The sequence below is a fragment of the Zingiber officinale genome, chromosome 3B (assembly GCF_018446385.1).
Source record: "Zingiber officinale cultivar Zhangliang chromosome 3B, Zo_v1.1, whole genome shotgun sequence".
NCBI classification, from domain to species: domain Eukaryota; kingdom Viridiplantae; phylum Streptophyta; class Magnoliopsida; order Zingiberales; family Zingiberaceae; genus Zingiber; species Zingiber officinale.
The window spans coordinates 23,913,741-23,985,829 of NC_055991.1; the positions used below are offsets into that span (position 1 = coordinate 23,913,741).

Below are 72,089 nucleotides of genomic sequence, written 5' to 3' on the forward strand. Positions count from 1 at the left end.
TCATATGGTGAGAGCTAGTCATTAGAATGGGAGATTGTTGGAGTGTATAACGAGAGCCTAAGCTTTGTAAACATTCATTATGAATAAAGAATCACATTTGGTCTAATTATATACATTTGTTTGTAGTTGTTCATTTAATTTATATTGTAGATAACATAGTATGTGGTGTCACATACGGAAGATGATGTTATCGGTACCTTATAAATTATAAACAAGAGCTCACGACCGTAATGGAAAGAAACAAACCATTAGAAAGTCGTAGTGTAATTAGGTATTAGTTTATCTTGACTATATAATTACACTAGTACACTCGAGTGTATTGAGTAGACCATTTGAGGTCGCCTTTTATACTGACTTTATAAAGGAACAAAGACCTTAGTTATTATGGAAGTGTGTGCTCTTAATCCTAAAATAATAACAAGCACATATGTTTGATATTTATTTCTTTAATTTATCAATGGGTGAGATTTAGTTCGATGAATCAATAAACCCGATAAATTGGGAAATGGTATCACTCATAGTGTGTGTTGTTGATTATAGAAGGAAACTGTGTCCTAGTGATACTAGGTTGATAATGTCCTCAAGAGGAGCTCATAAAGATTGTCATGTTAAACCCTGCAGGTGGACTTAGTCCGACATGATAATAAGGTTGAGTGGTACTACTCTTGGACTTAGATATTAATTAAATGAGTTGTCAGTAACTCACTTAATTAGTGGACATTCGATATCTTAAACACAGGGAGACTAACACACTCATAATAAGAAGGAGCCCAAAATGTAATTTGGGATTGGTGCGGTAGTTCAATGATAGTTCTCTAGTGGAATGAATTATCATTGATAAAATTAAGTTGTGTGTCCGGGGCGAACATGGGATGCTTAATTTTATCGGGAGACCAAAACCAATTCCTCCTCTCGGTCCCTATCGTAGCCTCTTATTTATAGAGTACTATACCCACATATACCCACCTTCTATACCCACCTAAAGGGGGCCAGCCAAGCTAGCTTGGGAACCAAGCTAGGGACGGCCTAAGTGGCCGGCCCTAGCTTGAACCCAAGCTAGTAGGGCCGCCATAATTAAATGAAAAAGAAATTTAATTTTAGATTTTATTATTATGTGGAAGATATATTTTAAAGAGAATTAAAATTAAAATATCTCTCTTGTAAAAGTTTTACAAAAGATTAAAGAAAGAGATTAGATCTCTTTCCTTATTTGTAGATTGGAGAGTTTTTTATTTTCTCTTTAAAATTATTCACATGTTAATAAAATTAAAATTATAGATATTTCCTTTTATTAACCATGAAGAGATTTTTAAAGAGAAATTTTATTTTTTAAAATTTCTGGAAACAAATAAGGAAAGTTTTAATTGTTGATTAAAACTTGTCCAATTTGTTTCCTCTTGATGTGGCCGGCCATCATTGTTTAATTGGGGAAATATTATTTTATTTTTCTCAATTAAATCATGTCAAGGAAATTAAGGAAAATTTGTTGTAATTAAATTTCCTAATTTTCCTAGGCCAAGGAATATAAAAGAAGGGGTGAGGGTGCCTTCACAAGACACAAGATCTATTATTCCTCTCCCTCTTTTGCTCCTTGGTGTGGCCGGCCATCATCTCCTTCTCTTCCTCTTGTGGTGGCCGAACCTCTCCCTCTCCCTTGGAGTTCTTGTGGTGGCCGGATACTACTCGGAGAAGAAGAAGAAGAAGAAGGAGAGAAAGCTAGCATCTCTTAGAGCTTGGTTAGTATTTTGTTTTTCCTCCTTGGTGAAGTTTCCCTTTGTGGCCGAACCTTGCTTGGAGGAGAAGAAGGTGGTTGGTGGTTTCTCATCTTGGAAGATCGTTGCCCACACAACGTCCGAGGTTAGAAGAGGAATACGGTAGAAGATCAAGAGGTTTTTCTACAAGGTATAACTAGTAATTTCTATTTCGCATCATGCTAGTTATTTATGGAAATAATACCAAATACAAGAGGCTTACGCTCTAGTATTTCGAATATGGTTTTCAAGTTGTGTTCTTTTGTTTCTTTCTTTTCCTTGTGATTTGATTGTTCTCTTTGGTTAACCTAAAGTTATTTTAGGAAATTAAATATTAGCTTTCTATTAAAGGTTTTGTCTAGTCGGTGGTGGTTGCTCCCATATCCAAGAAGGCCATGTGCCTCGCCACGTCAGTACTGGGAACCTTTTATGGAAATTGATATTTAATGGAATTAATAACTTAAGGAGACTTGGGTCGAACGTGTTAAGTTCCGCAGGAGATCCAAGTCAAAACCTAAAAGAATAAATAGATTAAGTTTTGGATCAAACGTGTTAAGTTCCGCAGGAGATCCAAAATTTAATTTAAAAGAACACATGGTAGCTAGGAAAAGGTTCAGACCTTTGTACAAAATTTTTGTACAGTGGAACCTATAGGCTTTCCGAGTAGCAACCAACAGAAATAGCCACGAGCGCTATTCACTCCCCCCCCTCTAGCGCGTCTCGATCCAACACCAGCATCAATGAAGGGGGAGCGACTTCAGACAAATGCAGCGAAACAGGGGGAGAGTCAGGCTTCAAGTCTGATATGGTAAGTGAGGTATTCTTCTTACCTCCTAATCAGCTTTATTTTGGTATTAAGGCTATGACAAAATCCATGTACAAATTAGGAAATAAAAATACCAAATTAAAAAAATGAAATTTTAGAAATAAAAAGAATTTTGGCAAAATCTTGTCTAATAGAAGACTTTGATAAAATAAAATTTGAAAATGATAAATTAAAAGAATAAATAGAAAATTTGAAAAAGCTTACCTGTTCAAATATTTCTACTTTTAAAAATTATAGAGAATTAAACTGGTACTATAGGTTTCACCAAAATCAAATCAGAAAAATATCAAAAGCTTATGTGCCTAGAAAATACTTGATTAACCCTGTAGGAAGGAACCTCTATTGGATTCCAAAAACTTGTTTAATTTAAAAATTAAAATTAGACTTAGCATTTTCAGCAAGAAAATTAAACATTTAATTTCTTTATGCGGCTTTGGCTAAGAAAGTAGTTGTTGCTCCAATAACCAAGAAGGCCTAGTGCCTTACCACTGCTTGAAAGGCAAGTATCAAAATAAGAGTTTAATTGACTAACTGAAAAAGCATTAAATTAATTTTTTTAAAAAAAATGCTTTAAAGGGTTACTCAATTTGTTTTGAAAAATATTTTTTAAAAAATTTAAAATATTTTTAAGTTACACAACAAATTTTATTGTTAATTTAAAGGTATTTTTTCTTAAAATTTTTAGAAACTCTTCCAAATGCTTAACAATTTCATTTTAAAAATTCAATAGTTTCTATTAAAATGTTTTTGCCTTAGATTTTTTTTTTAGTTAGAAATTTTTTTTGCTTCAATACTTATGAAAATTTCTTCTGTTGAAAATATGTTTCTAACTTAGAAATTTAACTTAGAAATTTTTTTGAAAGTTACTTATTCCATTGCACACAATTTAATTTTAACTTTGAAAATTAAATTTTCTTTTAACTTAGAATATTTTTTTTAAAATTTTTTAAAAGTTCACCTTAGACTTGTTAAGGACCCTAATTTTTATGTGATCAAAGGGGGAGAAGAATGTTAAGTCTAGGGGGAGGGATAATTTCATTGAAAAATCATATATGTACTTATTTGCAAACTTAATTATTTTTACTTTATGTTTGTTTTACCCTATCTTAACTTGGGTCGCTCACATCAAAAAGGGAGAAATTATTGGAACCCCAAGGTGTTTTGATGTGATCAAACAAGTTAAGTTAGGTCATGTTTGTTTTAACCCTTATGTCTAAGTGTGCAGGAGCTTAGGAGCACAGGAAGTCGAGCGGAAGACGCGGCTAGCGAAAAGGACGGCAGGGGGAGAGAGCCGACGGGCTCGGTGCGTCCGAGGGACGCGATGCCACGGAAGAGTACACCGGTAGATGAGAAGAACGTGTGCGACGCTCGAGGGATGAGAAACCGGGGAGGAAGGCTGCTCGAGGAGAAGGCCGGAACTTGGGTTCGAGTGAGCTCTATTCCGGATGGCCGAGATCACCCAAGCTAGTGGAGCCGGAGCGAAAGACCCAGACCGAGACGAGCTGAATCGGAGCAGAGGTCCCAGACCGAAAAAAGTCAACCCTGTTGACTTTCCTGGTCTAGGCGCCCGGACCCGACTTTTTGACCAGATCGAGTTTTGACTGGATCTGAATGTTAGGGGATAAAGTTTATCTCCCCCAGGGCGCCCGGAACCCTTCGGGGTGCCCCGAACAATGATATAAATAGAGCACTAATTTTCACAGTTTAGGACAACAACTTGTAATCCAGTTCTTTTATTTCTGCTTTTTCTTTTGTGCTGTCAACGCTGTAAGAGGCTACTCCGCCCAAAGGAGATCATCAGATAGTGCGTTATATTTTCCTTGGATTAGCAATCCTCTGATTGCAAACTAAGTAAATCCTCTGTGTTTGATTTCATTTAATTAGTCTCTTTTTGTTTTGATTACAAGTTTTATTATTAGTTGAAAACCTGAGAAAGGTTGGTTTATTTTTTCAGAGCAATTCACCCCTCCCCTCTTGCCGGCCTCCAAAGGGACCAACAGTTTTATTATTGTTGCTTCCTTTATGCATGTTTCTTCTGTAGAAGGGATCCTTACAGTGTAGAGTGACACTGCGCTATGAGTTCATTTTATGCTAGCTAGTTAGGATTTCATTTATCATATTATGTTTAGAGAACAATCCCTAAAACAAAACCCCTCTTTGGCTCGATTCTGTCGGAAAACAAACGTCCTACCATTAGTTCCACGTGAGAGATGACAAGTCCTCTACTATACTACTTAGTGTAGGTTAAGAGGTTCGGTAGATTAGAAATGAATTAATTTGATGTGAGCGAGTGACAGTTGTGACCCATTATCAATCCTCATCAGGGGCTTTTCCCCAGAGAGATAGCCAATCAGATTCAGTGAATCCATATAGTGGTGTTGTCATGGGTTGAAGCTCACCCCTCTCAATTTGCAACTAATAAGACACCTTCTGAAGAAGATATTAATAGAACTCCATGTGTCAATAAAAGTACGATGTATGTTATAATTGGCTATAACAGTTTTAATGATCAGAGGATCGTCATAGGGTACTTCCACCCCTTCCAGATCCTTGGGGCCGAAACTGATATCTAGTTCCTGCTCTTGACTACATCTGACCGCGTGAACCTCCAGTCTGTAGGCATGCAACTTTTGGGCTAGGTTAGAGTCTCCGTCGATCAGGCCGCCAACTATCATACTTATATCTCCTCAAGGGATATTGCCCTGATTTTCTTCTTATCGAGTCGGTTGATGCGGAGGCTCGCACTACAACAAAAATGTTAAAAGACAACACCGCAACGACAACGGTTTTGTAAAAAACTGTTGTAAATTTAATAAAAGACAATGGATTTTGATAAAACCGTTGTCTTTGAGCTCCCATAAAATACAAAAGACAACAGTTTTGTGAAAATTGTTGTCAATGAGCGATTTTATTTTAAATCAACAACGTATTTTACAACGGTTATCTAAAACCGTTGTCTTTGACTTTATTCTCTTGCCATTATTCTCTTAGACCGTGTTTTGCTTTCCCTCTTTGCCAAAAACTTTTGGCGCCGTGTTTTCCCCCTTAGTCTTCTCGAACATTTTCTTTCCCTCTCCTTATACATTCTCTTCACATTGCGAACCCTTGATGTTTCGCCCTAGTTTCCCCGACCTGATCTCGAGCCGTCGATTTCAATTTTTTGCCTCTTCTTCCAGGCTCCCCCTCACCTCCTCTTCTTATCCTCTTTGCTTTCGCCTCTACATCCCATCGATCACTCCTCTCCTATGGCGTAGAACCCTAATCTCAAGGTAAAGTTTACGATTTCTCATGATTTCTATGATTTTTGTGTGTTTTTTTACTTTTTTGGGCGGATCTGATTGTCTTTGCTGCAGATCTCGCCATGAAGAGGGGGAAATCAAAGACTGACACTCCCAAGAAGGCTAATACGAAGTGAGATTCCGTTTCTCCTTTTAATGTTCTTAGCATATCGATCGGTGTTGAAAAAGTGTGATTTTGGGAGGGGGGATTTGATGCTTGTTTTCTTCTCTCTAAAGTCTTTTGGTGAAGAAGGGACCGGAACGTGCAGCAAAGAAGCCAAGGAATTCCAAAACTGGCAAGGATCCCAACACGCCCAAGAGGCCTTAGAGTGCCTTCTTCGACTTCATGTGAGATCCTCTCTTATCGGCTCATCGATTTACTTTACCCTTCTTTGTACGTCGTTGCTCACTCGATTATCTCGACAGGGAAGAATTTTGGAAGACGTTCAAGGAAAAGAACCCTAATAACAAGTCAGTCGCAACGGTTAGATTTCCTCTTCCTTTCCCCTACAGATCTTTTTACTCCATAATCGATTTTTTTTTCTCTTCGATTTTTTACCACCATAATAAGTGCATCAATTTGATCTGAACATGTTACTAAAGTTGGAGGAGACAAGTGGAAATCTTTGACGGAAGAAGTAAGTAATCAATAGCAACGCATGATTGCTAATTCAATCGAACACCCTCTTTCTTCCTACTTTTTTTTCTTTACTTTTGCATCGGTCAAAGCAGATCATTGTTGACAGGGAAAAAGATCTTTTGCATGAGAAGGAGGTGGCTATCAAGCAGCTAAAGTGTGATGGCCTTCAAGGGAACAAAGACAATGATTATATACATTAAGGAAGCATATGTCAAAGTCCTTACAAGGTTGGTTCTAAATTATTTGCTGCATACTGGATGATAAAGGTAGAACTGTATCAAATATTGATGGTGGCATTATTCAATCTGATGCTAACTTGCAAGTCAACTATTTTGAAGGATGATTCATCTGAAATTAATTTGTTGGTTCAAAGAATTTTGTATCAATGTCTTGTAGCCCCAAAGGTACCATCCACTTTAAATATTGTCTTAGAGTAAAATCTTCATGGATCAATCCGAAGACAAATGTGAGGATGTTGGTGATAAACCAGGTATGGTGGTCATAGTCTTTATTAGTGGTAATGATTTGCAAAATGAGTATACTAATTATGCCTACAAAACTTTGCAAATGGTTGGTTGGGTTAGATAAACTTCAAACCGCTATCTGTGAATATTAGATGATTTGACGATTTCAGGTTCTTAGTTTTCTTACACTATTTTTCTACAGATGACACCATGAAATTAAAGATTCTAACAAGGGAAATGCTGCAAAGAAGCATCTATTAAACATGTTGGGTGCAATCTCAACACCCGCAGCATTTGCTAAGTTTCCTCCGATGTCTGGAAAGGTTGCTGCTGCCCACACAGCCAATCCAATCCATGTAACCTCTGGGTTTATTCGCATCTATAGTTCAACCATATCAGAAAATGTCGTGCACGGGCCCTCCCAGAAGAATGGACATGCACATTGCATGCTTTCCTACAGCGTGCCTGATGAATCTACGAGAAAGCGTCAGGTTAATCCTATGTCGATGGTGATCCAAGGAGGCATATATGTACTTATTCTTAGTCTCATGGCTAATTCTTACCATTATCTACAAAGCGACGGCTGGATACACGACAAGAAAGAAGGTTATACAAATCAAGTAAGATTTGACTGACCTGAACATTTATATTTCCACATCCAGTGCAATTGAAGAAACTCAGGTACTAGGATTATTTAGTGCCCCAATAGATAAACAATAGCTAGTTCAACATTTTATACACTAAGTTATTCAACAACACATGGCAACTGTATTACAACATTTCGTTGTAATTTGTTGGGAAAAATTCTGATCCCAATTGGTCCCTCGTATTTGCATGGGGCTTTTAATGTGACACTCGAAGTTTCATTCATCTCATTTAATCTTTGTTTAGTTATCTCATGACTACATTTCAGTGTGATTTCTAGTTAAAGTTCTTTCCAATTTGACCTCTGAAGTTTGTATTATAGGTTTTGATTTAACTAAGTTTAGTTGCCTCATTTTAGCTTCTGTTGTGTTTTTTATTTTTTTAACTCATGTAGTTCAATGAAACAATGGGTCAAGCTTCCGGATCCAGGTTCGGTCTAGAGAAGGACCATAGTGAGTACTTAACCAAATACCAAAGGTTTCATTGATTCAAATGAAACTTGAGGGACTAAATTTAAGTATTCAAACCTCTATCATGATCATGGATATTAGCTAAGTCTCAACTTATTAGGAAGTAAGAAATGACCCCTCTTTCTTCTTTAGAAATCTAGCACATCATATTAATATTTTTTTTCTTCTTTTCATCCTAAAGGAAAGTAATCTTCAAGATGTTTAATTGTAATTTAGCAGGTTTGAGTGTTGATTTCATTTTTTTTATAAAGATGACATAAAGAGGAATAGAAAAAAAAAATGTCAAATGGTCAACTCTAACCTAAAATGATCATTAAAGGCCCCCATTGGAGCTGATCTTGGTGGCTCTAGGTCATACTGAGACTATCAGGTTGTCATGTATTGCAACGGACATTTCCATCGAGACAAAATTCATATGCACTGGTATTGCTATGGGGTGGTACACTTTGTCTAATCTTTGATGATATGGTTCAATTAATTGCTAAACCCTATATTAAAAAAATAAACAGAGGTTTTAGCGCTAAAATATAGACTTTGAATCGTCTTTGATCAACTCAATGATAAGCACAATATTATCAGCACTTTTGAGCATTTTTGCATATTTTGAATAAACTACAATAACATCATGTCTAATGTGCTTCTATCTAAACATGAAATGCAGCCTACTGCTTCGGGCAAGGGGAAGCCCACAAAGTTGCATAAGAGAAAGCATTAGATTGGGTCACTGTAGTTCGACATGAGGCAGATGGAAATGAAACTCGCAGAACGTCATTCCAGGGGTTCTTACAAAGGTAAATCTGGCAATGAGATATTTTCCAGGTTAAATAGAGATTTGATTCAATTCCCACTATTAAATCCAGATTTTTGTACTAGCCTCTGTGTGATTTCATTACATTTAAGTTTGCCCCAGTTCAATTACAGGTAAATCCTCACTGTTTTGTCACTACACAGCATGGTATGGTGAAGATTGGACTTTTTGATGGAGCTAGTATGAGGAAGACTGGATTTATTATGGAACTGATGATCAACAATATTAGAAACGGTTGGCATGAAAGAATCAGCAAGTGAGAAAGAGGAGTCCAATGAAATCCTACAAGTTGAAGATTGTGATGGGACTTAGGTTGACAATAATTAAGTGCAATCCTACATGGCATGAACCACCATCACAAGTTTCTAGTCTTTTAGTTATTGTTCATTACTTGTAAATAGAGTTTATTTGTTTATTTGTAATTGGGATAAATTTTATTTGAACATGAGATATGTTTCTTCTTTTGTGATTGTAATTCTTGTATAACTATCATTTTGAATGATATTGATGTGGGGAATATTCTTTCTTGATTATGATTCTTTATTATATATTTAAATTGAAATCAGATATATTGGTATTAAAAGATAATAATTAAAAAGACAACGGTTTAAAACCGTTATTGTTGTCTATCACCCTCAAAGACAACGGTTAAAAACCGTTGTCGTAGCCCCAAAAATGGTTGTAGCTAGTAGTACTGTTTTAAAAATGCTCTAAATAACAACGGTTTTAAACCGTTGTCTTTTCATTCAAAGACAACGGTTTAAAATCGTTGCAAAACTGTTGTCTTTTTATTCAAAGACAACGGTTTAAAATTATTGTCGTAGCCCCCCACTTTTAACAACACTGACAATTACAACGGTTTTAAAGGGCTACGACAACGGTTTTTAACCGTTGTCTTTTAATGTTTTTGTTGTAGTGTCGGTGGGGGCTTGAGTCAAAGCTCAGTGGTTTTGTTTCTTGGGCTCTTGCTAGTTCGGATCGCCATTCCCAGAGCCATGACTGGGAGGCCTGCTCAATCGTCGATAGCATCGATTGTTTGGAGATGGCGATCGTCGGCAGAACCTTGGTGAGTTGCTCAACACATCCCCTAGTTGTATCGATAGCGTTCCTGAGTGCTATGAGTTTCCGACCGATGATAAGTACAGAATGACTGGACCTATTGACGGAGCTCGGGAAATTGAGTCTACGGGACTTCCACATATTGAATTGTGTGTGGCCTTGGTTCATGAGGATGCGGCTGGGGATGAGCATAAATACAATAATATGTAAAAAAAAAAACTTCATTATGCTCCCCCTTTCACAAAAATTATGTTTAACTCTTAACTTTAACTTCTCTCTCCCCTTTGACATAAATCAAAAACAAAATAAGTAGAGAGAAAGCTTGTTTAATATATAAAAATAGTAAAAAATTTACTCTGTTTAACTTTAAGCTCCCCTGAAAGCTAGCAAAAAGAAACTTAGCTAATTTTTAAGAGTTGAAAATGATTTAGCTTTTGAAAAAAAAACTTAGCTAAACTTAGCTTTTTCCAAAAAAAAACCTTAGCTAAATTTTAGCTTTGAAAATAATTGCTTTGAAAAACACTTAGCTAAAGTAAAAACACTTTATTAAATACTTAGCTTTCAAAAAAAAGAAATTTTGACAAAAGCTTGGCTTTAAAAAAAACTTGGTTAAGTACTTAGCTTAAAAAATATTTTGATAAAAAAAAACTTAGTTAAGTACTCAGCTTAAAAAGAATTTTGATAAAAACTTAGTTAAGTACTTAGCTTAAAAAAGATTTTGATAAAAGCTTTAGTTAAATACTTTAGCTTTATAAAAGTTTTGATAAGAACTTAGTTAAAAGTACTTTCTTTAAAAATTTATTCAAAAATATTTGAACCTGCTTTTTAAATAAGGTTTATTTTCAAAAATAGTTAAACAAAAAAATTGAACTTCCTTTTTAAAAAAAAAAAACTTTGAAGTCTTGAAAAATAATGCTTTAATAAAACAAAAATTAATGTCTTAACCTTCATTTCACTCCCACTTAATTAATGCCAAAAATTTAATTAAGTGATTTCAGTTTGGGAATCCTAGAGTCCAAGCATGTAAATTAAAAACATAAAAGTTATTATTTATTTTTCTGATTTTCCATCTCACCCATTTTAGGTTATCAAGCATGTTCAGTTTTATGAGTTTATGCGAGATGGAGTTAAGTTAATCTTGAAGTTGAATTTATCTATGATGATATTGAAGAGTATTTCAAAAAAAAAAAATTAAGTTAAATTTGGATTTCAATTGAATTTTGAATTTCAGAATATTTAATTTTGAATTTCAAATTTTAAAATATAAGTTTAATTAGATTTAAACATTTGACAATAATTAAAATTTTGAAGATTTTAAAAATATATTGAAAATTAATTAAGTTTGAAATTATAAACTTACATATTAATTATGAATTAAAATTTAATTATCATTTAAAAATAATTAAGATTTTAAAAATCTAAGAATTAATAATTTGAAATTTAATTATGATTTGAAAATTAATAATCAAATAATTAAGAATTTTGAAATTTATTATGATTTTAAAATTAATTAAATTTTAAGATTAATTATGATTTTGAAATTAATTATGAAATTAAGTAAGATTTTGAAATTAATTATGATTTTGTAAATAATTATGATTTTGAAATTAATTATGATTTTAAAATTAATTATGATTTTGTAAATAATTATGATTTTATAAATAATTATGATTTTAAAATTCATTATGATTTTATAAATAATATTTTTGAAATTAAGATTAATTAAGATTTTGAAATTAATTAGAATTTGAAATTAAGATTTCAAAATTAATTCAGTTAACTTAATTGAATTAATTTTAATTAATTTGGGTATGGTTAACTACTTTATATTTTAAATCTAGATCCATCTCACCCTTTTGTAGATTTTTAATCAGGAAACCTTGATAGTTTTATGAGTTAATTAATTTAATCTTAAATTCAAATTTAAGGATTGATCAACATTTGAGTTAGATCAAGGTTTAACAGTTAGTCAATTAAATATTTAATTTAATAATTGGCTTCCAGGCTGTGGCGAGGCACTAGACCTTCTTGGGTATTGGATCATCAATTACTTCTAGACAAAATCTTTTAAAGAAATTTAATATTTAATTTTCTTCCTGAAAATCTTAGGTTTAATTAATCAAGTGTAGATCAAGCTTAAGTTCTTATCTACTCTAGTCTAAGCATATATAATAAGAGCAGTAAATCAAGCATCAAACAAATCTATTTAATCATAAAAATAGTCTTTTTATTTGCTCCCCCTAGATCATAGCCTCGATAAGGTCTATCAAGGTAATGTATTTCATCCTTGGGGATCCAATATTGATTGAGTCCAACTTGATTAATCAGATTGGACTTGGGGACCTATGTTTGAACTAAGTTTCTATTTGATCGAATTACTAATGATAAGTATGATCTAAATCTTTGTTTGGCCTTGTATCCAAGTTTAGTTCGGTTGCATACGACCCTTTATTTTCCAAGAATCAGTTCAAGATTCTTGGAACCCACGGTGAACTGTTCCAATGTATCCCTAAGTCCTTTAACTTGAGTTTTCAAATTGGAATTTTCTTCCTCAAGTTGTTGGACTTGGGTTAAACTTCCATTTTGAATTGGCTCAGTCAAAGGACTTAGGTTAGTCTCCTTCTTAAGGAATGTTACCTCCTTTTGGAGTGACTTGACTCGGAGGTTGGATTTTACCAATTTTCTTAACAAATATGAAACTAAATTTTGTAATTCATCAATTTTAGTACCCAAAATTAGGGAGCTTACAATATTGTTTGGCCCTTCAGAAATGAATATGGATCCATGGCTTCTTTCGATCTTGGTTTCCAATTTGGCTGCGATTTCTAATTCAGACTTTGTTTCGGTAATGTATGCTTGTACTGGTAGAGCAAGGAAGCTTGCTTGCTCATGTTCTTCGTCGGAATCTTCAGAGGACTCGGACTCGGACCACGTTGCTTTTAAGGTCTTCCTTCTTCATTGCTTCTGGTTCTGACACTCTGACTTGTACTGTCCCTTCTGGTTGCAGCCGTAGCAGGTAACTCCAGACTTGGCCTTCGTGTTCAATTGAGTCACCTTCTTCTTTTTGCACATTTTTCGTACCAGTTTTATGAGCTCGGCTGTAATTTCATCGTTGTCGTCTTCTGAGTCTGATTCATCTTCGGACTCGGGTTCGGTTCTACGCTTTTTTTTTATTCCCGCATTCTGCTTGTTCCTGCAATCAAAGCAATACCTTTCTCGGTCCGAGTAGTATTAGTTTGTTCATGAAGTTCAAATTTAGAAAAAAAAACTCGTCTAGTCTAACTAAAGAAATGTCCTTGGATACTTTGTAAGCATCTACCATTGATGCCCACAAGGTATTCCTCGGAAATGCATTGAGCGCATACTTGATGATGTCGCAATTCTCTACCTTCTGTCCAATTGCGTGAAGGCCATTAGGAGGTCATGAATTCGTGCATGAAGTTGGCTTGCCGATTCATCCTCTTGCATTTTTATATTGTAAAGTTTATTTAATATCAAATCACATTTGCTTACCTTGGTATCTGAGGTTCCCTCGTGCAGCTTGATCAGCTTCTCCCATAGTTATTTCTCCCTTTTAAAGGGGCCAACCCGGTTCGATTCTTCTTTGGTTAAGCCACATTGGAGAGTGCATGTTGCTTTGGTGTCGACCTCAATTTTGTTCATCAAGGTTGTGTCTCAGTTCTAGCATGATACTAGCTTTCCAACGCCATCGAATGGGAGTTCGAGATAAGTTTGGATGATTATCCACATCTTAACTTGCGTCTTGAGGTGGTACTTCATTCGACTCTTCTAGTAACTGAAGTATTCGCCAGAGAAGAGGGGAGGGCATGCAGTGCTATACCCTTCTTGGTGTGCCATTAAAGAGGAATCTCACACAAAAAAAAAAATAATAACAAATGTTCCAAGACTTGGTCTTGGATTAGTAGTGCGAGAGAAAAATAAAAATAGCAATTCACTAATTTTGAGAAAATAAAATAAAATTAAAAAAAATATTAATAAAAAATATTATTTTAAATTTTGTTAAGTACGATATTTTGACAATACTAACAAATGGTGAAAAGATGAAAATGAATTTTTCAAAAAATAGTTTTGGAGGGAAAAAATGAAAAACGTACAATTTTGAACACAAACGATATCTATTTTCCTTTAAAAAAGGAACCCCCTTGCTCAATTGGTGGTTTCACCAATTCAGAGCAGCCTTGCTCTGATACCAATTATAAGTTCGTAAAGCGCTAGAGGGGGGTGAATAGCACTCATGACTAATTTGTTCATTTTGAGTAAATACGTAGCGGAAAATAAAGATAAACAATACAAACACCAAGAATTTACTTGGTTCGGAGCCTATGGCGACTCCTACTCCAAGGGTCGTACGTGAGAGTGCTTTCGATAGGCAATCACTAATCAGTCGAAAAGAGTACAAATACAGTTTTACAAGTAATTTGAAAATTAAAGAATACTGATAACTTTGTATAAGGAAATCTTCAGTTGAATCATCGTCGGAGCTTTCGGGCATCGTAGAGGCATTTTCTGAGCAGCTCGAAGAAGCGAAAGTTGTTCTTGATCTTGTTCTTAAGATCCTGGTCGAAGCCTGCTTTTATAGGTTGTTCCGGGCACCTGGAACCAGTCTGGGTGCCTGGACAACGTGGTTTGGCCAACCGACGCACGCCACATCGGCTTGTTGATAACTTTTGAGTTCCGGGCGCTTGGACCGACTCCAGGCACCCAGGCCAGTTTTTTCCAGCCCCTTATTTTCTGCAAAATAAAATTAGTCCAAGAAAAGAATATTATATATAATGTAACGACCCAAAATTTCCTTGTCTTAAGTTCTAAAAGTCATTATTAATACTTAGAAATGCTATAGAAATATTCTAGAGATTTTTAGAAATTTTTAGAATATTTTTATGTAATTTTTGGAGGTCATTTAGTATTTTTACCGAAAGGGAGAAGTTTCAAAAAATAAATAGGTTCGACCGAGGTTCGAACCCGCGACCTCAGACCCGACTCGAACCTTAAGCAGATCCGGCTGACCAAGTGCCCAAGCGGGTGATGCTAATCAGATAGGTAGCGAAATATATTTACGTGGTCGATAGTTAACAGAATATTGGAGTTATAAAGGGAGAACTTAGGTTTTACCGTGACCTAAAAACCTTTCCTCTCCTTTCTCTCTCGCGGCGCGACGCCGTTCTCTGCTCGGGCGAAAACACAAAGGAGGCTAGGGCTTCGATTTCGGTGGCCGGCCAAGGGTCCAATCCGAGAGCTCTTTCCATCCTCGCGATACTCTCGTCGAGGAGAGCACGGAGACGCAAGGAGTCGCCGGAAATTTCGACCTCTCCGCAAACCCTAGCTGCCTTTCTTCAGTTGTGAGTCCAAGAACACCTCTGTAAGTTGCTACTCACCTGCGGTAAGAGTGGTTCCGAATTTGATTTGGTGTTTCCTTGTATTTTTGAGTATGCCATGAAGATGAACGGTTTTAAAAGTCTATGTCATGAGTTTCATTAAGGATACAAGAGGGGAATTGTTTAGGTTTGATATGTAGTTGTCTTCTGCTATTAGTTTCCTTATACATGTGGTTTTGATCTTACCGTATGGATTATAGCATTTCTGCTATAGGTTTTTCTGTTAAACCTGAACAAGAACAGCCATGAAGCTTAGTATAGTTTTTAGTTTTAGTTTTAGTTCTTAGAATAATGCATTCCTCTTCAGTGCAGTTATATTCCATTGAGTGCAGAATTTTAATAAGAGTATATTTCATTAAGTGCAGTTTTCATTTGCCAAGAAAGAATTTACCATTATTTTGAAGTAATAGACTATATGTATTTGGAATAGTGAAGTAAGAATTAGAGAGATGTTAATTCCAGCAAAGTTAAAATTGTTTTGTGCCATGAAATGGCCACGAACAGCTGGCCTTTTTGCACTTCAGATTCTGATACTTTCACATGTACCACAGCTTTAGAGGAATAGTTAATAAGCAAAAGAAACAAGTTCGAATAAGCTGGATTTGCCACGAATAGCTCTGTACACTTCAACTATTGATTAAAATAGTTACTATTGATTATTTTTGTGACACATTTGTCACGAATAGCTCCATTGAAGCTTAGAACATCCCATACCTCTTGTGCTATACGGTGATACATGTACCTTTTCTTTTTCTCAAACATGAACAGAACATGTCCCCTTCCATAAGTATTTCGATTGGTCTTTTACTTAGCAAGTGCAGATTTGGTTTTTGTCTTGTTATACATGCAGTTTTAGATTTACCAGTTGTGTAGTATAGCATTCCAGTTCAGAATTTTGATTAAGTTTGTAGGCAGATTTGATTAAGCTTGTATGCAGATTTGATTAAGCTTCTATGCAGAATTGATTAAGCTTGTATGCAGATTTAGTTTTAGTGCAGTTTTAATAAGCATTTCAGTACAGTTTTATTAAGTATTTCCATGCAGTTCTGTTAAGCATTTCAGTGCAATGTTAATAAGCATTTTAGTGCAATTTTGTATGAGACATCCTTTTATTAGAGGTATTAACAAGTATAAGAAAGATAAAGAAAAGAAAGAAAAAGGCCAAGGCCTTAAGTAGATCCCAAAGTCAAGACTTTAGGGATTTTGGCACACAAGGTGCTTGTTAAAATGTCAAGACATTTAAAGAAGAAGTAATTAAGATATTTTACTTTGAAGAGGCTAGTACCCGACTTCCAAGGTTGTCGTTAAACAAATCCAGGTGACCAATTCCAAGGTCTTGGCCCTGGTAAGACCAAGGTCTTTACCCTCGTAGAACTTGTGACTAGCTACCATAGTCTCTATTAGGGAGCGCGTTTTGGTACTACGCCTAGCCCAAGAGAAGTTGATTATTATTTTGAAGTATTAAAGTATAAGTTTTGGAACAAATGAAACAAGCTTCACTTATGTTTAGAGTCAGCAAGTTTAGTTTCTTTTAATTCGAAGCATGCAGTATTAGTTTTATTTGTTTCATGATTAGTTTATTGAACATGATTAGTCTTGTCTTCCAACATGCAGTTTTATTCTTGTATATCATGAGTATGCAGATTTTAGTGCTTTGCTATTAGATGAGCATGAGTAGTTTTCTTCTTACAGATTCAATTTTTAGAATTGCTGTATTTATATGCACATTCAAGTTTTTGTGAGTTAGACAGCGCTTACTAAGCATTCGCTTATAGTTGCATTTCCTCTTACTGCAGATAAAGAAAAGGAAAAGCTATAGAAAAGGAAGGCAACAAGGAGGTGCAGAAGGATGTGTGATGCCAGGACTATGGGAGAGACTTGGAGCATTATTAAGTTTCCATGTTTTAGTGGTTAAGAAACATTTGAAATTGTACCTTATATTCATGTCATTTGAGATTACTCTTGTTTTAGATCGCATGCTAAGATGAGTTTTGTTTAGTAAGTAGATATGTAGTGTTTGCATTGAGATATAGTTTCATATGTTTATGTTATTATGAGTTATATGTGCATGTTCTGAATTTAGAGTATTGTATTGTATTTTAGTCCTGCCGAACAACATATACTCTGACGAAATTTTAAGTTTTCTGGAAAAATAAAGTACAGTTTGTTACACTAGTTAAGTAAGAGTTTATAGTAGTTATGTAATGGACACCTTTAGAGAGTAGTGAGAAGGGTGGTTGTTACATATAATATGAAATTTGACAGCCTCTGACTTTCCAATTCTGACTTTAATTAAGTTTCGTCGAAACTCTAGGTCGAACCGACGCCTACTGTTCCCTCTTCAGGGAACGCGTCCTCACCTACTCCTCTCAGGAGAAGTTACCTGTTTCCAGACCGGTCCTCCAGACCGACTGAACTTTTGCTCAGCGGCCAAGGCTTCTGGTCTTCATGCTGGACGTCCGCTCCACGACCCGTCCAGACTTCCACCTGGTCCGCGACCACCAGGATTTCAACCTAGAGTCCCCGACTCTAGGATTTTGCCCGAAGAACTCGACCCGTCAAGACTTTCCGCCTAGGGTTACCTCCTCCTTTGACCTAAGGTTACCGCCCCCTAGGGGTTTTCACCTGCTTAACCGCAGCTAGGACTTTTCATCACCTAGGGTTACCACCCCCTAGGATCTAAGGTTACCATCCCCTAGGGGTTTCCACCTGCCTAGAATCCACTAAGACTTTTGCCTACGAACACTTAGTACTTTTCCTGCAAGCTCAATCAACCTTGTTAGATCACAAGACAACTTAACTTTGGACCCTTTGACATAATCAAAATAGAAGTTTGATCACCTGGTACTTCCCGCACCAACACGCTCAATTTAGGCAAGGTGGTGGAAGAAGAAAATGAAGAGCAGGGATAATGGGCAACGAACTCTAATGGCGAAGCGTACCTACGCATGTAGGTGGAGACCCCCATATATAATGTTACTTTTTCTCTTTGCACGAATATTGATGCATTACTAAAATAGGATCGACTATTCTGACATGCTAACAACTTTTCCAAAATAGGCTCACCATTTCTGTGCTTTGTAAGGTAGAAGCTTATGTCATATGCCTCGCATGGAGTATACCCCCTTAATTCTCTGACAATGGTTACACAAGATGCCAAAAAGGAATATTAGGTGTTGAGATGATGGGCCCTTAGTATGCTTTGATGGTCGTCGACCGATTGCTGACAACTTTTCCAAAATAGGCTCACCATTTCTGTGCTTTGTAAGGTAGAAGCTTATGTCATATGCCTCGCATGGAGTATACCCCCTTAATTCTCTGACAATGGTTACACAAGATGCCAAAAAGGAATATTAGGTGTTGAGATGATGGGCCCTTAGTATGCTTTGATGGTCGGTCGACCGATTGATGGTATGTCGGTCGAATTCCCTTTAACGTCCGCTCGGATCTTGCTCTCGAACGAGGTTGGATTGGCTAAAGAGCATTGTTCGTCTTGAGGACTCAGCTCTTCTGCGGACTCGATCCTCTCGAGGACTCGATCTTTCTGAAGACTCGACTCTCCTGAAGACTTGGTCCTTCTGAGGACTTGATCCTTCTGAGGACTCGACTCTTCCGAGGACTCGGTCCCTCTGAGGACTCAACTCTCTTGAGGATTCGACCCTTGAAGGACTCAACCATTCTGAGGTTTCGGCTCTTCTAAGGACTCAGATCGGGATTTTATGGAGCTGGGAGCATTCAGAATCTGATCGGACAAGAGATCCAATCGACTGGACTATTCGACCTAGCCGTACGCCTGTGTCGACCCCTAGTGTTGACTCCTTGACTTTGACCATCACATCAACCAGTTTCCTTGACTTCGACCTTATCTTTAGGGGCCCTATCTTATTCGGCATATCATGAACAATGGTGTAGCAACAAGACGTTAGACAGATTAATCAAGCAGTTTGATTTTTAACTACGACACATTGTAAGATATTTTTCAACGGTGACATGAAAAATTTGAGATGTTAGTTACTGGGGGAGGAATCGTGCGTACTTTCAGATTTACTTTGATAGCCGATGGAAATTCTTATGAGACAAGGTTAGTCACCTTCATGACTTAATCAGTTCAAAGAATTAATCTCTTAGACAAATCATCTAAATTAGGGATGCCCAAACGGGCTTAGAGCCTGGCATGATCAATCACGGGCTATATGGCTTCCTTCATATGAATTGTCACAGGCCTGTGGATCATGTTGGATTCGTAATTCATCCTCGTTCTGCTATTACTTGCAACGAAATTGAATAATTTGACGAATCTATCAACTTCATAATTGACCATATCCATACATGGAAATATGTGAGCCGTCAAGTCAAAGCGTGTAATTCAACGAAGAATATAATAATCTCGTGTCAACGAGCCCCACACGGTCACTATTTAAGGAAACAAGCAATTTAATCGCAATCAAATTTGATGCAGATTAATCCGATGCGGTTTCCTCCCCGCTTCCTCACGTTGCCCTATAAAGAACCAACAATGCGGATACACGCACATACATAGCAACAAAGGATGGAACGCGCAGCCACAATAGAGATCACCATCGTCTCCGCGGAAGAGCTCCGCCGTCTGGGGAACACCCCCACCTTCGTGGCGGTCCGTCCCGGCGTAGGCGGCGATGTTCGTAGTAGCCAAACCGTCGTCACGGGCATTGACTGCGGCGGCGGCAGGTATCCGCGCTGGAACGAGAAGATGCGACTGGCGCTCCCTCCGTCGTCGCGGTCGATAACGGTGGAGGTCTGCTGCAGGCCCCGCGGCGGCGGGCGTGCGCGGCGCGTGGCGGCGGCGGAGGTTCCGGTGTCGGATTTCCGGTGGCCGGAGGACTACTTGCACTTGCTTAGCTACAGGCTGAGGGAGGCCGATGGGAGGGGGAATGGGATCGTCAATTTCTCTGTTAGGGTTCTTGGTGAAGGTGATCGTGAGTGCACCAATAAACCACAGGGCGGGTTTGTGACCGTCGGTTATCCTGTTGATTATTAATCAGTTAAATATTGCTTGATTATAATTAGTTAAATATGGTTCTCAAATAATTTTCATTATCCGTTCCCTTTTATAGTCTTTATCAAGTAATTGCGATATTAAAATTTAAAATTCTCCTTATGTAATGATCGTTGACCACCATTACTGTCCATGTTTGGTAATTAGAGCATCTCCACTACAAACCTGTAAGAGGTTTTTAAAATAAAAAAGGTTGAATAAAAAAATTAGAGCATCTCCCATAAGGTCTGTAAGAGGTTTTTAAAATAAAAAAAGGTTGAATAAAAAAACTTGAATAATTATAAATATGAAGTTTGAGGTTTATAGTTCAAGAGCAGTAGTGAAAATTCAAATATATTTTTTTTTTATTGAAATTGATGTATATACATGGAGTCATGTAACTACAAATTATATCATAAAAAAGCTCATTTAAAATTTTAATTATTGAAATGTTTCAATAAGATTTTACAATATTGACATGGCATATTGAAATCATAAAAAAGCTCATTTAGAACTTTAACAATTGAAGATGCCTTAACGAACCTCACGATTAAGCACCACCGAGTCCGATTCTCAAGCATTCCCTACCCAAGGGTCAAACATCTTACATTCCCAAGCTCTACTTTGTCCTTCTTGGTCCGACTTGACTGGATCTAGGGTGGCCCACCCCATATACCTCATGTTATAGGTAGGAGCAGAGCCAGAAATTGACTAGAGGGGTGACTAAAAATTTTCTCAAGCTCTGTCCTTATCTCTATGCTCCAACTCCTCGAAACCCTTCGATTTTTTGTGTATCTCTAATGAGTCGTGACTCATATGAAATGAAATAAATAATCATTCAATTACTTTTAATGTTTGGGAGGAATGAGAAAAATGAAAATTAGATTTTGGACTGGGCTAAATTAAATTTGTACATTAAATATATTAATTTTTTTTTTTACTATCATACTTAATAGTTGAGAGAATAGTCCAAACTAAGCCTGGGCTACAGCCCAGGCCTACCACCCTTAAATCCGCCCATGGTTATAGGGCTATCCTGACGTCTTAATCACACAGATTAAGATTGGGGTATTAAATTTATTTATAAAAAAAAATAAGGAAGCATTAATTCTTGAATTGGAATTGGCATGCTGTTCATATTCTAAATCATCGGTCCATGCAAGAGCAGAATAAAGTGCAGAAAAGCAACACCAGCAAGAAAGATACAGAGCACCAGATTCAGTGAACACTAGCTGCTACTGCAATCTCAATGATTTAACAGAAGAACTTTAATCCAATTTTGACGTTCGTGTCGAAGAATGACATGCTACAGTACAATAATTCAGATGAAAAAAATAAAAATTGTGCCGAATTCACAAAACGATCAAGCTCAAATAATTGCAATAGCAACCGAGTTCATCTGTACAAGCTGAATCTGAGACATAATAAAAGCAAGAAAGAAAGAAGAAAAATGATTTGGATGTCATACTGCAACTTGTTTTTCTGTTCTTTCCTATGCCATTGTTCTTCAGTTCTCACAGCTCCAACTGGACGTTGGCACACAATTCAGGTAGTGGCACCAGTGGCAGTGGTCGTTCCCGTTCACTCCCCTGAAGAGCATGATCAAGCCAACTGCAAATCTGAAAAGAGACCAAAGAATCAACAATGGTGAAATTGAAGCGACAGTGATCGAGAACGCTTGCTTACCCAGCTATCAGTAAAATGAGTCCCAACACCCATAAGACACATTGGTATGCTTTGTACTTGGATGTAACCTGAGCTGAAGGGGGAAGATCATGGCGCTCCATCCATCCGAACTGAGGCCGGATTAGCAAAACAAAACCCAGGAGGAAGCCGGATAAGAACCCGCCGATATGGGCAAAGTTATCCACACTAGGAAATAAGCCAATGACCAAGTTGATTATGATGATCAGAATGAGAGTTAATAGAGCTGCAATCTGCAACAAAGGTGATAGCTTAGAGATTTTCTTGACTAGAGATTTCAAGAAAAGCAATGTGCTCACCCGATTAGAGTAGATAGCCCAATTTATGACAAGTTCTGAAAGCATTGATCCAAGAAGGCCAAATAGAGCTCCAGAAGCACCAACAGAAATGTTATTCCTTAGGAGAAGAGCTGAGAGAACAGCACCACCAAAGCCTGACAGAATGTAGACTGTTCCAATGCGAACTGGAAGGTAAAAGAATTTGTCAAGCTGGAAATACAAAAGCAACATGTATTGATCGAACTAAAAAAGCATTTGAAGACATACAAGAAATCATATCTCAAGAAGAAAGAATGCCAATTGACAATGCATAAATATGACCTTGTCTTTGTCTGATGAATAAGGATGGGAAGAAATCTCACCGAATCCAAATTGCTGTTCGAGACGAATCCCAACAAATATCAAACTCAGCATGTTCACGATCAAATGGACGAGCCCTGCGTGGAGCCAGACACAAGAGAGCAACCTCCAACCTTGATTCTGGTGGACTACTCTGTTCCATTCGAGAGCCCCCATTTTCTCCAAGCTGACGAAGAAGAGGCAAGTGAACAAGTGTACAAACCTTCCACTCCAATGAGGAGCTTAAAAGTCAACAAAAGGCAGAAAAACGTTGGGTGAAAAAGAAACAAAGTTTCTAAAAGGTTTGATCTTCTACGCGAATAAAGAACTTTCGAAGAAAGAACTCGAAGACTAAAAGAAAGGTAGCACAATAGGTAGAAAAACCTAAAATTCAACTTTGCATTATCTTTAATTATATAAATTTTATAACAATGAATTAAACGATAAGACAACATCAAAATTTCAAGAGAGATTGAGGGTATTGGCCTTTTCCCCAATCAAGCAAGTAAGCAAGCAAGTTAGATCTCTACTCTTTAGGAAAATCAAAACTTGATCAAATTCCAAGAAGAGGGAAAGAAATTACGTGGAGGAGGAGGGCCCAAGGAGGGGATTCTGTCGGGTGGGCTGGAAGGAGAAGCGATGGAGGAAGCCGGCGACGCAGGAGCCGAGGGGATGGGGATGCGCGGGGCAGTTGTTGACGTACATCTCCGCCACAAACACGCCCACGCAAGCTAGCACGAATCCCGGGACCAGCCACGGCACCCACGCCCGCTCCTCCTCCTCCGCCGTCTCGTAGTAATACGCTCCGCCGCCGGAAGCCTGCCTCTTCGCGGCGGTGCCCGGCTCGACGTCAGCCATCTCGATCGCTTATGCTACGTCCCCTCAAGGTGCGACCTTAATTGAGGAGCGGGGCGTTTGCTTGGCTTGGAAGAGATGGCGAGCCGAAAAGGGGATCGATCGAATGATGGATGTGTAGATGGAAGAACGATTTGGTTAGGTGGAGGTGGTAACGGAGTGGGAGTGGGACAAGCGAGGATGATGATGGCGGCGGTTAGGGCGTGCCGCGAGGCGGTGGAGGAGGTGGTGAGGATTGGGGGAGAAGGAAAACGGATTAGAAAATGGTTAACTGCTCCTCGCCGTCGTCACTCTCCTGCAACAACTGCAAGTCTCCACTTTCTTAAACTTTCGCAGGGATGGTTTTTACACTTACAGTTTAACCCTCCAAAGTTTTAAAACGACCAAAATAACCAGAGTCGCAAGACTTTGAACATTTCGAAGAGTATTTTTTGTGATTTTAGAACTTTCTAAAAGGTAATTGGAAAAGAATCAGAATAGATTTATGTAATGGCTAACAGCACACTTATTGTAAAGTGCAATGGTAGTACAATACACTGGATGGCCTCATTCACCCTCACCTATTTATCCCTATGTTCAGAGGGAAATTTTAGTAGGATGGAACGGGTACTTTCAGGATTAGTTAATTCAGCTGAATATCTGAATTTTAAAAAAATATACCATTCATTCGTCCCCGTGAGATACACGGATACGATTGATTTATAATAGGATAGAAATCAAATTTTAACGGATACATATCCTCGAAATTTTTTTTTTCTACCCCTAACTATTTAGTGATCAATTATAAATTACCATTATAATTTATCTTTTTTCATATAATTTAGAGATGAACTATAAAAGGTATCTATGATAAGTATAATCAATTTTTTGTTACAATGGTGTAATGTATTTTTCATGGGGTGTCCAGTTGATTAGAGGATGATAAATTTTTACAATAGGATATAAATCAATTTCTAAAGGGCACACGATCTCAGAAAAAAAAACCTTGGACACTCTAACTACTTATCGGCTATAAGTTGACCGTTGCTAATTGGTACGTACAATACAGATATTTACGAGATCTATTAGGATTAATCCGATTATAAAATTAGAATATATGATATTAAAAAATTTATAATTTATTAGTTTAGGCCCGCATGGTACAATGATAAAGTCATTCAGTAGATCTATAAGCACCGAGGATTCATATCTCAATTACAATTCTATAAGAGTATAAATAAGTCAAGTCGTTTGTGAACAAACTATTGAGGTCTCGATTTTCAAAAAAAAAAATATTCAAGTTTATTCGATTAAATTAATGAGCCGAGTTGAAACCTAATTTCAAATTTAAAAATATTATTGAGATAAATTTAAATTTAATAATATTTAATTCATAAGCTCATGAATATATTTCACGAATATAATCATTACAAAAGCTCAAATTTCTTATTGTTCGGCTTAACTCAATTGCAGCCTTTGATCCACTTATGGTCTGTTTGGGAGGAGGTGAGGGAAAGGGAAGGAAGGGGAAGGGAAACTTTGAACCTCGTTTGGGAAAGTGTGAGGAAAGGGAAGGAAAGGTAAGAAAGGGTAAGTTTTAACCTTCGTTACCCATGGAAATAGAGATTTTCTTACACCCCGAATTGGGGTGTAAAGAAGGGGAAGGGAAAATAAAATATTTTTTATTTCAATTCTATCCCTGTTCTTAATAGTTTAAGAAATATTTCAATTTCTAATTTTACTATGTCGCCGGAGTTCAATTTCCTCACCTTCTTCACAGCTCGCTTACTACCAGATTATTAAAGGAGGAGATTCGACACATCTTCTAACTGAATTGAAAGGAGAAACTATTTTTGTCGTCAAAATTTAAGAGGATATCTACTATTTTTTAATTTTTTCATCAAAATTTAATAAGTTTTTAAAGAATAGAAATTCTCGTTATCAGCATTATCTTTCAAATTTTTTTATTTAAGATTTCTAAAATTATTATTTTCATTATTTCTCATTTAATTACCTGACTATCGGTAATTCATTGTTTTGTTATGAATAGTATAAAAAATTAATTTTTTATTAAAAAAATAGCTAATTTAAATGACAATATAAAAAATTAATCTTATTATTAAAAATATCTAATTTATATTTATAAAATAAATATTAATATTATGAAAATTTTTTAATTTAAAAAATAAGGATATTTTTGTAACTTTATCTATTTAATCTTCATTTCCCTTCTTTTCCTCCTAAATAAAGTAACACATATTAGTTAATGAACCTTCCATCCCTCCCAAACAAGGAGAAATTAAATATTTTACTTTCCCTCACTTCCTTTTCCTTCCCCTCCCATCTCCTTGTGTTAATAAACCTTCCTTCGCTTCATCTAAACAAAGGGTTAAGGATATTTTCGATGAAAAATCTCAAAAGCTACTTCCGGATTTATCCGAGAAAAGATCGTTCATATCCAAAATTAACTGAACCTAGCCAAACTCAGGAATAGAAATCTAGATTATCTGTGTCTTTGAAGACACTCTAATGATTATTATTTTCTCATATGTACGTTGTCGTTATCTCATACAAATTCGATCTGAACAAAATCTAGACAAAAATATTCAAAATAAACCTATCTTGCGTTGACCGACGACTTTCTAATGAATATTCCAAGTAACTGGGACACTTCATCTTCTTTGCCGCCTATTTACCAGCTACACCGTTGCTCTCCTCTCTTAGGCTCTATCGTCGCTCTTCTCTCCTCCATTCTGGATTCAGGCATGGCCGCCGATCAGCTCCAAGTTCTGAATGCCCTCGACGTCGCTAGGACTCAGTGGTACCACTTCACCGCCGTTCTCATCGCCGGCATGGGCTTCTTCACCGATGCCTACGACCTCTTCTCCATCTCCCTCGTCACCAAGCTCATCGGCCGCGTGTATTACTACGTCGACGGCGCTCCCGACCCTGGCAGCCTCCCTCCTCGTGTCTCCTCCGTCGTTAACGGCGTCGCGTTCGTCGGCACTCTCACCGGCCAACTCTTCTTTGGCTGGCTCGGCGACAAGCTCGGCCGCAAGCGCGTCTACGGCATGACCCTCATGCTCATGATCGCCGCTGCCATCGGATCGGGCCTCTCCTTCGGCAGCAGTCCTACCTGCGTCATGACGACCCTATGCTTCTTCCGGTTCTGGCTCGGATTCGGCATTGGCGGCGACTACCCGCTCTCCGCCACCATCATGTCCGAGTATTCTAACAAGCGCACCCGCGGAGCCTTCATCGCCGCCGTCTTCGCAATGCAGGGCTTCGGCATCCTTGCCGCCGGCACGGTGACCATCATTGTCGCCACCGTCTTGAAGAACTTCTACCCTGCACCTCCGTACGCCATCGATCCGGTCGCGTCCACCGTGCCTGAAGCCGATTATGCTTGGCGCATCATCCTCATGTTCGGGGCGGTTCCGGCGGTGATGACTCTTTACTCTCGACTGAAGATGCCGGAGACGGCGCGGTACACGACGCTTGTGGCCAAGAACGCGAAGCAGGCGGCGGCGGACATGGCCAAGGTGCTCCAAATGGAGATTGCCGTTGAGGAGGACAAGGTGGCGCAGATCGCGACGGCACAAAACCACAACTTCGGGCTCTTCTCGTCGGCCTTCTTCCGCCGCCACGGCGCCCACTTGCTCGGTACCGCCACCTGTTGGTTCCTCCTCGACATCGCCTACTACAGCCAGAACCTGTTCCAGAAGGACATCTTCAGCGCGATCGGGTGGATCCCGCCAGCATCGAGCATGAGCGCGCTCGAGGAGCTCTTCCGCATCGCGCGTGCCCAAACCCTAATCGCACTCTGCGGCACCGTGCCGGGTTACTGGTTCACAGTGGGCTTGATCGACGTCATAGGCCGTTTCACGATCCAACTGTTAGGCTTTTTCATGATGACCGCGTTCATGCTAGGGCTGGCCGTCCCCTACCACCACTGGACAACGCCGGGCAACCAAATCGGCTTCGTCGTCATGTACGCCTTCACCTTCTTCTTCGCTAACTTCGGCCCCAACAGCACCACCTTCATCGTGCCGGCGGAGATCTTCCCGGCGAGAGTGAGGTCCACGTGCCACGGGATCTCGGCGGCGTCGGGAAAGCTCGGGGCCATCGTGGGGTCCTTCGGCTTCTTGTACCTCGCGCAGAGCCAGGACCCGACGAAGACGGAGCACGGCTACCCGCCGGGCATCGGCGTGAGGAACTCGCTGTTCGTGCTCGCCGGATGCAACATCTTGGGGCTCCTCTGCACCTTCCTGGTGCCCGAGTCGAAGGGCAAGTCGCTGGAAGAGATGTCCGGCGAAGCGGAGGAGGAAGCGGAAGCAGCAGCAGCAGCCGGCGGCGGCAGAAGCGTTGGAATCGTGCCGGTTTAGTTAAACCGCTACGCTTCTTCTTTCATTAGGTTTATTTTCCAGCAAATTTTGTGCGGTAATAAATCAGGGAGGCCTTCAGTTGTTTTCCGTTTTTTAGTTCGTTTCCTGGTACTTGTTTTCCTTTTAATAAAAACGGCTTTTTCACTGAACCCAGTATGTAATTTTGAGAAATGATAAAGATAAGTTGGAAAATGATGAAATAATGTATGCTGCACCAATTTTATCCTTGTTAATCGATTCTTTTACAAGTTGAGTTATTTTATTTTATTATTATTATTATTAAATTTTTTTTTTTTTTTTTTGTATGAATCGATTTCGATCAAAATCAACTGATGAATCAAAATTAATTGATCAATCAATTTTGAGACTTAGAGATCCTAAAATTATATGAAATCAGTTGCTATATATTTTTCTAGTTCTTATAATTATATTTATACATTCAAATATCAATTTGACCTAATATATTAAGAGTAATAATTTTTTAAATATAAAAAATTAATTTATATTCAAAAAATTATTGCTTTCAATATATTGGGTCAAATTAATGTTTGAGGGCATAAATATAATCATAAGAACTAGATAAATACATAGAAACTGATTTCATGTGAATTAGAGATCGTTTGTTCATTAAACGATTTTTCCCAAAATAAATTTTTGAAAAATCTATCATAAATAGTATTATTTTTTAAAAAAAAATTAATCCGTATTCAAACGAATACAGCGCTCAATATATTGCATCAAATTGATATTTAAGGACTGATCTTGTCGGGAAGCTGAGAAGACGAACCTGCCGGAATGTCATGTCCGGAATGTTAACCGCCTCTCCTTGACCTAGATGGTGATCTGTCCTCTATGTTGACCAAGTCGTCAGAAGTCCTCCTCTGGTCAACCGTTCCTGTATCCAGTGACCGGGTTACCCCAGTCCCTGGTACCTCGATGCTCGTGGTGGGTCCCGCGAATATATGAGTAGCCAGATAATGATAGAATAACTAAATAAATACGAGACGAGTACAGTGACGTACCCTGCCCCGGGGGGCGCCCTCGAATGGGTCAGTGAGCTGGTCGCGGTGCTGATCAAGTCGCCGCTGCCGGGCAGAGTAGATAGATGTCTACCAGATGAGTAGCTGGCTCCGGTGGCTCGAAGCCGGACGCGATATGGATCCGCAGGATGAAGCACAGTCCGACTACAGCATCGGCTCGTAGGCCGGAGTAGGGACACGAAGACCGGAATACAACGGCGGCGCAAAAGCCGAACACTCCATCGGCTCACAGGCCGAGATACAAGAGCGGCACGAAGGCAGAACACACTCTCGGCTCACAGGCCGGAATATAAGTATAGTAAGATACCTGAGTCCTCGGATGGCGGCTGCTCGGAGGGTGACGACTGTTAGGATCAGTTGAGCTAGAGGGGGGGGTGAATGGCTCACTTCGTTTTCTTTATTTTTGATTTTGCACAGCGAAAATTTGAAGCCAATGCTAACTCCGGTATTTACTTGGTATCCACCTCCTCAAGGAGGTGACTAGTCCAAGGATCCACGCCACTCACCACACTTCCACTATCCAAAAACCCTCCTTCTCGGAATCACACCGAAGGTGGAGAAACCTTACAACACTTACAATACTTCCTCTCCTAAAGGAAATAGCTCACACTCACTACAATGAGGAAGAGAAGAGATTTACAAACTTGAAATAGCTTCTTCCTTGTGGCGTGAGATTTGAAAGCTTGGAGAGATTGAGAGCTTTAACTTCCAACGCTTGAGAGATCTTGAGCACTTCAAGGATTCTTCACACCAGAGCAATAGAACAGTATTTTTTTGTTAATCGATGCTTGTTCCTCTTTCTTCCAGCGTTTTAAACATCAAGAAAACTAGCCTTTTCTCACGCTGCCGTCGCCGTGAATCGATTGAGATTATGTTCCAATCGATTCACAAGTATCCGTTGGAAGCCATCGCGTCAAGATCAACGGTGCAGATTCTTTTATTTGACTTGGATCGATTGGGGCAGAGTTTGAATCGATTCAGCCGCTTGCTCATGAAATCGCAGCTTTGTGAATCGATTGGCCGATCGATTCAATACCTTGAATCGATCGGGTGATCGATTCAGGATGATTCTATGCTTCGCACAGAATGTTCACGGATCGATCGACCGATCGATTCAATACCTTGAATCGATCGGTTGATCGATTCAGGATGATTCTGTGCTTCGCACAGAATGTTCATGGATCGATCGACCGATCGATTCAATACCTTAAATCAATCGGCTGATCGATTCAGAAGGGTTCTGTGCTTCGCGCAGATCCTTTCCGATCGATCGGCCGATCGATTGACTTACCTTCAATCGATCGGCTGATCGATTCAAAGGCATTATGCCTCACAGCCATGTCTGAATCGATTCACCAATCGATCTCTGATAGTGAGCCTAACACACATATAATCTTGTGACCTGCAGGAGCTTCTTTTGCCAAGAATCCGGTCCCCAACCTTCTCGGACTTCTCTTGCATATGGTCTTCTGACCTGCAAGAAACCTTTTTACCAAGAATCCAGTCCTCGACCTTCTTGGACTTCTCTTGCATCTGGTCTTCCGACCTACAAGAAACTCCTCCTGCAAACTCATAATGCATGTTAGTTCCAACGTATTAACCTAAACTTAAATAATTGTTAACACATTGAAACTTCCAGGGCATGATTGCACCAACAATCTCCCTCTTTTTGATGTTTGACAATCTATTGCAGTTTAGGCTAACTTCCAAAATATCATAATGATACAATGATAAATAATGATTGCAATAACGCTGAAAATCATCTAAATTAAACATAAGCAATAAACATGAACATATTTAAGCAGTAAGCTTGATTTTAATTATCTTAAGCGTAAACTTCAACATATATCTCCTCCTTTGTCAAAAATAAAAAAAAATAGAACTCCCCCTCAATAAGTGCATGAAGCAAATACGATAAATCCGAGGGGTGCTCCCCCTAAAACACATATATCCATAGAATAGAACAACACTGAAAATATATATATATATATATATATATATATATATATATAAATGAAATACATCATAAGGAGTATATCATACATTCAAAAAGAGACGAAGTTCACATAGGGACTCCATAACAACAACCATCCAGATAGCATACAATAACAAGTCATAGCGGGACATAAAACTCAATAAGATCATCCCCCGGAGGAGTGGGATCAGGCTCAGCAGAAGGAGCAGACGTAGTGAACGGAGCTAGAGCAACCGCAGACTCAGGAACAGGTGCATCCTCAACAGGGGGAACAGGGGTGGTGGATGGACCAGACTGAGACGGATTACCCGTCACCCAGGAGCTCACTAAATCCACTAATGTATCCATAGTCGCCTGCATCGAAGTCTGTCGACGGACCATGGTCTCCATCATAGAACGCAGGTCGGCTACCTCCATGGTCAGCTCCTCCAGGCGAGTGTCGACAGTGTCCTCGAATGTTGGAGAAGCTGGCTCGGGGATATCCTCCTTAGAATCATCTGCCGCAGGAACCAATGCCTGTGCATCCCCCTCGCGGCGAGCCCTGGGTCCCTCACCAAAAGCACGTCCATCGCGCCATCGAACTCCCGCTGGACCACCAACTAAACCCGTCTTCGTGAAGGAGCGGGAAGAAATCCGAGAATAAGCCACAGTCATGTGCTCCAGCCGTCCCCGGGAGACATCTATCTTCTGGGACTCCAGCCAATCTGTGATAAGATGCCCGAAAGGCATATGGATCGTCTGCTGCACGGGCTGGGTAAAATGAATGATGCAATGAAAGATATTCAGAGCGATGTTGATGTCAAGGGAATGACGAATGACATAGAGAGCAAACATGTGAGGAGGTCGCAGAGCGGCTAAGGCACGAGAGACAATGAGGAAAAGACAGTTAATGATCACTTTAAACAAAACATTGTTTTCAGCCGACAACTCAAGTGAAGAAAATTTAGTGATTTGAGCATTTGACCCATCTGGACGAGGACGACCAAAGAGGAACTGATGCACTGGATGCAATGCTAATATGCTCAAAAGGTGGAGGTAGCTCATCGGGAAGATTGGGATAAAAGACAAAATCATTGTTTGAAGGTAGACATTCGAGATAAGATCGAAGAATCTCATAGGAGAAGTCCAAGCTCCGTTTCGCAACACAAGTGCGATAATTTACACCATCAGATGTGTGCAAATTATTGTAAAATTCGGAGACAAGACCTACATTGACATCCCTCTCACAGGTTAACAAAGAGTCAAGTTTATAATGCTTGAACCGATTATAGGTATCAAAACAAGATGTCCTATAGTATTGCAAATCAACTGATCTAGGGATTATAAGTTTGAAGGTGTTTTTGCTAAAGGATTGTTGCATTGCAGCATTTGGGAATCTCGGATCAGTAGGAGGTTGAGGACGTGAGGAAGGTACAGACGATCCTTCGCCCGATTCACGAACCTTTTGTTTCTTTCTGTGGGATAGAAAAAAACAAGAGATGGCACACGGTTTGGCAGTGCAGCAGGGAAGGATATGCAAAAATACAAGGGCAATGCAGATAATGCAAATAATGCAATGCATGAGGGATAATGCAATGCACAAAGACAAATAAGACACATATAGATTAGGTCAAATATAGGAGCAAAAACCCCAAATAAAAATAAGAGAAGAGCAAAGGAATTTACTTAGGGTTAGGGTTTTGAGTCCGCATGTTCTGTGAGGACGCGGAGACGAGGAAAAAGGCAGCCCAGGAAGAAGGGTTCTGTGCTTCGCGTAGATCCTTTCTGATCGATCGGCCGATCGATTGACTTACCTTCAATCGATCGGCTGATCAATTCAAAGGCATTCTACCTCACAGCCATGTCTGAATCGATTCACCAATCGATCTCTGATAGTGAGCCTAACACACATATAATCTTATGACCTGCAGGAGCTTCTTTTACCAAGAATCCGGTCCCCGACCTTCTCGGACTTCTCTTGCATCTGGTCTTCTGACCTGCAAGAAACCTTTTTACCAAGAATCCAGTCCTCGACCTTCTTGGACTTCTCTTGCATCTGGTCTTCCGACCTGCAAGAAACTCCTCCTGCAAACTCACAATGCATGTTAGGTCCAACGTATTAACCTAAACTTAAATAATTGTCAACACATTGAAACTTCCAGGGCATGATTGCACCAACAGTGTAGTCACCAGCGATGGCCACTAGAAGTGCCGACGGTGGCGGCGGAGGCGTCGGTGGCTACTGGAGACGTCGGCGGCGGCTGTGGTAGCCACTGGAAGCGGCAGTGGCGGCGGGGGAGGCCGACTACAGCCGGAGGAGGCGGCGCTGGCCGGAGAAGCGGCGACGCCAGTCGCTAGAGGTGGAGGCATGGAGAACTCACCGTGGTGCTTAGCGGCGGAACGTTGCTCGCGCGAAGAAAAGAGGAGTTGGCGGTGGCCGGCGACCGGTGCCGCGCGAGGAAGGAGCAGACGATGTTGGTGGTTAGGTCGCGGTGGCGTGGAGACACGGCTCGATGGCGGCGGAGCCGCATGATGCACCGGCAGCAGCGACGAGAGACACCGATGTCGAGAAAGAAGGGAGGAGATGGCCCGAGGACGATCGTCGCCGCCGGACCTCTTCGGCATCGATTGCGATGGACGATGGACCAAGAAGAAGAAGCTCCTTCTTCTTCCCCACAGTGGCGGCGGCGTAACCAAAAAAAACCCCCCTTTCAACAATGCACAGTGCACCCTTTTTAAAACAAACCTACTCCTACCAAAAGATCGAAACACCCCTTTTCTTTCCCTTAATTCCCTTTGGGTCCTCTAACATATCCGCATCACAAGCCTCCCCTTCAAGTCTAGTCGAAGGAGGCGCAAGTTCGACTGACTGGACTAAGCCTAAACAGAATCACTACCGAATGCGAAATCACTAGGCTAGTCTTATCATGTTGAACGAGTAGCTATGGCGATGTCGAGCAAGTGACTCAAGTAGCATCGAGCGAGCTACGAGAAATAATGTGGTCCGAGCAACGGAGATAATGCTGATTAAGTAGAAAGACGGGCGATCGAGCCGAGCGCGTAATCAAGAAGATACCAATCAAGCGGTCGAAAAAGTGCGATCCAAGTAATCGAGAGACCGTCGCGCGGGAGATGGTAGCGATGCCAAGCGAACTACGAGAAATAATGCCAAGTCAGCAGACGGAACGATGCCGAGAACAACAGAACACGATGCCGAGTGGGCGGCAGAATCGTCAAGCGAGCGGCGAGTGAAATGATAGTAGACCGAGCGACACACGAGATGACGGGCAGACAGAGCGAAAGAGTAGGTGATGCCGAGCGAGCGACTGAGAAAATGTCGACCAATAGATCGTAAAATGCCGACCGATCGTAAAATGCTGACCGAACCATCTAGCGAATGTCGAGCGTTCGACCAAGTAGTTCAAGTGTCTAGCCAAACGGATGGCTGAGCGATCATAAACTGCAGCTCGGATTGCCGTAAAAGGCGACCGGGAGATCGAGTGAGAGGTAAAGAAGCGCTGGGCAGATGTGGAGCCTGAAAACTGAACGAGAACATAGCTTGTGAAATCGAGTGCGAACGGAGATGAAAGTCGTGAGCCGAACGGGCGCATCGCACGTGAACTGAACTGAAGCGTAACTCGTGAGTCAAGGGCGCGTGGAAGCGAAAGTCGTGAGCCGCACTGGTGCATCACACGCGAAACCGAAACGAAAGTCGTGAACCGAACGGGCGCAAAGCCTATGAGATATCTTGGTCCGAGACCGGTGAAGGCTGCTCTTGTTCGTGACCACCGACAATAACTCGACCCCGAACGGGGGAGATAAAATGTTCCGCTACGTCCGTGGCTAGTAAAGATCGTTCGACCTCGAACAGGGAGGATATAAGATCCGATATGACTACTCGACCCCGAACAGGGGAGATAGATGCTCGTGAAAATCGCTCGACCCCGAATGGGGGAGATATATGCTCGCGAAGACTGCTCGACCCCTGATGGGGGAGGTAGATGCTCGTGAAAACTGATCGACCCCGGATGGGGGAGATAGATGCTCGCGAAGACTATTTGACCCCTGATGGGGGAGGAAGATCCTCGTGAAAACTGATCGACCCCTGATGGGGGAGGTAGATGCTTGTGAAGACTGTTCGACCCCGGATGGGGGAGATAGATGCTCGTGAAAACTGATCGACCCCGGATGGGGGAGATAGATGCTCGCAAAGACTGCTCGACCCCGGATGGGGGAGATAGATGCTCGCGAAAACTGCTTGACCCTGGATGGAGAAGATAGATGCTCGTAAAGACTGCTCGACCCCTGATGGGGGAGGTAGATGCTCGTGAAGACTGCATGACCCCGGATGGGGGAGATAGATGCTCGCGAAGACTGCTCGACCCCGGATGGGGGAGATAGAATATCCGAGGCTCTGATAAGCTGGTCTGTGAAGACGCGAGTTTAAGGTCGTCGCTCGACCGCCGATGACGCGAGGGTTTAAGGTCGTCGCTAGACCGCCGATGACGCGAGGGTTTAAGGTCGCCGCTCGACAGTCGATGACGCGAGGGTTTAAGGTCGCCGCTCGACTGTTGAAGACGTGAGGGTTTAAGGTCGCCGCTCGACCGCCGATGACGCGAGGGTTTAAGGTCGCCGCTCGACCGCCGATGACGCGAGGGTTTAACGTCGCCGCTCGACGATCTTTTAGGATAACTCAAACCCGGCCGATCGGCATGGGGCCTTCAACAATGAACTCACAACTTAGATAATATATGCCTGGCCGATCAGCGAGGGTCTTTGACATCGAGCTCGTGGCTCGGATAATATACGCCCGACCGATCGGCACGGGGTCTTCGACGTCAAGCTCGTGGCTCGGATAATATATGCCCGGCCGATCAGCACGGGGTCTTCGACGTCGAGCTTGTGGCTCGGATAATATACACCCGGCCGATCGGCACGGGGTTTTCGACGTTGAGCTCGTGGCTCGGATAATATACGCCCGGCCGATCGGCACGGGGTCTTCGACATCTAGCTCGTGGCTCGGGTAATATACACCCGGCCGATCAGCACGGGGTCTTCGTCAACGAGCTCGGGGCTCGAATAATATACACCCGGCCGATTAGCACCGGGTCTTCATCAACGAGCTCGGGGCTCGGATAATATACACCCGACCGATCAGCACGGGGTCTTCGTCAACGAGCTGGGGGCTCGGATAATATACACCTAGCCGATCAGCACGGGGTCTTCGTCAACTAGCTCGGGGCTCGGATAATATACACCCGGCCGATCAGCACGGGGTCTTCGACGTCGAGCTCGTGGCTCGGATAATATAAACCCGACCGATTAATACGGGGTCTTCGACGTCGAGCTCGTGACTCGGATAATATACACCCGACCGATTGGCACGGGGTCTTCGACGTCGAGCTCGTGGCTCGGATAATATACACCCGGTCGATCGGCACGGGGTCTTCGACGTCGAGCTCGTGGCTCGGATAATATACACCCGACAGATCGGCACGGGGCTTCGACATCGAGCTCATGGCTCGGATAATATACACCCGGCCGATCAGCACGGGGTCTTTGTCAACGAGCCTGGGGCTCGTATAATATACACCCGGCCGATTAGCACAGGGTCTTCGTCAACGAGCTTGGGGCTCAGATAATATACACCCGGTTGATCAGCACGGGGTCTTCGTCAACGAGCTCGGGGCTCGGATAATATACACCCGGCCAATTATCACGAGGTCTTCGTCAACAAGCTCGGGCTCGGATAATATACACCCGGTCGATCAGCACGGGGTCTTCGAGGTCGAGCTCATGGCTCGGATAATATACACCTGCCCGATCGGCACGGGGTCTTCGATCGAGGAACTATGGCAGATCATATAACCGAAAGAAAATATAACGGAAAAACTGACCTTCCGACCAACAGAGGATCTAACTCAGCTCCTCGACTCCCGAATATCCGTGGAGTGAGGAGAATGACGCATTCGTCGGAACCTACCAAGGTCATGAGGATGGTAGAATTTTCCGGCGTCGTCCATCTGCACGTTCCCGACCAGGTGCGTTTCCACAGATGACGCCAATTTGATCCTGTCGATAAGCTGAGAAGACGAACCTACCGGAATATCGTGTCCGGAATATTGACCGCCTCTCCATGACCCGGATGGTGATCTGTCCTCTATGTTGACCAAGTCGTCAGAAGTCCTCCTCTGGTCAACCGTTCCTGTATCCAGCGACCGGATTACCCCAGTCCCTGGTACCTCGATGTTTGAAGTGGGTCCTGCGAATATATGAGCAGCCAGATAATGATAGAATAACTAAATAAATACGAGACGAGTACAGTGACGTACCCTATGTTAGAGTGTATACTAAAAGTCTAGCTTTTGGTATAAACATTTATCTAGAAATAAGAATCACATTGGTCAAATGTCTATATTTGTGATCAATGTAGTTGTTCAATTAATTTATATTGTAGATAACATAGTGTGTGATGTCACACATAGAAGATCATGTTATCAGTACCTTATAAATTATAAACAGTAGCTCACGACCATGATGGAAAGGAACAAACCATTGGAAGGTCGTAGTGTAATTAGGTGTTAGTTTATCTTAACTATATAATTACACTAGTACACTAAGAGTGTATTGAGTAGGACCATTAGAGGTCGTTTCTTTTATACTGACTTTATAAAGGGACAAAGACCTCAGTTATTATGGAAGTGTGTGCTCTTAATCCTAATATAATAACAAGCACATATATTTGATATTTATTTATTTAATTTATCAATGGGTGAGATTTAGTTCGATGAATCAATAAGCCCGATAAGTTGGGAAATGATATCACTTATAGTGTGTGTTGTTGATTATAGAAGGAAACTGTGTCCTAGTAATCTAGGTTGAGAATGCCCCCAAGAGGAGCTCATAAGGATTGTCATGTTAAACCCTGCAGGTGGACTTAGTCCGACATGACGATGAAGTTGAGTGGTACTACTCTTGGAGCTAGATATTAATTAAGTGAGTTGTCAGTAACTTACTTAATTAGTGGACATTTGTTATCTTAAACACAGGGAGACTAACACACTCATAATAAGAAGGAGCCCAAAATGTAATTTGGGATTGGTGTGGTAGTTCAATAATAGTTCTTTAGTGGAATGAATTATTATTGATGAAATTAAGTTGTGTGTTCGGGGCGAACACGGGATGCTTAATTTCATCGGGAGACCAAAACCAATTCCTCCTCTCGGTCCCTATCGTAGCCTCTAGTATATAGAGATTTATACCCACCGCATACCCACCTTCTTACCCATCCAATGGGGCCGGCCAAGCTAGCTTGGAACCCAAGCTAGGGCCGGCCAAGACCAAGTGGATGAGCCATGTAGGTGGCCGGCCAAAGCTTGGGTCCCAAGCTTAGGTGTCCGGCCACTAGAATATTAAAAAGGATTTTTATTAAAATTATTTCTTATGTGGATATCATGATTTTAAAAAAGAGTTTAAAAATTAAAAATTTCCTTTTATAGCTTTCTACAAAAGATTAAGAGAAGAGATTAATCTCTTTCCTTATTTGTAGTTTAAAAGGATGGTTTTAATTTTTGGTAAAAACTTTCCTAATTTGTAAAACATATACATGTTTAAAAGAGAGTTTAAAATTTGAAATCTTTCCTTATTTGTTGATTAAAGGAGGATTTTAAATTTTAAGAAAACTTTCCTTTTTAACCATGTTCATGATTTAAAAGAGAGTTTAAAAATTAAATATTCTCTTTTATAAGTTTCTACAAGCGATTAAGAAAAGATTTGATATCTTTCCTTATTTGTAGATTAAAAGAGATTTTAATTTTTAGAGATAACTTTCTTTTTATCCACATGTTTAAAAGAAAGATTTTAATTTATAAAATTTCCTTGTTATTAACCAATCATGAAGGGATGAAAATTATTGGAGAAATTTTTTATAAATTTCTAGAGACAAATTAGGAAGTTTTAATTAATTAAAACTCTCCTTATTTGTAGCTTTAATATGGCCGGCCATATGAATTGATGAGAAGAAAATTATTTTTAATTAAATAAATTTTCTTTTTCAATGGCAAAAGAATTAAGGAAGTTTTTATTAAAATTTCCTTATTTGCCAAGACCAAGGATTATAAAAGAGGGGGTAGAGGAGACTTCATTCTGAAGAACTCTATTCTATTTTTCCTCTCTTTTCTCCTTTGTGTGGCCGAAACCTTCTCATGGTGGAGATAGCTTTGGTGGCCGGATCTAAGAAGGAGAAGAAGGAGAGAAAAGAAGCCTCTTTTCTAGCATCCCTTGGAGCATGGTGGTGGTGGCTGAACCTCTTCATCCTAGGAGAAGTTTTAATGGCCGGAATTTGTAAGGAAGAAGAAGGTGCTTGGTGGTTCTCATCTCGGAAGATCGTTGCCCACACAACGTCCGAGGTTAGAAGAGGAATACGGTAGAAGATCAAGAGGTTTTCTAAAAGGTATAACTAGTAATTTTTCTTTCCGCATCATACTAGTTATTTTTGGAAATAATACTAAATACAAGAGACATACGATTCTAGTGTTTCGAATTTATTTTCGATATAGTGTTCTTTTGTTTTTCTTTTCCTTGTGATTTGATTGTTCTTTTCGGTTGACCTAAAGTTATTTTAGGAAATTAAATATTAGCTTTCCTTAAAATGTTTTGTCTAGTCGGTGGTGGTTGCTCCCATATCCAAGAAGGCCATGTGCCTCGCCACGTCAGTACTGGGAACCAATTTTGGAAATTAATATTTAATGAAATTAATAACTTAGGTGATTTGGATCAAACGTGTTAAGTTCCGTAGGAGATCCAAGTCAAAACCTAAAAGAATAAATAGATTAAGTTTTGGATCAAACGTGTTAAGTTCCGCAGGCGATCCAAAATTTAATTTAAAAGAACACATGGTAGCTAGGAAAAGGTTCAGATCTTTGTACAAAATTTTAGTACAGTGGAACCTCTAGGTTTTCCGAGTAGCAACCAACAATTGGTATCAGAGCTAGGGTTTTGCCTCTGTGTATTTGGTATTAGTTTAATTATGCACATGTCATACATAATTTAGGCAGGTTAATAGTAGGATGTGCTAACTTTGTGGATGCAGGATCCAACTATTATGGCTTATAGTTATTATATGTGTGATTGGACCCTTGGACATGTCAAGGGCATTTTATTGTGTGTGCATGATTGTATTATAAAATACAGCAGGAGCTGTATTTAGTTTTATTAGGATTTTATTTTTGATCTAGTTACATGTACATTCCTTTTATGGAATATAGGATCGATGGATGTAAATTTTATTTTATGTTCGATCTAATTTACATGTACATTCCTTCGAGGAATATAGGATCAAAATGTAAAATTCTATTTATGTCGCGGATCGAATCTTGCAAAGCGTGGAACCTTCTAAGGACCAGAGGCGCAGCGGAACTAGTGCAGTGGCCAAATATGACAGCAGCTTGGGATGACAACACACGGAGGACAACAAGAGACAAAAGCCATAATAGTTGAAAATTAGATTTTCTATTTATTGCTTTTATATTGTGCTGTGTGTGCATGTTAGTTTACATATTTAGTAGGCTAGCATAGTTAAAATTCCTCATTTATAAATAACTAAGTGGGAGAGGGATTTTTAAGTAAATCCCATGGTCTCCATTACTGGTTTGTAAGTGATGCAAACAAGCTTGCGCGTTGGCTCTGAGTGCCTTCCTCCATAACGGATGAGCTTATTTGTGGATCACTAGAACAGACTTCCATTTTTGGATGACTATAGGAAGTTAATTAAGAGCGTGTGATCTTCCCCAACGGAAGGGGCATAATCTTATTAATGGACTTAGTGTCAAGTAATGGTATACACTTAGACACATCTAATAATATCCTCCCCATCGGAGTCACTGCTATTATTTGTGTGACCAAATGATACCAACTATTAATTTTATTTGTCAAAAAGTTAGGTTGACAAGATAATAAAATTAATGGGTTAAAACTCTCCTTTTACAAATGTTGAATTTGTATACGTCCACACTAACGTGGCATGCAAAATTCACGGTGTTTGAGGTGTTGGTGAATTTAAATAATATTGTTTGAGGAATCAATATTTTTTTTAAATTCAAAAGTTTTTGACCAAATATTTGATCAAAGACAGATCAACTATTAATTTTATTCGTCATAAAGTAAAGTTGATGAGATAATAAAATTAATGAATAAAATCTCCTCTTCGATTTTGTATACGTCCACACTATCGTGGCATACAAAATTCATGGGGATTTCTAAGGAGTTGATCTTGACCAAGTATTTTTGTGATTCTTAGGATTTAAAATGTTTGTCAATCCCCTAGTAGTCATACTATAAGAAAGACTTAGTAATCCTAATTGTAATGATTGGAAATAGGACTTGGACATTAAGGTAAACTGTCTTCTTAGAACTAAGAACAATATAGGTGTATTTAATTCATTAGTTGAAACATGTTTAGTGGTGTTATCTACCAGAACCTGGAGTGTAGATACAGATGCCATTAATCATGTCCGCAATTCATTGCAGGGTTCCAGAACCAACTAAATGAAAATTAAAACACTGTCTACATGGGCACTACTGTGGTAGCTGTTGCAGTGGGAGATGTTTATCTTTTGATAAGAATAAAACATAGATTTTTGAGTAATTGTCTTTACGCACCAAGTTTAGAAAGAATTAGTTTTCAGTTTCTAAACTATTCAAAGAACTTGATATTCTGCCTCTTTTAATAACAAAGTTGTTATTAAGAAAAAGAGAGAAGTTATCTGTTCTAGTACGTTGGTTGGCAATTTATAAATCCAATAACTCTCACGATGCAACAAATGGAAATTAGTAACACATCTTCTAACTTTAAGAGAAAGTAACCTTCGAAAATGAACCAATTATATCTTTGGCTTCTAAGGCTAGGTTATATTAACTTGAGTAGGATTCATTGGTAGCTGATGAACTTTTGGGTTCATTAGTAGTGGAAATCTTTCCAACCTACGAGTCTTACTTGGAAGGAAAAATAACCAAGAAGCTTTTAAGTCTAAGGGGTATGGAGTCAAAGATATATTGGAATTGGTTCATTCTGATTTGTATGATCCTATGAGCATCCAGGCAAGAGGTTGTTTCAAATATTTCATCTATTTTATAGAAAACTATTTGAGATACGGATATATTTACTTGATGTGCCGCAAGTCTAAGTGCTTTGATTAGTTCAAAGAGTACGAGGCTGATGTGGAGAAACGACAAAGTAAAAGTATCAAGACACTACGGTAAGATCGTAGTGGCAAGTACCTCTTGGGAGAATTTAGGAGTCATTTATCATAAGTAAGGATTCAATCCAAACTAACTGCACCTGGTACACTCCAACAGAATGGTGTAGGAAAAGGAAGGTATAGGACTCTTATGGAAATAAGTAGATTGATGAGTTATTAAGAATATTATCAAAATCATTTTAAGGATATACTCTGAAAACGGGAGTGAATATAGTACCTTCTAAAGTCAGAACTCTCTACTCATATAGAATTGCTGAATAGGCGTAAGCCTATTTCGAAGCATATTCGGATTCGGGTAGTCCAGCACATATGCAGAAGAGAGACAATGATAAGTTGGACAGGAATTCACTTGTTTGTGGGTTATCCTAGTAAAATGAAAGTAGGTTTATAGTCTTAAAAATCAGAAGGTCATTGTTAGTATCAATGACCGATTTTTAGAAAAGGACTATGTAATAAACCATGTGCCCATAAGAAAATTTGTTCTTAAGGAAATAATAAAAGGCATGTCTAATCTAGTACCAACTGTACATGATGAGATACCACAAGGAAACTGCAACACGTATCACAAATGATACACAATTGCAGAAAGTGCCTTGTCGTAGTGGGAAGGTTGTTAGGCAACCTAAAAAGATTCATGTTTTGGGAGAGTTTTTGGACTCGATCCCTGGAAGACATGAACCTGATCTCCGGACATATGACGAAACACTCCAAGATAAAGATGCAACATCTTGGCAAAGAGTAATGAATAACAGAATTAGAATATATGTATTCTAATAAAATCTGGAAGCTTGTAGAACCACCAAATGGTGTAAAAGCCTTTGGGTGTAAAAATGTCTATAATAGGAAAAGAGGGATAGACAGGAAGGTAGTAACTTTCAAAGCAAGACTTGATGAAAAAGGAAACTTTTTCACTGATAGCCATGCTTAAGTCTATCCGGATTCTTTTATCTATTTGGCAGGTGGATGTCAAGACAGCATTCCTTAATGGAAGTCTTGATGAAAGCATCCATATAAAGCAACCAGAAGGGTTCATTGCAAAGGGCTAAGAGCATCTTGTGTGCAAGCTCAATCAGTCTATGGACTGATACAAAGCTTCAAGGTCTTGGAACATCCAGTTTATCAAAGTAATCCAGACCTATGGATTTATTGAGTAAACGGATAAGTCTTGTGTATACAAAAGGTGTGATGGAAACGTGGTGGTATTTCTTGTACTATACGTAGATAACATTTTTGGTAGTTGGAAACAATATCAAAATGTTGTCAGAAGTAAGGGTATGGTTGTCCAAATAATTCGATATAAAGGACTTGGGAGAATGTATATATTTTTAAGATCAAAGTAATAAGGGATCGAAAGAAAAAATATATTTTACTTATCCCAAGCTTGATACATCGGAAAATCCTTGCTCGTTTTAAGCATGCAAAACTCCTCGAAAGGTTTCTTACCTTTTAAGCATGGAGTGTCTTTATCTAAAGAGATGTCTCCGATGACATCAAAGGAGATTGAGGACATGTAGGCAGTTCTTTATGCTTCGGCAGTTAGACAACCAAATGTATGCTATGCATGAGATCAGAAATCTGTTTTGCCAAGGGCATAGTTAGCAGATATCAAAGTAACCCTAGACAAGGACATTAGACTGCAGTAAAGCATATATTAAAGTACCTTAGAGGCGCTAGAGATTATATGCTAGCTTACTAGGCAGTTAATTTGGTCCATGTGGGTTACACGGATTTTGACTTCCAATCGGATAGGGACAATAATAAGTCGACCTCGAGGTTTTGTGTTTACTTTAGGAGGAAAAGTCATAACTATGGAAGAGTGATAAGCATAGGTGTTTTTCTGGACTCCACCATAAAAGCTGAGTATATAGCAAGCCTCTGAGGTAGCCATAAAAGCTGAATGACTTAATTACCTCAAGATAGACTTAGATATGATTTCTAGTTTGTCCAAAGATTATTACAATTTATTGTAATAATAATGGTGCAGTAACAAACTCGAAGAAACCATGAGTCTATAAGGCAAGTAAACACAATAGAGCGCAAGTACTACCCAATACGAGAAATTGTATAACGAGGAGAAGTTGTTGCCGCCTAGATTGCATCAGATGATAACCTAAGGTCCTTAAGGCAAGAGTTTTTTGAAAGACATGGGAATCAGATGTATGGCAGCAGATATGACAGCTTAGTCTTTTAGTATAAGTGGGAGATTGTTAGAGTGTATACTAAAAGCCTAGCTTTTGGTATAAACATTTATCTAGAAATAAGAATCACATTGGTCAAATGTCTACATTTGTGATCAATGTAGTTGTTCAATTAATTTATATTGTAGATAACATAGTGTGTGGTGTCACACATAGAAGATCATGTTATCAGTACCTTATAAATTATAAACAGCAGCTCACGACCATGATGGAAAGGAACAAACCATTGGAAGGTCGTAGTGTAATTAGGTGTTAGTTTATCTTAACTATATAATTACACTAGTACACTAAGAGTGTATTGAGTAGGACCATTAGAGGTCGTTTCTTTTATACTGATTTTATAAAGGGACAAAGACCTCAGTTATTATGGAAGTGTGTGCTCTTAATCCTAATATAATAACAAGCACATATATTTGATATTTATTTCTTTAATTTATCAATGGGTGAGATTTAGTTCGATGAATCAATAAGCCCGATAAGTTGGGAAATGATATCACTTATAGTGTGTGTTGTTGATTATAGAAGGAAACTGTGTCCTAGTAATTTAGGTTGAGAATGCCCCCAAGAGGAGCTCATAAGGATTGTCATGTTAAACCCTGCAGGTGGACTTAGTCCGACATGACGATGAAGTTGAGTGGTACTACTCTTGAGCTAGATATTAATTAAGTGAGTTGTCAGAATTTACTTAATTAGTGGACATTTGTTATCTTAAACACAAGGAGACTAACACACTCATAATAAGAAGGAGCCCAAATGTAATTTGGGATTGTGCGTAGTTCAATAATAGTTCTTTAGTGGAATGAATTATTGATGAAATTAAGTTGTGTGTTCGGGGCAACACGGATGCTTAATTTCATCGGGAGACCAAAACCAATTCCTCCTCGGTCCCTATCGTAGCCTCTAGTATATAGAGATTTATACCCACCGTGATACCCACCTTCTTACCCATCTAATGGGGGCCAAGCTAGCTTGGAACCCAAGCTAGGGCCGCCAAGACCAAGTGGATGAGTTATGTGGTCGCCAAAGCTTGGGTCCCAAGCTTAGGTGGCCGGCCACTAGAATATTAAAAAGGATTTTTATTAAAATTATTTCTTATGTGGATATCATGATTTTAAAAGAGAGTTTAAAAATTAAAAATTTACTTTTATAACTTTCTACAAAAGATTAAGAGAAGAGATTAATCTCTTTCCTTATTTGTAGTTTAAAAGGATGGTTTTAATTTTTGGTAAAAACTTTCCTAATTTGTAAAACATCTACATGTTTAAAAGAGAGTTTAAAATTTGAAATCTTTCCTTATTTGTTGATTAAAGGAGTATTTTAAATTTTAAGAAAACTTTCCTTTTTAACCATGTTCATGATTTAAAAGAGAGTTTAAAAATTAAATATTCTCTTTTATAAGTTTCTACAAGAGATTAAGAAAAGATTTGATATCTTTCCTTATTTGTATATTAAAAGAGATTTTAATTTTTAGAGATAACTTTCTTTTTATCCACATGTTTAAAAGAAAGATTTTAATTTATAAAATTTCCTTTTTATTAACCAATCATGAAGGGATGAAAATTATTGGAGAAATTTTTTATAAATTTCTAGAGACAAATTAGGAAGTTTTAATTAATTAAAACTCTCCTTGTTTGTAGCTTTAATATGGCTGGCCATATGAATTGATGAGAAGAAAATTATTTTTAATTAAATAAATTTTCTTTTTTAATGGCAAAAGAATTAAGGAAGTTTTTATTAAAATTTCCTCATTTGCCAAGACCAAGGATTATAAAAGAGGGGGTAGAAGAGACTTCATTGTGAAAAACTCTATTCTATTTTTCCTCTCTTTTCTCCTTTGTGTGGCCGAAACCTTCTCATGGTGGAGATAGCTTTGGTGGCCGGATCTAAGAAGGAGAAGAAGGAGAGAAAAGAAGCCTCTTTTCTAGCATCCTTTGGAGCATGGTGGTGGTGGCTGAACCTCTTCATCCTAGGAGAAGTTTTGATGGCCGGAATTTGTAAGGAAGAAGAAGGTGCTTGGTGGTTCTCATCTCAGAAGATCGTTGCCCACACAACGTCCGAGGTTAGAAGAGGAATACGGTAGAAGATCAGGAGGTTTTCTAAAAGGTATAACTAGTAATTTTTCTTTCCGCATCATACTAGTTATTTTTGGAAATAATACTAAATACAAGAGACATACGATTCTAGTGTTTCGAATTTATTTTCGATATAGTGTTCTTTTGTTTTTCTTTTCCTTGTGATTTGATTGTTCTTTTCGGTTGACCTAAAGTTATTTTAGGAAATTAAATATTAGCTTTCCTTAAAAGGTTTTGTCTAGTCGGTGGTGGTTGCTCCCATATCCAAGAAGGCCATGTGCCTCGCCACGTCAGTACTGGGAACCAATTTTGGAAATTAATATTTAATGAAATTAATAACTTAGGTGATTTGGATCAAACGTGTTAAGTTCCGTAGGAGATCCAAGTCAAAACCTAAAAGAATAAATAGATTAAGTTTTGGATCAAACGTGTTAAGTTCCGCAGGCGATCCAAAATTTAATTTAAAAAAACACATGGTAGCTAGGAAAAGGTTCAGATCTTTGTACAAAATTTTGGTACAGTGGAACCTATAAGTTTTCCGAGTAGCAACCAACACCCTAGCCCCGGGGGGCGCCCTCGGATGGGTCGGTGAGCTGGTTGCGGTGATGATCGAGTCGCCGCTGCCGGGCAGATTAGATAGATGTCTACCAGATGAGTAGCTGGCTCCGGTGGCTTGAAGCCGGATGCGATATGGATCCGCAGGACGGAGCACGGTCCGACTACAGCATCGACTCGCAGGCCGGAGTAGGGCCACGAAGACCGGAATACAACGGCGGGGCAAAGCCGAACACTCCATCGGCTCGCAGGCCGGGATACAAGAGCGGCACGAAGGCTGAACATACTCTCGGCTCACAGGCCGGAATATAAGTATAGTACGATACCTGAGTCCTCGGACGGCGGCTGCTCGGAGGGTGACGACGAATGGTTACACCGATGGTGACGGTGGACAATCACGGATGGTGGCGGCGGACAGCTGCCCGGAGAGTGATGGGGGCGGCTACCTGGAGGCAATACCCGCTGTAGTCACCGGTGATGGCCACTAGAAGTGCCGACGATGGTGGCGGAGGCGTCGGTGGCTACTGGAGACGCCGGCAGCGGCTGTGGTAGCCACCAGAAGCGGCAGTGGCGGCGGGGGAGGCCGATTACAGCTAGAGGAGGTGGCGCTGGCCGGAAGCGGCGGCGCGGGCCAGAAGCGGCGACGCCAATCGCTAGAGGTGGAGGCATGGAGAACTCACTGTGGTGCTTGGCGGCGGAACGCTGCTCACGCGAAGAAAAGAGGAGGAGGCGGCGGCCAGCGACCGGCGCCGGCGAGGAAGGAGCAGACGATGTTGGTGGTTAGGTCGCGGTGGCGTGGAGACATGGCTCGATGGCGGCGGAGCCGCGTGATGAGCCGATAGCAACGACGAGAGACACCGATGTCGAGAAAGAAGGGAGGAGATGGCCCGAGGACGATCGTCACCGGCGGACCTCTCCGGCGTCGATGGCGATGGACGATGGACCAAGAAGAAGAAGCTCCTTCTTCTTCCCCATAGTGGCGGCGGCGTAACCAGAAAAAAAACCCCCTTTCAACGATGCACAGTGCACCCTTTTTAAAACAAAACCTACTCCTACCAAAAGACCGAAACACCCCTTTTCTTTCCCTTAATTCCCTTTGGGTCCTCTAACATATCCGCATCAAGGACATTTATATAGTCAGAAGAACTAGACGAAGAGACCTAGTTTTATATTATTCCGATGTCTCTAGGTCCATAAGTCATTTTCGTCCAAAATGAATGGACCTAGAGACCTTAGAATATCATGAAATCAATTCTTATGTGTTCGTTTAGTTCTCCTGATTATAAAAATGCCCTCAAATATCAATTTGACTCGATATATCGAGAGCAATGATTTTTTAAACATGAAAATATATTCAAAAAAATTAATTCATGTTCATAAACTTATTGCTCTGAATATATTGAGTCAAATTAATGTTTGAGGACATTTTTATAATCAGAAGAACTAGGCGAACATATAGGAATTAATTTCATATCATTCCGAGGTCTCTAGGTCCATCAACGCATTTTGATCGAAATCGGTTGATAGATGAATTTTTCAGAGGTCTAGGTCCATCAACTCGTCCATCAGTCGATTTTGATCGAAATCGGTTGATGGATGGATTTTTCGAAAATTGATTCAACTGGAAAAAATCAGTCGAATCGATTTTCAAGAAAATCTATCCATCAATCGATTTCGGTCAGACCTAAAGATCTCGGAATGACATGAAATTAATTCCTATTTGTTCATCTAGTTTTCCTGATTATAAAAATACTTTCAAACATCAATTTGACTTGATATATTGAGAGTAATAATTTTTTGAACACGAATTAATTTTTTGAACACATTTTCATGTTTAAAAAATCATTGCTCTCAATATATCGAGTCAAATTGATATTTGAGGGCATTTTTATAATCAGTAGAACTAGACGAACACATAGGAATTGATTTCTTGTCATTCCGAGGCCTCTTGGTCTATCAGCCGTTTTCGATCAAAATTGGTCGAAATCGATCGATGGACCTAGAGACCTTGGAATAATATGAAACTAGGTGTCTATGTGTTTGTTTAGTTTTCTTGACTATATAAATGCTCTCAAATATCAATTTGATACAATATATTGAGCTTTGTTTGAACACGAAATAATTTTTTTAAAAATAATATCACTCATGATTGATTTTTAAAAAATCTATTTTAGAAAAAATCATTTGATGGACAAACGATCTCTGATTGATATGGAATCAATTCCAATGTGTTCGTCTAGTTCTTATGATTATATTCATACCCTCAAACATCAATTTGACTAAATATGTTGAGAACAATTTTGAATATGAAAAATTCATTCATGTTCAAAAAATTATTGCTCTAAATATATTGGATCAAATTCATGTTTGAGGGCATGGATTTAATCATAGAACTAGATGAACGAATAGGAACTGATTTCATATAATTCTGAGATCTCTAGATCCCAAAATTGGTTGATCAACCGATTTTGATCGAAATCGGCTGATGAAAAAAATAATTCGATTGATAAAAGAATCGATTCGACTAGAAACAGTAACAGAGATAAAATCAGTACAACATACATGATTTCCTCATTTTTTTCAACTTACCTATGTAATTTCGTCATTTCCCAAAATTATCTACTGGTTCAGGAAAATGTCGTAATTAAAAACCTAGTTATGGACATAGAACACTGTGGTAAAAAGGCGAATATGCTCGCCTCCAACATCCCTGCCAACCCGTTCCAGGGCCAACACGAAGGAGGTAAATCACGGACGGCTACTAGCCTTTGGAATAGTGACTAGCACATAAGGGAGATATTTACCTCGACTTTGCCGAGATTCGAACCCTAGATCTCATTGTGACAACACCTCATGTGCTAACCACTATACCCATCCGATGGGATAAGTTATGGACATAGAACACACTCCGTACGCAAGAGGAGGATGGATGCCAACAAATCAGAGAAGACCTAGGTGATACCCAATGAATGACCGACTCGATCGGAGACCACAAGGTCAAGCTGATCGAGCTCTCCGAGACCGATGATGCGGTTCCTTCGGCTGTGGATGCCAAATTTGGAGTTGCTCGAAATGACTCTTGTAGATTCAACCTCCTTGTGCTCCTTGTGTTTCCTAGATTGGGAGGAATCTGAGCACACCAGAGTTATACAATCAAACTACAATTGTTATAAAGAGAATCGATAGGGATCAAACTGAGAGCAAAAACCGACCCATCTGAAATGCATTGCTAGTAAAACTGAACGGTTGTTTTTGTTGCTCCGTTTCGAATAATGCAAAGCTTGACATCACTGGTATCGGTGCGGAGAATCTCTGGCTCTCAGACTCAAGGCTGCTCTTAAAAGAAAAGTCGATTGTTTCAACAGCAACTGAGGAAAATGATGATCTACATGAGAATTCAGGGGAGGAATGATCATCGACTCCGTGGTAAGCAATAAGGGAACTAGTGCTAAAGCTAACACCGCGACCAGCAGAGATGAGTGATGTAAAAAATGAGCAGCTTCCCAGGTCATCTCGGCTAAAACCGATTTCATGGCGCTGATTGCTCAAGACTTGTGGTTGTTGAACATGTTTCTTTATCCAGGCATGGTCTACAAAAGATGCAGCTAAGAATTAGTAACAGAAAATAGAGGTTAGAAACCATTCTAGTAACTAAAAAGTTTCAAATAGCTCCAATATCGATAGATCAAATGCTTGATGTTCCATGAATCAATTACACTTGGCACTCTTTCTTTTCACATTTTGCCAGTATATGAATCGAATCGCTTCAAATTGCTTATTGTACATTGCCAATTCTTAGTAGTTTACAGGAATGCTTAAACCATACCTAAAACCTGTTTAGCTGTGAGTCTCTGAGAAGGATATATGCATAGCATTCTTCTAATTAAGTCCTTTGCAGAGTCAGAAACACTTTGCCAGGGATCAGAAGGAAATTGTAGCTCCACAGACCTAACTGATTCAAATATCCTCGACTTGGTCTTCCCCCAAAAGGGCGGCATCCCACTAAGAAGAATATAATCACTCCGGCACTCCATACATCAGCTGCCTCATTGTATCCCCCGGCCAATACCTCCGGTGCTATGTAAAACGGGCTTCCAACAGTCCTAGACAAGGTATGGCCTGTCAAGCAAGATCCAACTTAATAAGCAAAAAGAGAGAGAGTGATCTTGCCAAAATTTGATTGACATAGAAAACAAAACACCTGGTTGTATATAAGTCGCTAGACCAAAGTCTGCCAATTTAATTGGTGAAGATTGAGACTTGGTAGCCAACAGAATGTTCTCTGGTTTGAGATACCTGTGGATAACTCCCTGACATGGCAATACATCACGACTTCCATGAGAAGCCTGAAGAGGACAGCGGCCTCATGTTCAGAGTAGTGGCCATGCTTCTCGAGATGGCGAGAATAGACAGCTTTGAGGTCTACAACATTGCGATGGCCTGAGAGTCGTGCCATGACTTCAATCTCAAAGATTGATGCTGACACGGAAGAAATTGCAACGTTCTATTTGTAGAGAAAGACATAGAAAAATAATTTATAGAAAAAAGAAGTTGCTTCTAGATTTAAAAGAAAATAAATTTTATTTAAATCAAAAACAAAATCAATATTAACATGAACATCAACAACCTTTTTACCAGAGCTCTAATCCTTATTTAAATAATCTTAAAAATAAAAAAAATTACAACAAAAAGTCGCAACAGAAAGAGAAAAAGCATAAAAGTAAAAAGAAACTAATCTTAAAAATAAATCTAAATTAAATTTAAATGTAAGAAAAGAAAATTAATCATAAAAAGATAGATAAAATCTAAATTAATTTAAGAAAAAAACTAATTCTAAAAATTTGAAATAAATAAAGAAAAAGTCAAAAGATGAAATCTATAGTTTTGACATCCTAGTTAGCTAATTCCGTTTTATCTAGACTCTAAGTAGAATGCAACCATATCAAGATGTCACAAATTTATCATCTTCCTTGTAAATAGCCTCGATCCATAGTCCTTTTTCAAAATCCAAAAGGGAGGTTGGTAGTCTATGATTGCGTCCTTGGATGCTACTGCATCACAAGGCGATCTTTGGTGATTGACTTACAAGCGACTGACTCGCCTGGTAAGCATGTCAGCGCATGCCCTGATAACTCCAAATTAACCCCCATCCCAACTCTTCCTGCAACACATATCTGTCTTCTAGGTAAGATATGTGGGTGGTTTCCAGGATAGGCTCTCTGAGGTCAGAGATCTTATAGCAACAATACAGTAGATTGCTGTTGTTGCCCGGGGCAACAGCCATAACAAGGAGCACAATGCTCCGTTGATCGAATTTTTCAGCTCAATTTAAAATGACAACTGTTCTGGCAGCTTCATGAAACTAACCTCTTGTCCCCACCGCCAACACTGTGAGAGATCTGAAGAAAAAGGAACAAAATGGCAGTTTCATGAAACTACCGACATACTAGACTGGGAAAGAAACTGCCAACTTTTGTGAAAGGTAAAAGGAAAAACTACAACTTCCTCAAGTATTTCTCCACAATCACCCTCTCGAAGAGTTCAAACTCAACTCAATGCTCGACGAATAGGGAATTAGGAATCGCAGAAAAATGCAATTTTGCAGATTTAAACACGCAAAACACACCTTTTCTTTCAGATGTCGCCATTATGAACCAAAAAACCTAACTAAGCATTGAAAGTTCCAAACCGCATAAATCCTGAAACCCTAGAAGATCAACACCTGCGCCGAAATGCCAAATCGCCGAGGAAAACCTAAAGCAACCCGTCGAGGAAAGCATTGACGCATACCACAAACGAGAAGGAACACTCCGTCTCATATTCACATCACCAGAGCAAGAAAATTCCAGACGCCATCAAATAAGCCAACGAGAAACGCGAGAGAAGTCGAGGGAAGGAGGAACAAAAAGAGGAAAATTTGTCACCTCAGGACAGGAAGAAGGCAAACAGGCAAGGCGATCGGGAAGAGCTCAAGCGAAGCGCCTCGCTGTCGCCGCCAAGACAAGAGGAACGGAGGCAGGAGACGCCACTTCTTTCCGGTGCAACCTCCGCATCTTAACATTGTATAGTGCAATGCCTTTATCAAAAGGATGAAAAAACCTTAAATTTTTTTTTTAAAAAAAATGGATCAAAAACTTGTTTAAAAATCTCCCAGTTAAGATACATGACCGTTGGATATTATTTTAAAAGTAATGATGAAAAAATTTAAAGAAAAATTTAGGGATAGATATATAAATTTATGATTCATCATTTTTATTTTTATGAGCTCATCGTGTCTGTTCTTAAATTTTTCTTGAGATTTTTCTCGTTACAAATCATTTTTCTATTTTCAATTTCATATTATAAAAATTAGAAATACATCAAATTCTTGTAGCCTTATTTCAATTGTGATTTCATTTTATGAAAATATTTACAAAATTTTTAAAGGTAAAGTGATTTTTTCTCTTTTTATTTTATCGAATATCATCCATCTAGTTAAATATACGAAGGTTTAGGAAGTGGTATAACAACTCGTAAGACATTTTTAGTTACAACTTAGGATATAAGTGTACCGTGCTTCATTCAAGACAAATTGTATGTAATTTGGTTAAGTACCAGCAAGCACTGTTAGCTAGAATTATGACTAAAGAGGAAATCAAAAGTCCTATATTTGACATAGGAGAATTTAAGGCATCTGTACCAAATGAGTACAACTCAAAATTTTATAAATAGACATGGGATATGGTCAAACATGATTTCATAACAATTGTACTGGAGTTCTCCTCAAGTGGTCAATTATTCATCATATACTGATTGCTCTAGTTTTCAAAATGGCACATGTAAGCAAAGTGCAAGACTATATATCTATCTCCTGTTGTGCAGTGTAATATAAGGTCATCTTCAAACTCGTTACAAGTAGACTAGTTGATGTTACAAACCAACTACTACACCCTGTCCAGATAGTTCACTGGGATTTCCTTCAGGATATAGTATTAGCATTACAGTTCCTTGCAATCTTACATCACAAGGATTAGAAAATGCATTACTACCACAACTTTATCTATAATGATATATGGTATCATGCATGATTTCTTGATGAAGGATCCAAAAGAAATAATAGAGGGGGTAAATATCATTTCAAAATTTTTTAACTTTTTAACAAAGTGAGCAGTGGAATAGAAAAATAAAATAATGCAAGTGACTCGTTTAGTTACTTGGCTCGGAGCCTATATCGACTCCTACTCTAAAACCCTCGATCCTTGATCGTATTATTGAGCAATTCACTATAATTCTTATTTCCGAAACTTTTGGAAAGAAGCAATGCGTACAATGAAAAGAATGATAGTAACACACTACAATCTTCTTGTAAAGAATACAAGCTAAAATATAAAGTATACCAACAAAGAATAGATATTGAAGCTCGTCGGTACTTCTCGGCATAGCAACTTACACGTGAAGTTAAGGTGCAGAACAATAGAAGCACGAGCAGAGTGTTACATAGGATTTTTAGAAAAAGTTGATCTTCGATGCTAATCTCAAGGTTCTTTTATAAGCCACGTTTGGTCGATTGATCACACTATCGGTCGACAGAACACGCTCCCTTCCTTCTGTACTGAAATCAAATCTTCACGCAATTAATGATCATTAAATGATCAATCGACGGATCATCTTGATCGGTCGATCGATCCCTATATTTCCTTTGTTGCAAAGATCGTGATTTGCCACTATGCTTGCCATAACAGGTTCGATCGACTGATAAATGAGTTCCGTCGAGTGATCCTCATGTATACCAAACTTATTCTGCTCGTCATGAACTCTGTACTTAGTCAACTAGGTTCGATCGACTGATCCTTCTGATTTTTATAAAACAGAGTTAGTTCCACAAATATAGAAATACTCTTACAAAATAGAGTTAGCTTAGTATAATAATGCATAAGTAAGAATAGACAGTAAAACCTATCTTGATCTCAACTTGAAAACCTTCTGGTTTCTTCTGTTATATCAGCAACCTAGGGTTTGTCCCTTTCGAGACATGACCCCCCTGTCACTCCACTCCAGTTACTTACCTCAACCTACCTGGCAAACCTCGGGTCCTTCAGACTTGTTTGGACTTCGACTCAATATCAGATCGACTCACCAAGACTTCCTCTCGATATTAGGTCCTCCAAACTGATCAAATCAATTGCTAGGTGTCAGGTCCTTAACTCACCTGGACTTCCTGCTTGGCTTCCACGATCTGCTAAGACTTTCATGTCTAGCCGCGACTAGGACTTTCCCAGTTGAGTAAGCAGTCTGCATACTTAGTCAAATCATTATAACAGAACAAGACTTAACTTGAATATTTGACAACATCAAAATACAGGTTCAATTATGGTGCATTCTGCATCAACAATCTCTCCCTTTTTGATATTTAGTAACCAAGATTCATAGTTAAGTTTAAAATATACAAAGATAAGTAAACAAGTATTTTTCTTTAACTCTCCCCCTAAGTATAATAACTCCCCTTGAATTTATGTCATAATATCTCTCCCCCTTTGACATTCATAAAAAAAAAAAAATGGAGGAATACCAATCAATAAGAGTGAAGCATTCTAAGAGTAAAATCAAGTTTCGAGGTTAGAAAAATTACTTGAAAAAATTTCTTAAGCATAAGTTAAAATCCATGATTTGAAAATCTCAAAGAAAATATTATGTATTCTCAAAATTTCCAAGGAATAAATTTTGAAATTTAAAAATATGGTTTGAAAAACATATTTTTGAAAACTTTTCTAAGGACAAATCATTATTAGTATAATTTTAGAAAATATCAAAAATAAGCTAAGAATAAGTTCTAAAATTAGAAAAATGTGAACTAAAAGTTTTCTAAACATTGATGAACCAAAAATCAAGTATTAATTTATGAAAATATATAAGTGTATAATTTTTGGAATATTTCGTAAAGAGTATTTTTGAAACATAATTTGAAAATCCATAAGTTTTGAAAATATTGTAAAGAGGGTAAAATTTGGACCAATAAGTTAAGAAAATATGAATTTTTAAAATTTTCTAGGGAAAAGAATCTTAGTCTTGAAATGAATTCAAAAATGATGGTTGATGCTCCCCTCTTAAATTTATATTTTCCTATAAGTCTAGGCAGGTATGAAACGCATAGGTTTTGAAAATAATTTGAAAAATAAACATTTAGAAAATAATCCTTAAAGAAATGTCCAACCTATGTACTTAGCCCACTACCACATAATAACAGCTATTGACTTAAGTTGGTTAATTTGAGTGTTTAGTCTTTAATTAATTTGTTACTAGCTAAATTACTCAAATTGATCAATGTATGTGTTTAAAACCCAGATTTATATCCAATGGCGGAGCCAACCCGGATGATTCACCCGGGCTACGGGCTATGCCGACACGAACACCCGGGCTGATTTCTACTATTGTTCAATTTTTTTTCTTCACTTTTCTACAGTAAACCTAAGGTTTTTTTCTTTTTCTCTTGCCTTCGGCCCCGGGTTGTAGCCCGGGTATCCCATCACTTGGCTCCGCCCGTGTTTATATCAATCCACTAACATAAACATCTAAAATCTTAGGCTAAGTTCTAAGCATCTCACACTATTTTATATTTCATAATACACAAGTAAGAAATCTTATTGTGCTTGTGAAATGTTGGCTACTAAATCTATAGGATCATGTTGTTCTATGATAAGTCTTAGTCTACTCAATAAAGAAAAAATATTTTAAAACCAATTTTGAAAGGGGAATTTTAAAGACAAATTTTGAAAAACTAATAAGTAGTATTTTTTTTTCTAAAAAGTACATATTAAAAACTATTCTATAAAAGACATTCCTAATATGCATAAAAGATAGTAAGGATAACACGAAGCAAAGTTAAGCAAGCAGCTATATTATTTAGTTATGCCATCAAGTCACACATGTATCAAAATAAGCATCAAGATCTAAAAGTCACTCATCAGGGTCATCATATGTTGCACCAAAGTAATCGAACATCCTACGTTGCTCCTCAAAAGTATCAGCTCGGTCAGTCATCTTCTGATGAAAATCCACAAGCTGTTTCTTGAGAGAGGTATATTGATCATGCATCTTGGTCTCAAGGGAGTTGAACCGTCCAAAGATGTCATCACGTAAATGACTGAAAAAGTCATTGGTCAATGGAGGGGGTGGGTAAGACACTACAAGAAAATTAGTCTATTATGACATTATCTTAACGACATTTATTTATAAGTATCGTAATAAACACCTTATAATGACATTTATCAAAAAAATAAAAATTAAATATCAAATTAGAACCTTTATCATGACATTTTTAATAAATGTCATTATTAATCTATTAATAAGTAGTTTAATCTATAATTATGAGTTAACTTAAAACCCTTCTCCAATCTTTTTCCTGTGCCGAACTTAATCCTCACGCCGCACACGACTAGGTGTTGTTTTTCGCACAAAACCTCATTCTCCTTCGATCGATCTCCTCTTTTCACTACGCCACACGGTTCTATTCTTCGCACGCCGCCACATTTCAGTCTCACACCGTAAGTTTCCGCTCGCACATACCTCTTTCTCTTGCGTTAAACTTATTTCTCACATATCACACAGCTAGGTTTTGCTTTCCGCACACCACCTCATTCTCCTTAGATTTCCTCTTTTCCCTACGCCACACCTCTTTCTCACGACGCGCACGGTTCTATTTTTTGCACACAGTCACATTTCTTTCTCACGCTACAAGTCGCCGCTCACACAGACCTCTGCTGCCTTTTCCAGCAACGCGCCAAATTCACCATTCATCTTCTCTTAGGTTTGTATATGTGCTAATCCTCACTTGTTTCTCCCTCTCTTTCTAATAATTAGGACAAGAATTCTATGATAGAGCTATTTTTTTGTTTTGTTTTGTTTTGCGTAATATTACATTTATGTGTAAGTTCACTGATAGCATTTCTTTTACTTATTGCTTCAGTTAATGACTTAGTCTTCTAATATTTGTGTACTTTGAAGACCTAATAATATAATTTGTGACTCGACAACACAGTAAAACATGTTTTTTTTAAGGATTAGGTCACAAGTTCAAATCCTGAAAACAACCTCTTGCAAAAAATATGATAAGGCTGTGTACAATGGATCCTTCCTCGGGACCCCGCATGATAGGAGCTTCATGCACTGGGCTGCCCTTTAACTACATACTACATTGTACAGAATTACTAAAGTAGTCTGTTCTACTAAAACATGTTTAATTTTTTCCTCCTATTTTTCATTTGTTTTAGGAGAATTCTAAATCCGCTACCATAATGTTATTATCTTCTTCTGAATTTGGTTCCAACTAACCTGCATTGATATAATTCATGCATATAAACATCTTGATTTAGTTGTATTTTGTTCATCTCTAATGCACTGATTTTTGTTGGTTTTGACCTTTTGCCTACCATCTCTGTGAATACTATCTTGCTGTGTCTATGACAATTCTTTCTTTTGTTGTGTTTTGGATATCTTTGTTATCCAATCAGAAGTCAAATTTGTGTTTTTTGTTCAAATCTATTCACTATATTTAGAATAGAAAAATCTAGCTCATTGCATTTAGTCTACCTTCAACTTCTTGTCAATTTTAACTGTTGTCTTAACTATCACTGCCACGAGCAACATTTGCACTTTGGCTTGAAAGTTCACTTCTCATGTTGTAGTTTATGGTAGATCAGCTCATAATTTCTTTAATATCTAGTTTTTTCCCCTTTGTTATATGAATACAGATCAGCATTCTGTTCTCTTATTCTTGGCTTATAAGCATTCTGGATATCAAGGACAAATTATATAGATCCTTTGACGAAATCATTAATTGATTTATTGTTAATCCTCTCTTGTTTCTCCCTCTCTTTCTAACAAGTAGGATAAGAATTCTTTGATAGAGTTCTAGGTTTTCCATATCTTTTTTTTTTATTTTGTTTTGCTTATACCATTAACTAGCAAAATATCACTTTAATAATGTGCTTGAGTAATATCAGTGATAAAGTTTGCTTAATTACAATGTTTTAATTTTGATTCCTTTGGTTGTGGTAATTATATTAGGAATTGTAATATATTTTCTAAAATTTATGGTTCTTCAATTTTACTTCACCTTGAATTATGCCTATTGAGCATCACGGGATAAACTATTCCCTAACAATATACCTTGCTTTATAAAATATTTCCATAGCACATTTTAAAATAAAGATTATACTATCCAGACATGCATTTCACTTGCGTTACCCCTATCATGATAATTTTTTTTAATTTATATATAATGTTAAACTTATTTGAATAAGTTTTTGTTTTAGAATTGTTATAGATAAGAGTTGGATGGTTTTACCGAGATAAACTGAGGAGTATAGAAATGGAATTGAGTGTTTCTTACATTTTGCATTTTCTAATGCTAACATAAATGGAATGATTTTATGCCCTTGTGTGCGGTGTAAGATTGGTATATTTGTTTCAAGAGAGGTTGCTTATGATTATTTGACGGTTGATGGATTTATCAAAGTTTGTACTCACTAGGTAGCTCATGGAGAGATAGCATATAGTGTATCTACAAACTCTGATTTTGTTCCATCTAGAAAGGATGCAGATGATATGCAATGATTAGTTTATGAGACATTTGGGATCCCAGAGCATAATGATAGTATTATCAACACATCAGAATTTGAAAATGATAAGAAGATTCCAACTAGAGAGGCAGAGAAATTCGATAAATTAATTGATGATTCACAAAAAAAATTATATCCAAGTTGTAAGAAATTCTCCAAACTTGCATTTATTATTCGTTTGCTTCACTTGAAGTGTCTAGGGAAAATGACCAATAAGATTTTTGATACGCTTTTAAATTTGTTGAGAGAAGCATTTCCAAATGCAATGGATGATTTGCCTAAGTCATACTATGAAGCAGAAAAATTGATGAAGCAATTAGGACTTGGTTACGAAAAGATTGATGCTTGTCCTAATGATTGCACTTTGTTTTGGAGGTTGGATAAAGATAGAATTCAATGCAAAACATGTAGTGAGCTTAGATGAGAAACATCTAAAAATGATCCTATTGGTGAGAAGAGAAAAATTGTACATAAGGTTTTATGATATTTTCTAATAAAGCCTAGATTACAACGTTTGTTCATGTCATCCAAAACAGAATCACATATGAGATGACATTCTGAATCCTGCACAAAGGATGGTTACATGCGGCATCAGGCTGACTCTCCAGCTCGGCAAATATTTGACCATAAACACCCAGAATTTGCAAAGGATCCTAGGAACATAAGGCTTGGTTTAGCATCAGATGGATTTAATCTGTTCAAAAATATGAGTGTGACACAGTACGTGGCTAGTTATTTTAATGCCATATAATTTTCCACCATGGATATGTATGAAGCAACCATACTTTATAATGTTACTATTGATATTTGGTCCATCCGTTCCAAGAAATAACATCGACATCTACTTGCAACCTCTTATTGTAGATTTGACAGATTTAGGTGAGAAGTTCCTAGTTGTACCACATGCAATCGACTAGTGATGGAACAACAGACACAATTAAAAAAAATGGATGTCACGCCCCAAGGGTAAGGGTATCCGATCAAAAATCAGACAACACCTTCCTAGTAACAGTGATAATTAGAACCAATATACATCCACACTCAACATATAAATATATTCAAAAGCCCACACGATTGGATATAAGCACAGCCACGTAGTTTATAAGCAGCCCACATAGATGAAAGTAAACACAACCACGCAGTTTATAAGCAACCCACACGGCTGAAAGTAAACACAGCGGAAAACACAAAAAATATACGAATGTAAAATCAACAAAAACAAGTACCCAAAATACCTGCAATCACCAGACTAGACTCCAAAATCCACATCAACAAGTTACAATGCAAACTCGCGAAAGCACTATACCACTCAAACAGAAATAAGATCGGAAAAAAAACTGTTCTCGAATGTATAGTGGGACTGGTAGCCAGGACTCTCCAAGCATCCTTGATTAATCTATCTGCTACCTGGCGAAAGAAAAACCAATTTGTGGGGTGGTGAGTGCACGAACTCAGCAGGTAAAGGAAAGATAGTGCATGAACATAATATACTATACAAATAGAGAGTGAGCCAAAGATATACAATCTCATAAAAGGAATAACAGATATTAAAATAAAACCATAATATATGCTCATACCTAAAATCATAGCTTAGGCTAGGTAATAGAAGATCAAGAGTAATACCGATCGACTACTGAACTATTCATCATTACGAAGGTATCATGTGAGGTAAAGACATTCTATCAATAAGTAAACCAGAGTCGAACAACATGCGATCAATATATATATATATAGCTCAACAAGTATAAATGTATCACATGGTAAAACAAACAACTGTAAACATAAGAAAACAACAACATAGGCAAGTATAATAATAATAAAAACGTATGCATTGATGGTCACTCCTGCCCACCCCTCTGCTCCATGACCCCTGTATGGTCGAGAGGTCGAGTTAGTGACAAACTGTACAACACTCCAGCTACCACTCTCTCGAGTGGCTAAGTGAACAATTTTATAGTAGCTAACTAGCTACATTTGCGACGGGAGTCCCTGCTACTCGTAACTCCAGCTTCCTCTACTCATGAGTGAGTGAGTGGGGGCATGACAGGACAAGCGGCATTTGTTCCAGCTACCACCCTCTTGAGTGGTCGAGCGTGTGGCCCTAGTCAATGACTCTCTCGACTGCAAGGGAGAATTTGTCGTTAACATGCATATAATGATAAGATGCGCAAAATACAACAATCATCATATACATATAAACAGAAATCATGTATGCTACATGAAGCCAGCATGCTCAATACGATATATAAATAAACAACAATCAAAGCATACAAAGTTGGTATCTAATATATGTTAAATATCATAGATGACATCAAGAGACTGTATGAATATAGAAATGAATATCTCAAAGGTTTGAGTGGAAGTATCAAGCACAGGAAATATTATGAGTGGAGTCAAGGTAAAGCAGTCCTTATCCAAAAATAGTTCATGCACCAAGTTTTAAAGAACTAAAGAAAGTCAAAATAAGAAGTACCTGCCTTTAATATATAGTCTGAATCAAATGACGTCCTGTCACGACAACCGTCTCAATCACAGTCCTGCACATAGTATGCACAGTATAGCTAAGTTTTTATTATAAACCAAATACTAATCATAATCCTAATCCGATTAGGACACTATGGTCCAATCTCATTTAATAACCTTATCCTTCTTTCATAGTTAATATCCCTGAATTAATCCAACTATAGAAACTAGCTAATAAATTCAGATTATGCAACCCTAATTCATTTCTTCTTCTAATAGGATTTACTAAGCACAATTAATCCTAAACACACCCAAGTCTAAATACTTAGTTATAGGACTCGCAACCGACGAAATCTGCTGTTGGCTTGAGCTAGGTGGATCCGCTGATTTCCCCAAACAAGTACCCTACATTACAATCATCACAACCACAATTGAGCATTATACCCAATCCACAATGAACAACCCAAAATATGAAGTCAGACCTAATGACTGATCATAATTTGAGCACCTTACCTCTTCCTCCCTAACTGTCTGTAAAGACCAAGGATCTGGTGATGCAGGCTTCCGGCTAACAGGGATGTGGTGGCTGAAAATCAATTACTGCTGGAACCTTGTGGCTTCTGTGGTAGCAACGTAAAGGACTGCCAACGTCCGATCAGCAAGCAGCGGGATGGGATCAAGTGCTCCTAGTGAGCACTTGGTGTGCACGACCAAGAATATGTAGGCGGCGATCAGTGATCTAGGGCACGGATCAGGGGTGTGAGGCGAGGAGAAACCGAGAGCATTAGGAGAGGAAGGCTCGACATTGGACGGTGGTCGGCCGAGGAGGTGACAGTGGAGAGATCTCGGTCGATGGTGGATCGAGAGCTAGGGCAGAGGGGAGGCGGTCGACGCTAGGGTAGAGGAAGAGGGCTCGGGTGCGAGGGGTTTTGTTCGCGTGGGAGGAGAGGAGTCGCGTCAGGTTGAGGAAGATGAAGAGATCGTCGACGTCGGGAGAGGAGTTCGGGAGGAAGAAGGCGGCGGTGGCTCGGCGTCGCGTGAGGGAGAGGCAGCGTCGGGCTTAGGGCACGGGAGAAACGAAGGAAAAGAAAAAGGAAAAGAAAAGAAATAGAGAAATTAAACATTTCCTCGTTCAAATACGATAGCTTAAACATGTTTTCTCCTGGCCCAATAATTTATTCCTTTAACATACGTCATACGAGCTCCGATTAAATCCCAAAAAATTTCTAAAGATTCTTAAAAATTCAAATAAGATTATTTTCTCAAATAACCTTATTATTTAATTATTATTTTGTTGATGTATTTTATATTCTCCCCTACTAATAAAAAATTTGATCTCCAAATTTACGACCTAAGTGCGTTAAACAACAAATGACATGTTTATGGCCAGCCAATCAATGCCTAGGATGATGTCAAATTCCATCATTTCCCACACATATAGATCCATCACAAGTGTCTGACCATCAAAGTCCAAAGAATATTCTTTGACTTCTTGACTAATAATAAGTACCTCTCTAGATGGTAAATATACTGCTAACTCTGAGTCCTTTGAGGTCCTCCCTACTGCCATGGCTGGGTGGGTCGACCTTCCTGAGATGTAACTTTAGTAGTCTCCAACTGAGCCTTCAGAGTACAATCCCGACTCTCAAGCTGCATTGGAGTGGTCCAATGGACAATTGGGTTTGAGGTGATCTTTCAAGCCGCATTGGAAACATCTAGTTCCACTAATGGCATTCTTCCGGTCTTGCTGAGGGGAACAAGAAGATCCATCCGGTGTTCGCCCTAACTTCTGAGGCCGAGGAGATCCTCCAGAAGTAACTTGTGAGCTCTGACTCTTTTTCCTCTCTTCTGCGTCATTTGTTTGTCATTACTTTTTTCCAGAGTCACCTGTTACTGAGTCATCTCAATGAACAACACCCAATCTAACACCTCTCGATAAGAATTACCCGAAAATCCTGACATCTTGAGCCAAATGAATGCCGCAAGTCCCTGAGTAAATTGATGCATCCGATCATAGTCCTGAGCCACTAGATGAGGATAAAATTCAGCCAATCTACTGAATTCTACATTATACTCCATCATAGAATGGTCGCCCTGCTTGAGGTTCAGAAACTCCTAGCGACGAGCTAGACAAAATGTAATCAAAAAATACTACCTCTCAAACGCCTCCCAATACATCAGCCACGTGATGTGTTGTTCCCCAAAGATCATTTTCTGCATGTCCCACCAAGTGACGGCCTGATCTCAAAGATGATATGCGGCTAACTCCACCTTCTCTTCATCTATATACTTCATGTACCCAAATGTGCCCTCCAAGTTTTCAACCAACTCTGAGCCACCCAAGGATCAACGCCACCATGGAATAGAGTAATTCGATCTTTTACAGACTTCACCAACAAAGGTATTCGGGCTCTATCCATCACCCAGTCAGTAGTGTCTGGAGCGGGTATAGAAGATTGTACTCCCTGCGTCTGTAACTCATGCTCCCTAATAGAGATTGGAGGATTCCAATCGCTGCTACCTGAATCAACCTCATTCAGGTTTCCTGTATACTCCATCCCTTGAGCAGCAGGTTCAGGACCCATTGACACCATGGGTTGTTTTCGTGGTCGACCTTGTCCACAAGTGTGCATAACTGTCGAACCTCTTTGTGTCATTCCTGTTAGTAATAAGTATATAAGTACCATTGGAAAAATGATTTAGCAGTAGACAACTTACATCCTATAGCTTGGAGATATCCTACCGCTGCCTGGTCCCAAAACTTGAAAGTCATATCGAGGAATCAAATTACAAAGGGAAAACAAAAAAAAACCGAAACACCAAAAATAGGCATCGTAAAACTTCGCTTTGATGCCAATAAATTGTCACGCCCTGAGGGTAAGGATGTCCAATTGAAAATCGGACAGCACCTCCCCTATAAAAGTGATAATTGGAACCAATATACATCCACACTCAGTATATAAACATATTCAACAACCCACATGGCTGGATATAAGCACAACCATGCAGTTTATAAGCATCTCACACTGATGAAAGTAAATACAACCACACAGTATATAAGCAGCCCACACGACTGAAAGTAAACATAGCAAAAATCACAAAAAAATATACGAATGTAAAACCAACAAAATTAGTATCCAAAATACCTGCAACCACCAGACTAGACTCCAAAACCCACATCAACTAGTTGCAACACAAACTCATGAAAGCACTATACCACTCAAGTAGAAATAAGACTGAAAAAAACTACTCTCGAATGTGTAGTGGGGCTGGTAGCCAGGACTCTCCAAGCATCCTTGATTCATCTACCTGCTACCTGGCGAAAGAAAAACCAGTTTATGGGGTGGTGAGTGCTCGGACTCAATGGGTAAAGGAAAGATAGTGTATGAACATAACATACTATACAAATAGAGAGTGAGCCAAAGATATACAATCTCATAAGAGAATAGCAGATACTAAAATAAAATCATAATATATGCTCATACCTGAAACCATATCCTAGGCTAGGTAATAGAAAATCAAGAGTAATACCGATCGACTATTGAACTATTAATCACTACAAAGGTATCATGTGAGGTAAAGACATTCTATCAATAAGTAAACCAGAATCGAACAACATGCAATCAATATATATATATATAGATCAACAAGTATAAATGTATCACATGGCAAAACAAACAACTGTAAACATAAGAAAACAACAACATAGGCAGGTATAATAATAATAAAAACGTATGTACTGATGGTCACTCCTGCCCACCCCTCTACTCCATGACCCCTATATGGTCGAGAGGTCGAGTTAGTGACAAACTGTACAACACTCCATCTACCACTCTCTCGAGTGGCTAAGTGAACAATTTCATAGTAGCTAACTAGCTACATTTGCGACGGGAGTCCCTGCTACTCGTAACTCCAGCTTCCTCTACTCATGAGTGAGTGAGTGGGGGCATGACAGGACAAGCGGCATTTGTTCCAGCTACCACTCTCTCGAGTGGTCAAGCGTGTGGCCCAAGCAACGACTCTCTCGACCGCAAGGGAGAATTTGTCGTTAACATGCATGTAATGATATGATGCGCAAAATACAACAGTCATCATATACATATAAACAGAAATCAGGTTTGCTACATGAAGCCAACATGCTCAATACGGTACATAAATAAACAACAATCAAAGCATACAAAGTTGGCATCTAATATATGTTATGTAACGCCCGAAAATTCTCAAAGTAATTTTAGAAATATTCTATGATTTTTCTAGAATTTTAGAATATTTTTCTGGAATTTTTAGAATAGCCGAAGTAGCAAAATTAAATAAAAACGTAAAATAGTCTAAGCGGAAATCGAACCCGAGACCTATTAGACTCTACGCCTTATAGATGACTCTAGTAACCAAGGGGCCCCAGCAGGGGTGTGCTGAAAGAAGAGGAGAAAAATTATACTTAAGGTTTAGTAGGGGGTTTTTACCACTTAATATAAATAGGGAATTTAAGTGGGGAGTTATTATTTTTAACGACAACTCCTCTTTTCCCTCAAACCCTCACCGCCGAACCTCCCTCTTCCTCACCTCTCGGCGCACAAACCCCAAAGAGACCTAGGGTTCCATCCCTAGGGTTGTAGGAGCACTTTCAGGCGACATCTCGGATACGAGGACATTCCTCTCCGCGAGAAGAACGCATAGACGTGAGAGGATCGCCGAAGAGATCGTCTTCTCCGAAAAACTAGCGATAAGATTCGTAAGAAAATTAGCGCAGGACGTAAGTAACCCCTCACCTGCAGTATAAGTAGCTAGTTGTATGTTTTTTTTATGCCTTAGTTCACATTTATGTTCTTAGTTTAGCCATATACAGAATTAGAGCACACCAAGTGCTCGATAAAATGCCTAGAGTAGTTAAATGCTACAGTAAGCATTTTAATAGCTCATTTAAATGCCCTAGATGCATTTTTATTTAGCAAATATAGCCTTGCTTCAGAGATATAGGACTACGGTCCAATGGGTGGGCTCCCATAGTCGCCTCTAGGTTCAGATAACTTAGCTCTATGTTCAGATAACATAGGAAAAAGCAAGATAAGATAAATCAGTTATAAACAGTATTTTACTTTATCAGTGGCGCTGTACTGGACTTCAGTTGTCCTTGGGTTGGGCTCTCATAGTCGTCCCTAGGTTTAGATAACCTAGTACCCTACTAGATTCGGGACTTGCTACCTCGGGCCTAGTTAGGGATGCGCGCACAGCAAGTACAGTTGCCGGGCCCATCAGCAGCATGTTTAGTATTTTTTACCTATTTATGAAAATAGTTTTCAAACTTCACAAAACAGATAAGTGAATTCAGTTTAGCTTCAGTTCAATTTTCTATGGATATAACAGATAGCTTTATGTTTAGTTCTTGATTGCCATGATTTACATGCTCATGTGCCATGATTTAGCATTTCTAGTATGATTCTTAGCTTGCATATCAACATAGCATCTTTTAAAAAGCATGATTTCTACAAATGCATGTTTTCGTGAGGTAGATGGTTTCTTACTAAGCTCCCAAGATTATAGTTGCATTTTCCTTAAATTGCAGATAAAGGTAAAGGAAAAATGGAATAGCGGAGGCTGGAGGCAATGCGATGAAGATATGTGTGAGAAGGAACCTGGAATAAAGACCCTTGGGGAGTAGCCCATTTAAAGACTTTGTATTTCTATTTTTAGATACTTTCTTCACTCTTAGGATGTTAAGTATCATGAATTGTGATTCTATGAATTATGCCATGCGTAGACTGTTAGTTGTCTTGCTGATAGGTGGTAAAATATGTATAGAGTCATGTCTAGTAGTATTGTTTCATAGTTTAGTGATTTCTGAAGATTCTGAATGAGTTCGGGTGGGTTTCTACTGAAATCAGAACCCCAATCGATCAGTCGATCGATTGAAGAATCCTCAATCGATCAGTCGATCGATTGGGAGAAACTCCCCGTGCACAGAATGCTATTGAATCGATCAACTGATCGATTGAGGAATCCTCAATCGATCAGCCGATCGATTAAGACGCGATTTCCGCGTACAGAGAGCTGTTGAATCGATCAGCTGATCGATCGACCATGGGTCGATCAGTCGATCGATCGGGAATTTAATTTCCGCGAACAGAGAGCCTCTGAATCGATCATCGGATCGATTGGCCAGGCTGGATCGATCAGTCGATCGATCCAGATTTGACCTCGTGCATAGTAGCGAGTTGAATCTATCAGCGGATCGATCAGACAACTCCAATCGATCATCCGATCGATCGAAATGTCTGATTTCAACCAAAAATGTCTAAGTTCAGCTTTGTGATCAAATAGGAAGTTAGTCTCCCTTCTTTAGCATATGTATAACTTCAGCAATGTATCCCGAACACAAAGTTCAAATTTTATAGCACACAGCATAGAGTTTTAATTAGTTCAGTTCTTTTCCGCACAAGAATAGTTAGCATAATATAACCCCCAGCCTTACGGCCTAGTTAGTAGAAGGCGGATTGTTACAGAGTGGTATCAGAGCAAGTTCCATACTTCCTCACACACACATCAGCATTGAACCTACAGCTTCCAAGTAAGACTATCTCTCATTTTATTTATGTTTTGTTGCTTTCATGTTTATAGATGACTAGAGCTTGTTTATATATGATAGCATCTAACCAGATAATAGTAGTTATGTAAACATGATTGTATTAGTTATGTATGTCCTCTACTTTTCTAGAAAATGGTACGAGGACGACCAGCTAGAAAGACACCAGCTACTGAGCCCCAGCAAGAGGCAGGCAGCTCAGTGCCTCCCCCAGACCTTACAGCAGTAGTGGCTCAGTTACAGAAGCAACTAGCTGAACAACAATAGGAGATAGCCACCCTAAGGGCTAATCAGCAGAACACTCCCACTGTTACTCCAGAACCTAACTTAGCAACCCCGGTAGTGATCGAGGTTCCACCAGTCCAACCTGCAGCACCAGTAGCCCCAGCAGCAGGGGCGAGAAGAGAAGCCTATCTGATCCAGTGGCAGAAGATCAAGCCCGAGAACTTCTCAGGCACCAGTGAACCATGGGATGCCCAAGCCTGGTTCAAAACACTGGAGAGTACGATGGAGCTTCTAGACTGGCCAGAGTTTGAAAAGGTGAAATGCGCCTCATTCTGCCTGACAGGAGACGCACGTATGTGGTGGGAGAGAATTAAAGCGAAGCGCCCAGTGAATCAGATGACATGGGCCGACTTCGAGAGAGAATTCTTTGAAGAGTTCTTTCACATGCGGGTCACAAACCGCCACTACGACGAGTTCACTAAATTTCGTCAGGGCAATCTTTCAGTTGAGGAGGCCGTAAAGAAATTCAATAGACTGGCTCGTCTATGCCCCGAACAAGTCAGCACTGAAAGAGAACGAGTCCGGTTGATGCTTAAAATGCTAAGGTCGGAAATAGCAATGAATGTGGTCAGTGGCGTTCATAGGCCGCAAACTACTGAAGAACTAGTAAGCAATGCTTTGACCACCGAGCATTACCAGAACAACATCAAGCAGCAGAAGCAAGCCCTCTCAAAGTCGAAAGGCCAAGGAGGCTCAGGTACTCAGAAACACCAGGGCCACAGCTCTAACTAAAAAGGAAACTCTGGTAACAAATGTAAACCAGAGAGTTACCCAAAAGGAGGACCAGCTAGTAAACAACCTAGCTACCCCAAGTGCTCTACTTGTGGGAAATTCCACCCTGGAGTTTGTTGCAAGGGCACACGAGGATGCTTTGAATGTGGCCAGGAAGGGCATATGGCTAAACAATGTCCGAACAAGACCAGTGTTCCTACACCACAGCCGATCCAGTACGGAGGTAACCCAGCGCAGTTACATCAGATGCAGGCTGCTATATAATGGTCCACACATCAGTCAGGGCAGACTAGAAGCCCCCTCAGCCACGACGAACGCGAGGATCTACTCACTCACCAGAGAGGACGTAGCGAATGCCTCGACAGTTGTTACAGGTCATATCAGTATTTTACAGCAAAGTGCAACTGTCTTATTCGATACTGGGGCAACCCATTCTTATATATCCAGGGCATTTGCCGAAAAGTTAGCAATACCTCCAGATGCACTTAGTGGTCAGTTTTTTTACAACACTACCTTCAGGAGAAATTATGGCATCCACGCACTGGCTACGAGCAGTGTTAGTCATTATAGCATACAGAGAGCTTTTTGGTGATCTAATAGTGCTAGATATGGCTGACTATGATGTCATCTTAGGAATGGACTTTCTAATCAAGTACGGTGCCTCCATAGAGTGTCGTAAACAGAGAGATGAACCAAGCGAGCACGCTGATTTTTCATGAACAAATCAATCACGAATTGGTCTTAAGTCATAACCCTAGGTTATAAAAGGATAGGTAAGAGAGGGGTTAAGTTATTTTCTTTTCTCTCTTTTCCTCTTCTCCTCTCTCGCGTCGACGACTCCTCTCGGGCGAAAAATGCAGCCGAGCTTTAGGGCGTCTCCGGTGGCCGGCCAAAGGCTCATTCAAAGGCTTCTTCATCTCCTTGCGTTCCTCTCGTCGAGGAGGAGCCGTGAGCACAAGGAGGGACCGAAAGCTCGAGTTCTCCGAAGCCCTAGAATTGTTCTCGCCGGCTGTAAGTCCAAGGAACCGATGTAAGTTGCTTCTCACCTGCAGTAGGATAGCTCCGAGGTTTAATTCTTGATCCCCTCCTTGTTCCCGAAGCTTTGCATGAATTCCCTTGCGTTCTCAATTTTCGGATCATACTGTACAGTTTTCCTTTGCATAATCTATTTTGTGCTTGTTGCCATGTGCTTCAAAGAAAGGGAATAGGGTTTTGTTGTTTAGCTTGTGCTTAATTGCTTTGGACCTTGTTTCCTTTTTGTTACTGCTTGTTCTGAATCATGCCCTGAAGATGATAGAATTTGGGGCCTTGGATGCTTTCTGTCGTGGTCTTCATGAGGGAAAGGAAGAAGAAAACACTTTGTTTTAGTTAGGGTTTGTTTGTTTGTTTGTTTGTTGTTTGTTGTTTGTTTAGCATAAGATAGGCAGCAGTGGTTTTCTTTTCTTATGTGTGCTTGCTGCCGTGGATTTTAAAAGAGAACATGAAAATTTGAAGTGCTACCGTGAGTTTCAAGGGAACAGAGAATGGAAGATTTGCAAGCCCTGATTCAAGATGTTTTTGTTGGTCTTAACATTTAAAAAGTGTTGAACAGATTAGGATGTAGAATCAATCTGTTGATGCTCAGTGTTATAGAATAGTTATGGATGCTTAGTGGATTGGTCTTGAAGTTTAATGTAGTGTTGTTTCTTGTGTGTTTTTCCTCATGCTTTGGCTGCTGTAAAGAATTGTTTAGATGAGCAAGAATAGTTATAATTCCAGGATTTTAGAAAGGTTTGGATGAAATTGGTTTGATGTAAGTTTGGGTTCTATATTTAGGAAGATAACTCCTGTACCAATTATTGAGGTTAGTTTAGTCTAAAGGTGAGAAGTATGTGAGTGATTTAGTTATGCAAGTAATAAGTTCAGAATAGAAGTTTAGTTTAGAAGATGAGAAAAGAGATTTACATGTTGATCAATGTAGATTTTATAAAGTATTAATATGCAGATTTTAGTTAAGCTTAAGATGCAGATTTTTGATAGGCTTAGTATGCAGATCTTAGATAAGCTTAGTATGCAGATTTTGTTAAGCTAGTATGCAAATTTCTGTTAAGCTATTATGCAGATTTTTATTAAGCTAGTATGCAGATTTCTATTAAGCATTAGTGCAGATTTTTGATAAGTATTGTATGTGCAGATTTCTTTTGTATTCTATGCATGATTATGTGTACATAGTTAGTTTTATTCATAGATGCATACGAAAGATACCCTAACAGTATTTTGGGTTTAAGAAAAGTATAAGAAAGATAAAGAAAAGTATAAGAAAGATAAAGAAAAGAAAGAAAAGGCCAAGACCTTAAGTAGATCCCAAAGTCAAGACTTTAGGGATTTTTGGCACACAAGGTGCCTATTAAAATGCCAAGGCATTTAAAGAAGAAGTAATTAAGATTATAAGTATTTTACTTTTAAGAAGAGGCTAGTACCCAACT

At 39.1% G+C, this 72,089-nt stretch overlaps 4 protein-coding genes, 2 long non-coding RNA genes and 1 pseudogene across 8 annotated transcripts; 3 read left to right on the forward strand and 4 right to left on the reverse strand.

Moving 5' to 3' along the window:
- Nucleotides 1–5,669: 5,669 nt before the first annotated feature.
- LOC121968142 lies at nt 5,670–8,855 on the forward strand. Of its 3 annotated transcripts, none has more exons than XR_006107957.1 (7): nt 5,670–5,846; nt 5,931–5,988; nt 6,093–6,203; nt 6,282–6,339; nt 6,459–6,493; nt 6,602–7,579; nt 8,736–8,855. It is a non-coding gene; the product is annotated as an uncharacterized LOC121968142 (long non-coding RNA). The 3 variants fall into 3 exon arrangements; XR_006107958.1 differs by lacking the exon at nt 8,736–8,855 and having other exon boundaries at nt 6,602–6,985; nt 7,162–8,131; XR_006107959.1 differs by lacking the exon at nt 8,736–8,855 and having other exon boundaries at nt 6,602–6,722; nt 7,162–8,131.
- An 11,020-nt stretch (nt 8,856–19,875) lies between these two features.
- On the forward strand, nt 19,876–20,465 carry LOC121968144 (BON1-associated protein 2-like). Its single transcript, XM_042518632.1, has one exon. The coding sequence runs from the start codon at nt 19,887–19,889 to the stop codon at nt 20,352–20,354; it is 468 nt and encodes a 155-aa protein (XP_042374566.1). The 5' UTR covers nt 19,876–19,886; the 3' UTR covers nt 20,355–20,465.
- Nucleotides 20,466–21,702: 1,237 nt separating this feature from the next.
- LOC122056208 (RHOMBOID-like protein 3) lies at nt 21,703–23,842 on the reverse strand. The gene is made up of 5 exons (XM_042618043.1): nt 23,256–23,842; nt 22,696–22,859; nt 22,355–22,518; nt 22,038–22,288; nt 21,703–21,970 (listed from the first exon to the last, which is right to left on the reverse strand). Exons 1-5 carry the CDS (start codon nt 23,528–23,530, stop codon nt 21,859–21,861), a joined length of 966 nt encoding a protein of 321 aa, XP_042473977.1. The 5' UTR covers nt 23,531–23,842; the 3' UTR covers nt 21,703–21,858.
- A 2,429-nt stretch (nt 23,843–26,271) lies between these two features.
- On the forward strand, nt 26,272–32,476 carry LOC122054762 (probable inorganic phosphate transporter 1-8). Its single transcript, XM_042616199.1, has 2 exons — nt 26,272–27,859; nt 32,445–32,476. Exons 1-2 carry the CDS (start codon nt 26,272–26,274, stop codon nt 32,474–32,476), a joined length of 1,620 nt encoding a protein of 539 aa, XP_042472133.1.
- Nucleotides 32,477–33,087: 611 nt separating this feature from the next.
- Nucleotides 33,088–33,510, reverse strand: LOC122054763 (formin-like protein 3). The gene has a single exon (XM_042616200.1). The coding sequence runs from the start codon at nt 33,508–33,510 to the stop codon at nt 33,088–33,090; it is 423 nt and encodes a 140-aa protein (XP_042472134.1).
- A 16,088-nt stretch (nt 33,511–49,598) lies between these two features.
- On the reverse strand, nt 49,599–52,118 carry LOC122054764 (annotated as a pseudogene).
- Nucleotides 52,119–52,227: 109 nt separating this feature from the next.
- On the reverse strand, nt 52,228–53,028 carry LOC122056209. The gene is made up of 2 exons (XR_006133065.1): nt 52,893–53,028; nt 52,228–52,367 (listed from the first exon to the last, which is right to left on the reverse strand). It is a non-coding gene; the product is annotated as an uncharacterized LOC122056209 (long non-coding RNA).
- Nucleotides 53,029–72,089: the final 19,061 nt, after the last annotated feature.

Excerpts from the sequence above, each read along its gene's own strand:
- LOC121968144 (XM_042518632.1), top strand. The coding sequence starts at position 19,887 with ATGGAACGCGCAGCCACAATAGAGATCACCATCGTCTCCGCGGAAGAG.
- LOC122056208 (XM_042618043.1), bottom strand. The coding sequence starts at position 23,530 with ATGGCTGACGTCGAGCCGGGCACCGCCGCGAAGAGGCAGGCTTCCGGC. Across the intron at positions 22,860-23,255 it reads CTTGGGCCCTCCTCCTCCAC|CTTGGAGAAAATGGGGGCTC; the intron begins GTAATTTCTTTC and ends CTTCTTCGTCAG. Across the intron at positions 22,519-22,695 it reads CGAACAGCAATTTGGATTCG|TTCGCATTGGAACAGTCTAC; the intron begins GTGAGATTTCTT and ends TTTACCTTCCAG.
- LOC122054763 (XM_042616200.1), bottom strand. The coding sequence starts at position 33,510 with ATGCCGAAGAGGTCCGGCGGCGACGATCGTCCTCGGGCCATCTCCTCC.
- LOC122054762 (XM_042616199.1), top strand. The coding sequence starts at position 26,272 with ATGGCCGCCGATCAGCTCCAAGTTCTGAATGCCCTCGACGTCGCTAGG. Across the intron at positions 27,860-32,444 it reads AGCAGCAGCAGCAGCCGGCG|ATAATGCAAATAATGCAATG; the intron begins GCGGCAGAAGCG and ends AGGGCAATGCAG.